The 72,089-nt window shown below is 35.7% G+C and overlaps 2 protein-coding genes across 2 annotated transcripts in view; one reads left to right on the forward strand and one right to left on the reverse strand.

The window, feature by feature from the left end:
- The first annotated feature begins 25,900 nt into the window (after positions 1-25,900).
- On the forward strand, positions 25,901-51,542 carry LOC131801536 (uncharacterized). Its single transcript, XM_059120305.1, has 10 exons — positions 25,901-26,703; positions 41,108-41,298; positions 44,589-44,800; positions 44,867-45,015; positions 45,076-45,598; positions 49,145-49,302; positions 49,367-49,568; positions 49,643-50,742; positions 50,868-51,081; positions 51,145-51,542. Exons 1-10 carry the CDS (start codon positions 26,595-26,597, stop codon positions 51,440-51,442), a joined length of 3,156 nt encoding a protein of 1,051 aa, XP_058976288.1. The 5' UTR covers positions 25,901-26,594; the 3' UTR covers positions 51,443-51,542.
- A 3,564-nt stretch (positions 51,543-55,106) lies between these two features.
- Positions 55,107-72,089, reverse strand: part of LOC131801554 (uncharacterized) — a 19,865-nt gene continuing 2,882 nt past the window's right edge. Inside the window, exons 3-6 of the mRNA XM_059120324.1 lie at positions 68,236-68,409; positions 63,586-63,744; positions 55,621-55,794; positions 55,107-55,312 (exon numbers count right to left, since the gene is read on the reverse strand). Coding sequence (XP_058976307.1) covers positions 55,136-55,312; positions 55,621-55,794; positions 63,586-63,744; positions 68,236-68,409 — 684 coding nt within the window. The 3' untranslated portion in view covers positions 55,107-55,135. The remainder of the gene's footprint in view (positions 55,313-55,620; positions 55,795-63,585; positions 63,745-68,235; positions 68,410-72,089) is intronic.

The following is a 72,089-nucleotide window of genomic DNA, read 5'->3' on the forward strand; positions in this document are numbered from 1 at the left end:
AAGATCCACATTTATTATTGGTTTTTGACTGTAACGCATCTATATGAGATACAGACATTTGACTATATTCTTCAACGAAATCAGTGTTAACGAAATAGTCAGAAGTGCGTTTTTCCTGTATTTGTGAATTCTCCAAAAAGTCACTGGAATAGACATTTTCGTATTTTTTCTACAAAAGTTGGCAAACTCCTTCACACATTGAATATTTTTGGATGGCCATCCAAAACTGCTTGGCTTTTGCAATGTGCGGTAACCCCCATTCAAATGTGCGTGAGGATCGGACGATAATTACGACCTGCCGACAATTTTGCAGTTGTTGGTCCATTTCAACCCCTAAATATATGGCGATCATCTCCAAAAAGAGTAGACTTCTATTCTGACCCTCATCTTATCCCCATGCAACATTTCGTAAGGATCGGGCATGATATCCTGATATCCTAACTACTTAGTTTTGTTAGCTGTAGAAATATTACCAAATGTTTAATTCAAAATGAAAATATGCCAAAAATATGACAAAATTGAAAAAAATATGAGAAAAATTTACAAAATCAATATTTTCATCTTTAGAGAGATATTTTTATGCGATTTTTTAGACGTTTTTTCTTTCCTGCCAAGAGGCCATTCTGAATTAATGAGAACTGTCAAAATCAGTTCAGCCGTTCTCGATATATAAGAGATTTTTCAAGCATATCTCCTTTGATAGACATATATATCGCACATATTTTGCTATATATCCGATTTGTTGGATAATAACATCAATGTAAAGGTCAGAAGTAACCTTTTGATGGCTTTGTGATTTCGCCGGGATTTAAAATATTCGCGGTTTATGAAAAATTTTGAATTTTTTCTACACAAAAGATATGGTCTATGGATAATATTTGGTCATCGGATAATATTTAGCGGGTAATATTATCCGATGACCACCCAAATTAGTAGGCTTCTTCCCCGCCCTAAACTCTATCTACATGCGAAATTTCGCGTCGATTGGTCTATAATTGCGACCTGTATAGCTACTGCAAAATCCGACATTTTTTCAGTATTTGGTCCATTTCAACCCCTAAACATTTGGCGATCATCTCCAAAAGCAATAGGGTTCTATTCTGGTCCAAGCCCCACCTACATTCTAAATTTCGTGAAGATCGGGCCATAATTGCGACCTGTAGAGTGATTACAAATTAACATGGACAGACGGACAGACGGACGGACGGACATACATAGCTAGATCGACTCAGCTCGGCGAGCTAGGAAGATCCATATATACTTTCCTATGTGGGAAACCAATATTTCGAGGTGTTACATAATTTTCGGCCCAATCAAACTTATAATACCCCCAACACATAGTGTTGTAGGGTATAAAAATTATACCCAGCTTTGAATTTGTCTGTAATTACCTTGTCAAATTTAAAGTTATCGAAAACAGGTTCCCATCTCTGATTTGTACAAAATTTATAAACAACCATTTTGACAATGATGTGTTGTCAAATGTATAATTTTGAAAAAAAAAAAAAAAAAAAATCAAGCATATGACTGCATAATGTTACCTTCTTTTAGGTTATATATATGTAAACCATGGTAAAATTAAGAAGGTAGAGTCATTTCAAATATGCATGCCCATCTCTGCATTTTCTGTAATTTGCCCTGTCAAATTTCATGGCTTTACCTTCTTAGTTCTACCATGGTTTTTACATAAAAGAAGTCTTCTATAACATTATAACATACAGATGAAACTTGGGCATGAAAACATTTTGGCCGCAGACCTTGGACATTCCAACAGGACTCAGCACCAACGCACTCAGCACGCGCCACCGAAGAATGGTTACAAAATGAGGTTCCCCGCTTCATTTACAGCGCACAATGGCCAGCAAAATCTCCGTTGGACTATTGGTCTGGAGTATTTTGGGAAGCAAGGCTACATTAAAAAATAAAGTGTCGATCACCTCAAGCAAAATCTTCGCCGTTTGCAGAGCAACATTCGGGCAGCGTGTGGCCGGTTTCGATGGGCGTTTGAAGGCTATAATTCGAGCCAAAGGTGACCGTCTAAAATCTAAACTTATTCTAAAATTTTATGCTTTCATTCAATAAAATTAAAAAAAAAGTAAAAATTATGGCATTTTTTATCTCACCCTGTATATCTATCATATGCATATATTCTTCATCCGATTTGTTAAATTTCTCCTTCACAGCCGTTATATGCACTTCGTAACAACGATATTCGGAGAAATATATTAAATATATCTCAGAAATACTTTTGCCAAATTTTATTGAGATCGGTTCAGATTTGGATATAGCTCCCATATATATCTTTACCCGATTTCAAGTTTATTGTGCACCAAATGGTGTAGGGTATGATAAAGTCGGACCAGCCCGAATTTGGTCTTTCTTTACTGGTTTGTCATTATTTTTATTTTATTAGTGCACAAGTGTGTCTTCGATCCTAAATAATGATCTTTCTCAAATTGTTGCCCTTTCAATTGGGAAACGTGGCTAGAATTGGGTTTCGCAATGCAACACTAGGACCTATATTGAACATTTTTTTATGTGATGTGATGATGTTTCACATATATATATATTTTAAGATATTAATTTGTAGTCACTTCAGATGGAAGATGTTGCCCTTTCACTCGGAAAACATGGCTAGACGTGGTCTCGCAATGCAACACGAGGACCTATATTGAACATTTTTTAAGTGATGTGAGGATATGTTTCACTCATATATATTTTAAAATATGAATTTGTAGTCACTTCAGATGGAAGATGCTGCTAAATCCTATAAAAAAAAAACAAAAATAGCTGCTTATACCGAAAATGGACCTTGTACTTTCGTATGCCAAATTTGTCGAATGTGAAGAAGTACTGCTATATGGACACTATATGCACTACAGTGGGCATTATTGAAAATTTAGTGATAAAATAATCTATAAACTCGAAAACGCTTCCAAAATCTTTAATATGATGTTTTAAAGATTTATCCCATTGTCAAGCAGAATAAAAACATGTTTCATGCTCATTGGGTCGACGAATGTTACGAGACATGCTTAAAATTGGATGTTTTTATGCCCTCAGCCATTTGGCTAGGGAGGGTATATATCATTTGATACGGCCAAAACATGCCTCATCGAAATTACGGGTTTTAGACCCTAGGTCTCTTTGAACCAAATTCGTTTCAGGACATTTGGAGTCGATCTAGCGATTTCCGTCCATCCGTCTGCCGGTCTGGCTGGTGCGCATGACTCTCGAAGGAAGTATCCGATTTGATCCAAACTTGGTACATCATAATATTATTGTCAAACTTAGCTCGAGTTCGGAGATGTGCAATATCAGTCCACTCCTTCTGGTACCTCCCCCAAAAAATGTTAACATTTTCAAAAAAAAAAAATAATAATAATAATAATTTATTACACAGAAAAAGAAAGGATAATTCGATTCTGCTTCAACTTTTTAATTATAATATTTGCATTAGTACTAGGACAGGTGCGAAAATGGACAATGTCGGTCCACTCCATCAAGTACCTCCCCCTCAAAGGGTCAAAATTGTGAATAATTAGAACTCTTATAAAATGCGATGTAAGTTTCCGATTGTTTTCCAATTACACACATCACAATATTTTTATCAACCTCCTAGTACTACTACTCCTTCAGGTACCCCCCCATAAAGGGACAAAATTTTGAATTTTCATGATGCTCATTAAACACGAAATCAGCATCCGATTCCATTGAGACTTGGTACATCTCAATATTTCCATGAACACAATATCTGTTATAAAATAAGTAGATATCGGACCATTTCTTGTGGTACGTCCTGCACATAGGGTTCCCGACTTGGAAAAACAAAACGCTCAAAGAAAGCGAACTAAGCATCCAACTCTCATCAAATTTCACACATCCAAATATTTTTGATAAATCAAATCTGTTGTGAAGATGATAATTATCTGCCAACCCCTTCTGGTAACTCACCCATAAAGGGTCACAATTTCCAATGCTTATATCTGTCATAACTTGCGAAACAATCGACGATTCTTTACAACTTGCTATATCTAAATATTTCTCTTACCCAGAAATCTGATAGGAATTTGTAATTGTAAATATTCGATTTCCTTTTTGTTTTGTACATACTCCATTTTCATGGAGTACTTCTGTCCGCTATATCTGGCAGCTCACGCATTATTTCAATTTTTCCGGAAATTTGCACATATCTCATATAAAGTATAGGAAGTAGTCGCAATAGTCCAAATGTGGCACGTTGTAATATTTATATCAGTTTTATGTCAGAAGCGAATTGGTCCATATTTTGGCAACTGCTTTGGAACCTCCCCCATAAAGGGTCGAAGGCTGGAGGTATACATCTGTCGGAAAAACCGACTGATACTATTTTGCTTGTTTTTTTTTTTCAAAAGGATATAGCAGAAGAATTGAAACATGATATCCACATTAAACCTAATGCAAATTTGATAAAAAGTAGTTTTTTTTAAAGTTTTTTTTGGTAATTTGTCAAATTTGATAATTTTATGCAAATACCTAAAATGGTAAAGACTAGACAAAATGCATTCTGAGCCAATGGTTTGTGTCTATACTATCTTGATAACAGCTCACGACAGGAAAATGTTAATATAAAAAAACACATTTATAGAAAAAAAATGACAAACAAAAGTTTGAAAAATCGAAAATTGAGTTTCAAAATTATATTCCATAGACTTTCCCAATTAATTGCATATTGCCTAAGCGGTTTAAATCGCTTAACATTGCTAACTATGTTGTTACGATATCGTAACAACAGAGGTATTTTCACAGGGTTGCCATATCTTGACCCTGTCTTGTCCTATCTTTACACTTCTATGTCTTTGTCTGGTTCTAGTAGCGACAGAAAAATGTGGGCATGGAAAGTTTGAAACAAATCTGGGTAAAAATTTTAATCGTTTATTGAAAATGTTCATATATTCTGAGGACGTAACAGGGTCTCAATTCGTATTCTATGAAAATGTGAAATGCAAACTTTTAAAAAGGAAAGAATGTCGAATGCAGAATTGTTCATTTAATTTTTTTCAAAGAACAAAATCCAATTACCTTAAGTACTGTTCCAGAACCTGCAAGAATGTTAAATTTTTACTACGATAACTGTTTTTTCCTTTAGGTTCTGGAACAAAGCAATATATGAAAAAAATGCGACACAAATATTACTCTGTGCAAAGTTCCAACTAAATCTAATGCTCCCTTAGATTTCTTGAAGAGATATGATTTATTTTGAAAAGTTTGATCTTATGTGCAGGAGGTACCACAAGGGGGAACTAAACAAGTAAAAAAACAGTAAGTTTGGCCGGGCCGAACTTTGAATACCCTCCACCATTTGCAACGAATTAGAAAATTTTCAAAAAATAAAATCCCTTAAAAATTCTGTTAAAATATTAAAAATATCTAACATCGGAAAATGCCGATATATGGGGGGATATACGATATTGTGGACCTATATAGACAATTACCTATCAGGGGTTAAATTGCTCACAAAGAACTCCTTGTGTGGATTTTCAGACAATACCATAGGAAACCAGTAAAGAAAGTCTTAAAGTTGGGCGGGACCGACTTCATGATACCCTACACCACTTTGCTAATTAAGTAGAGCTCCACATAACAATTAAAAGTTTTTATGGGAGAATTCAATCATACACGCTATGATTATAATTATAATTTAAAGTTCTTTTAAATTTAAATCTTTTAAATTCGGAATTGTATTGCCCATTTGGTGCACAATTATCTTGAAATCGGATAAAGATATATATGGGAGCTATATCCAAATCTGAACCGATCTCGATAAAATTTGGCAAGGATATTTCTGAGCTGTATTTGATATATGTCCCTGAATATCGTTGTTACGGAGTGCATATTACGGTTGTGGGTAACAAATATAACAAATCGGATGAATAATATATATGGAAGCTATAGCTATATCTGAACCGATCTTCACCAAATTTGACATACTAGCTTCTAGACTCAATTCGGTCGTAAGTGCCAAATTCCATCCCATTTGGAAAAATATTAGACGTTTGGTGCACAATAAAAGGTAAATCGGACGAAGTTATATATGGGAGCTATATCCAAATCTGAACCGATCTCGATAAAATTTAGCAAATGTATTTCTGAGCTGTATTTGATATATTTCCCCAAATATTGTTGTTGCATAGTGCATATTACGGCGGCGATGGACAGAAATAACAAATCGGATGAAAAATATATATGGGAGCTATAGCTATATCTGAACCGATTTCGATCAAATTTGGCATACATATTTTCAGGTCTAATTTGGGTGTATATGCAAAATTCCATACAATTCGGGCTGATATTACACGTTTGGTGCACAATAAAAGGCAAATCGGACGAAGATATATATGGGAGCTATATCTAAATTTTGACCGATTATCTCCAATTTCAATAGGGTTCGTCCTTGGGCCAAACAAAAGATCTTTGCAAAATTTCATCTGGATCGGGCAATAAATGCGACCTGTACTTTGTTTACAAAAATACATGGACAGACGGACGGACGGACAGACGGACGGACGGACGGACGGACATGCATAAATCGATTCAGAATGTGATTCTATGCAGATCATCAAATGGAACTATGGGTCTATCTCGTTTCCTTCTGCCTGTTACAAACAAATGCACAAAGACATAATACCGTGACCACCTTGTGGTGTAGGGTATAAATATGGCTAAAATCATCAAAATACCGAATATCGGGGGTACCGTTATATGGGGGCTATACGATATCGTGGACCCATATACACAATTCGCTTCCAAGGGATTAAATACTCACAAGGAACTCCTTGTGTGGATATCGTGGGCCTATACAAATCGTGGACCTATATAAATGATTCTCTTCCACTGGATAAAGTACCCACAAGGAACTCCTTGTGTGGATTATCAGAAAATTCCGTTGAAAAATGTGGGTAAATAAATCAAAATACCGAATAACTGGGGGTACCGTTATATGGGGGCTATATGATATCGTGGACCTATATGGATAATTCTCTTCCGAGGTATAAAGTACCCACTAGAGACTCCTTGTGTGGAATTTCAGACAATTCCATTGAAAAATGTGACTAACATCATCAAAATACCAAATATCGGGGGATACCGTTATATGGGGGCTAAACGATATCGTGGACCGATATAGCCCATCTTCGAACTTGACCTGCCTGCAGACAAAAGAGGGATCTATGCAAATTTTAAGCTTCCTATCTTAATTCGTTTAGACTGCAGCGTGATTACAACAGACGGACAGACGGACAGACATTGCTAAATCGTCTTAGAATTTTACGCTGATCAAGAATACATATACTTTGTTGGGTCTAAAATGATTATTTCGATGAGTTACAAACGGAATGACGAACTTAATATACCCTCCATACTATGTATGGTGGAGGGTATAAAAAAAAAGATTTGTGAAAGAAAAACCTTATTTTTGTAGAAGTACAGCTAACCTTTGGATTACTTCAAAATCTTCCATATCAAACGAATTCATTTTATAACTGCCATTCCTATATTGTTTAGTTGTATGCAAATGTATTTGTTTGTAAAACCGATGAGCAAAGTATTTTGACATTACATCACTACAAAACACCACAAGTACCCACATACATATTCCTCCCAAAAAATAACAAAATATGACAGCCATAAAACCATAAATGTACATACCAAAGCCATTAGTAATTCAAGCTGGTGGTCACTATAAAGTATTTTAACCGAGATTTTTTAATACGATTGGTGGACTCTGGATGGAGTAGGAGAGGACGGAGGGCACGTATAATCGAACGCACCATATTTTATGGTCCGATGTACCCAATATGGATTTCACAAATTAAAACCTTTGGATGGGTGATGAAGTTTGGCTTACATATGTGTGAGTGTGCTAACAAACACAATCCAAAAACTTGGTATATACATATGTGTGTGTGTGCGAGAGTTTTTATGGAAAAAGTTCGAGCCGGAAACGTTATAGTGTTGTTGAACGAAACATATTCGTATAGCTTAGCCGCAACGGAAGGAAAGTAGCCACACGTTCTAAAGGAGTATAACAATGAAAATGTATGCCTAGATCGAGCTATAGATAAATTTTCTTTACTTTCTTCTGCTTCCTCTTGAAGAGGAAATCATGAATTATGAAAATTTGTTATGTTTTCCAAAAATTAATGTCTATATTCCTGGAAGAGATTTTCTGCGTTGAGAATTGTCACAACGCATCAACACCCGCAGCAGCAACATAACACAATGTAAGCACCGGAAACAATAGCCTATATACACGTACCCGGAGTCGTAGTGTGTTTGTCACAATTGCTAGCCAACCAAAATAACACAAGCCATGCTTGCTTCTGGTATGTCCGTCCGTCAGCCCATCGTTTGTTTGCCTGGTTCGATGACTAGTATGCCCCCAAAACTCTGAGGTTAACACAAAATCTCACACAACGGAGGGAAGAAAGGCTACGAATTTCAACCAAGTCCAATGGCAATTGTTGACGAAAAGAATCACCAACTACCAAATCCTCATTAGGAATGCAGATCAGGTGCCCGACTATATGAATAAAACGGCAGCACGCATTGACACAACAGTACCCACAACACAACACAAGTACTACCTAACCTTACCTTACCGTGTAGAGACGACGACGAATTGAATTGGTGATGACGACGGTGATCGTCGTCGTTGTGCCTCTCGTCCACGATGTGTGTCCGAGCACTCACACACTTACACATGCGCACATAACCGTTAGCAAGTGTTAGTTGAGTGTGGACTCCCTCACAACTAAATTTGTGAGCACAGTGGATAGATTGATGTAAGGGAAGAGAAGAAGAAGAGGAATAGGCAATGCAAATGTCCTTTTTAGATATCATGGTAGATGCATTGTTATTTTATTATATAATATGCCATATGAAAGTGCCAATTGAAAACTAAAAGTAATTCAAGGTATCTGTCGGTTTTGACAAATGATGTCAATCTTCAGTCTATGTTATCAGCATTATAACCTACAAATACCGATTTTTAGACAAATCAGTGAAAAATGTTGCAAAAATAATCAAAATACCGAATATCAGGAGGTACCGTTATATGGGGGCATTTACAAAACGTGGACCTATACATACAATTTTTCGCCACACGAGCTTGAACCCATTATGATCAACAAATACCAATTTTTAGACAAATCCGTGAAAAAATGTGACAAAAATCATCAAAATACCGAATATCGGGAGGTACCGTATGGGGACCAAATCAAAACGTGGACGGATATATCTCATTTTCAATACCAACCATCATAAGCACAATACAAATGTTCTGCTAAATTTTGACGCTCTACGTCAAATAATGAATTTTATTTGGTTACAATATGAGGTTTCACGCTTCATTTGGCACAATAGCCACCAAAATCTTCGGATACCAATCCGTTGGACTATTGTGGACTAAAACATACTAAAGTGTCGATCACCTCAAACAAGCGCTTCGCTGGGAGTGGGCCAAAATAACGCAGAGCAACATTCGGGCAGCGTGTGAAGGTTTCATTGGCCGTTTGAAGGCCATAATTCGTGCCAAAGGCAACCAATTCGAACAAATCGAAACTTTTTCTAAAATGTGATGCTATTTCCGGCATTTTTTGCTTTCATTCAATAGTTTTTTATACCCTACACCACAAGGTGGTCAGGGTATTATGTCTTGGTGCATTTGTTTGTAACAGGCAAAAGGAAACGAGATAGACCCATAGTTCCTTTTGATGATCTGCATAGAATCACATTCTGAGTTGATTTATGCATGTCCGTCCGTCCATGTATTTTTCTAAACAAAGTACAGTTCGCATTTATTGCCCGATCCAGATGAAATTTTGCACAAATCATCTGTTTGGCCCAAGGACGAATCCTATTGAAATTGGAGATAATCGGTAAAAATTTAGATATAGCTCCCATATATATCTTCGTCCGATTTGCTTTTTTTGTGCACCGAACGTGTAATAACAGTCCGAATATTATGGAATTTTGCACGTACGATCAGATTAGACCTGAAAATAAGTATGCCAAATTTTATCGAAATTGGTTCAGATATAGCTATAGCTCCCATATATATTGTTCATCCGATTTGTTATTTTTGCCTTCCGCAGCCGTAATATGCACTCTGTAACAACAATATTTGGGGAAATATGTCAAATGCAGCTCAGAAATACCTTTGCTAAATTTTATCGAGATCGGTTCAGATTTGGATATAGCTCCCATATATAACTTCGTCTGATTTACATTTTATTGTGCACCAAACGTGTAATATTTTCCCAAATGGGTTGGAATTTGGCACATACGACCGAATTGAGTCTAGAAGGTAGTATGCCAAATTTGGTGAACATCGGTTCAGATATAGCTATAGCTCCCATATATATTGTTTATTCGAGTTGTTGTATTTGTTACCCACAGCCGTAATATGCAATCTGTAACAACAATATTTGGGGAAATATATCAAATACAGCTCAGAAATATCTTTTCCAAATTTTATCTAGATCGGTTCAGATTTGGATATAGCTCCCATATATAAATTCGTCAGATTTATTTTTTTATTGTGCACAAAACGTCTAATATTTGCCCAAATGGGATGAAATATCGCACTTACGACCTAATTGAGTCCAGAAGCTAGTATGTCAAATTTGGTGAAGATCGGTTGGGATATAGCTATAGCTCCCATATATATTGTTCATCCGATTTCTAGTATTTTCATCCGTAACAACAATATTTGGGGAAATATATCAAATACAGCTCAGAAATATCTTTTCCAAATTTTATCTAGATCGGTTCAGATTTGGATATAGCTCTCATATATATCTTTATCTGATTTCAAATTAATTTTACACCAAATGGGCAATACAAGTCCGAAATTAAAAGATACAAATGCTTCGGCATATTTAGTCCTTTGAATTTTAAATTATAAATATAATCATAGGGTGTATGATTGAATTCTCCCATAAAAAACTTTTAATTGTTATGTGGAGCTCAACTAAATGAGCAAAGTGGTGTAAGGTATCATAAAATCGGCCCCGCCCGACTTTAGGACTTTCTTTACTGGTTAGATATCATAGTTGTTTATGTGGTGAATATGCCATATGAAAATGCCAATTGACAAATGGTTTTGACAAATGATGTCAATTCTCAGTCTATGTTATCAGCATTATAACCTACAAATACCGATTTTTAGATAAATCTGTGAAAAATTTTGCAAAAATAATCAAAATACCGAATATTAGGATTTACCGTTATATGGGGGCATTTATCAAATTTCGGGATTCCAGCTCTTTACGTTCATTCTATACCATATTCGGTAACATCTGTACTTTTCGTAGAATTTTACTACTCATTTGCAAAACCGTTCCATATCTCAACCCTGGACACCAATAGTTATTGCAATGATAAATTTCACGTTTTCAGCTTTATCCCTTCATCTAATATCAAATTTAGTTCAACTTAGTACTTTTCGAACGACAATAGTAAAAAATGACGGCCAAATCTCAAATTTCAGAATTTTATCTCTATCCCTTCCAATACTTCCAATACCAAATAGAGTATCATGCAGTAATTTTCGTACAATCCCAAACACACCTCCATATATAGGCTACAAATTAACAGCGAACTTAATACCAATTATCAGATTTCAAGCACTTTTTTGTTCACCCAATACCAAATTATACCAAATATAGTAGTAGTAGTAGTGGGCCGCCAATAGAGAAGATGATCGCTCTCCGCTCGTATTAATCGACCGTGACATTAGAATAGATGCCGAATATTATCGCGAAAATATTCTGGATGGTGTATTAAAGCCCTGGGCGCGCAAACCTTCGACATTCCGACAGGACTCAGCACCATCGCACTCAGCAAGCGCCACCCAAGAATGGTTACAAAATGAGGTTCGTCGCTTCATTTGGCACAATGGCCACCAAAACCTTCGGATACCAATTCGTTGGACTATTGTGTCTGGGGTATTTTGGAAAGCAAGTTTGGCATTAAAAAATACTAAAGTGTCGATCAACTCAAGCAAGCGCTTCGCCGGGAATGGGCCAAAATAACGCAGAGCAACATTCGGGCAGCGTGTGACGGTTTCATTGGCCGTTTGAAGGCCATAATTCGTGCCAAAGGCAACCAATTCGAACAAATCTAAACTTATTCTAAAATGTGATGCTATTTCCGAAATTTTTTGCTTTCATTCAATAGTTTTTTTTTTTTAAATGTAAAAATTATGGCGATTAACTTTGTTGCAGTTTTTCTATTATCTCACCCTGTATATTCTTGATCAGCGTAAAATTCTACGACTATTTAGCCCTGTCCATCCGTCTATTGTAATCACGCTACAGTCAAAACGAATTAAGCTAGGAAACTAAAATTTTGCACATATCAGTATTTTTTCTGCAGGCAGGTCAAGTTCGGAGATGGGCTATATCGGTCCACGATATCGCATAGCTCCCATACAACGATATTCGGTATTTTGATGATTTTAGCCAAATTTTGCAATGAAATTGTCTGAAATTCTACACAAGGAGTTCTTTGTGAAAATTGTCTATAAAGGTCCACGATATCGTATATCCCCCATATAACGGCACCTTCCGATGTTCGGTATTTTATGATTTCAGCAACATTTTTCAATGGAATTGTCTGAAAATCCACACAAGGAGTTCTTTGTAAGTTCTTTATCCGTTAGAAGAGAATTATCTATATAGGTCCACGATATCGTATAGCCTACATATAACGGTACACCCCCCTCCCTCCCCCGATATTCGGTATTTTTAAGATTTTAATAGAATTTTTAATTGATTTTATTTTTTTTTTTTTTTAATTTCCTTATTCCTCACTTGTTTATAGTTAATTTTCCGTCATAAGAAGTGGCACACATTTCGAACTCTAAATACCAAATTTGAAACAATTCCGTCGAATATTTTGATATAAATCATTAAAAATTCAAAAATCTCTTTGTAGATTTATATATACGAGAGAAGAGAAGAAAATACCCATTGTCAATACCAACTTTGAAATAATTCATTTAAACAATGTCGCTAAATCATTAAAATACGAAATATGGGGAGGTATATTTACATGGGGAAAGCGAAGATGTCGACATGTACCTATAGACAAAAAAGTATATGGACAGCTCTTTGCAAGGATATTTGGGAGCAAAACTACCAATTAACAGCAAAACTGTTAAAATTGTGAATAAAAAACCTAAATCTATCGGTACAGTTATAACGGGACTATACCAAAACGTGGTCCATTTTCAATACGAAAAATTCTACGGACCTAAAATACATCTGAGTAAAATCGTATCCGCCTACATCACTTCTTTCGGAAGCTAAAATAATTTGAAAAAACCGACGGTTGGACATCGCTATTTCCACTAATTAAGTCAATAAGTCACACACGTAAAACTGTTTGAGTCAAAATTTCTATTAAAACGAATTTTGTTTTATTATAGCCCTAAGATAGATTTTAGTGCAATAAATTTTAATAGGGATATTTTAGCTTGACTAATTTGAAATTGTTATACCCTACAACACTTGGGGTCAGAATAGATCCCTATTGTCTCGGAATGGTATCTTGCCAGAAATAGATAAAATTTAAGAAAATTGTAAATTTTGTACGTTTTGAGGGTATCATATAAATGTAGCAATTATCGTCTGATCCTCGCGAAATTTGGCATGGATGTAGGGTTGGAGTCAGGATTAAAGCCTATTGTTATCGACATGTACATCAATGGACTAAAAAATGTAGATTTTTCTAAGTTTGTAGTCGCTCTATAGGCCACAATTGAAAATGAATCGACACGGAACTTCGCATTAGAAGAGAGTTAAGGACAGGGACATTGTTTCAACCAGTAAAGAAAGTCCCAAAGTTGGGCGGGGCCGATTTTATGATTATAATTATAATTTAAAATGCAAAGGACTAAATATGCCGAAGCATTTGTATCTTTTAAATTCGGACATGTATTGCCCAATAGATATATGTATATGGGAACTATATCCAAATCTGAACCGATCTCGATAAAATTTGGCAAAGATATTTCTGAGCTGTATTTGATATATTTCCCTGAATATCGTTGTTACGGAGTGCATATGAACAATATATATGGGAGCTATAGCTATATCTGAACCGATCTGGCATACTACCTTCTAGACTAAATTCGGTTGTATGTGCCAAATTCCATCCCATTTGGGCAAATATTAGACGTTTGGTGCACAATAAAAGGTAAATCGGACGAAGTTATATATGGGAACTATATCCAAATCTGAACCGATCTCGATAAAATTTAGCAAAGGTATTTCTGAGCTGCATTTGATATATTTCCCCAAATATTGTTGTTACAGAGTGCATATTACGGCTGCAGAGGACAAAAATAACAAATCGGATGAACAATATATATGGGAGCTATAGCTATACCTTAACCGATTTCGATCAAATTTGGCATACTTATTTTCAGTCCTAATTTGGTTGTATGTTTCCATTCTATTCGGGCTGATATTACACGTTTGGTGCACAATAAAAGGCAAATCGGACGAAGATATATATGGGAGCTATATCTAAATTTTGACCGATGATCTCCAATTTAGGGTTCGTCCCTGGGCCAAACAAATGTTGTTTGCAAAATTTCATCTCAATCGGATAATAAATGCGACCTGCATTTTGTTCACAAGAATACATGGACAGACGGACAGACGGACTGACATGCATGAATCAACTCAGAAAGTGATTCTATGCAGATCATCAAAAGGAACTATGGGACTATCTCGTTTCCTTTTGCCTGTTACAAACAAATACACAAAGATATAATACCCTGACCACCTTGTGGTGTAGGGTATAAAAACGAAATCTTCCAAAATGGATTTGGACATAAGGGGACTTCGAACATGTTGTAGTGTTGTAGGGAATGTAAGTGTTATATCCCTGAAGTTTCTATCAAAATTTTCATATTTATTATTCCACAATGAGAAAACTCAAATGGGAGAATTTGTCAAATGGTAGATTCGACATATATATTTTTATTGTGCACTTCTAAAATCTTCGCTAAAGAAAGTGTAACATACTAATCGACGTTGTGGTATGGCAACGGTATAAAATGCAGTCATAGTGCCCAATTTTATCCTAACATTTCTACAACATTAGTTTTAATTTAAAAATGTTTAAACCACTGTCCAATAGGATTTTCTCTATATTCGAAGAGTTATAGATTGAATTGTACGGTTTAAATAAATTCCAGCAATAAATCGGAGAGTACAGACTACTGCTATTCTCAGTCAGCATTTTTACACTATCGCCTTCTTCATCAATACGAGAACCCTGGAATATTGTTTTTTTCCACCAATGGGTATTTGACATATTTCACCTTTTACTTATTTTCATTAGCTTGGCGTACATGTGCCACACAGTCATTTCCAAATGCCCTAAAAGTATTTTCTTTCAATTATTATTTTTTTTGAATTTTTTATTTTGTAACCTGTATTTTATTTTTTTACACTCGGACACTTGTTGAGCTCACGTACTTACACGCATAACGTCGAAGAAACATTGCTCACGCTCGCACACACAAATGCAGTAAGAAAGTATTTGTACACGTACATGGGTACCTGCCGGTGCCGGGCATTAGTATTGGTGTTTCCAATATGGAAAATACAAAAATCGAAAAATGGCTTGAGGTGTGGTGCTGAGCTAGACTTGGAACTTCTAAGTCAGTTGCCAATAAGACTTTGTCACAAACGGATCAAGAGATTGTCTCCAAAGACAACCAAAAAAAAAAATAAAAAAGATAAAAAATTGTTGTCTAGTGTAAAGTATTAAAACGCTGTGAAGTACGAATCGAGAATTCTTCCATCCATCCATAACCAACCATTCATCTATTGGTCAGTTGGCAAGATGTCGGCATAGCTGAGAATTTATTTTTGTTTTTTGAAAGGCCGCTATGCTGCATCTAGTCAATTTTTTCAATGGATAATTCAACGAGGGATAATTCGATTAAAAAGGATTTTAAATCGGCCAAGGATATTCATTTAGAAATGTTTTTATTTTTTAATTATGAAAGGTTTGTAAGTGAATAAAAAAATGTCAATAAATAATATTAATTTTAATTAGACACTGTACCCAATATTAAGTGTCGTTTGCATGGCGCAATTTCACCACGACGCCAAGGGAAATTGGTGAAACCTTTGTTGGCTGATCATATTTTGGAATACATACAAAACTGCCAACAGCATTGGCTAAACTATTGTTACGCGCGATTTTAGTCGCAGCTGCTTGTGGCACAGTGTGCCAAATGTGATAAACGAAGTCCCACCGCCAGCAAAATAAAGATCGGAAGCGGTACATATTTTTGGATTTGAGGTAAGCCAACTCGTTGCCATGCTTAAGTGTTCGGTACGTATTTTTTGGCTTTTCAAAAGCTTTTTATAACTTGTTTCTGTGTTAAAAGAAGGATGTGGCGCATGGAACACTAAAGCGTGAAAGATTGTTGATAGACATTCATCTAAACAATTTAAAAAAGACGTATATTACTGTTGATCTCTAGGATCTACACGTTCGCTGAAATCGCGCCTAATCTGTTTATTTCTTATTTTGACAACATTAACAACATTTTAAAAAAATGAAATGGTTTAAAATTCGGTATTAAGAGTTCAAATGGGTTCTTCCTCCAGCGGCGGACCATTTTTAATAAAGGTCCACGTTTTCCTAAGGAAATTCATTATTTTAACAACATTGGCCACATTTTTAACGAAAAAGTTTATAGTTCCTATTGTGGAACAGTATATCTATATCTATAAAAGAGGAAAATGTTTGTATGTTTGTTTGTTTGTAATTTATGGACTCGAAAACCGCTGAAAAGATTTTTCTGAAAATTTCCATATATACTGCTACATCGCCTGAAAGTAACATAGGCTATATACATTTTTGAATTTCCACTTGGAACTGGAGATATAGCATCAGAATCGGAGGTACCTCTCAAAAATTTAGATTTTATATGCACATATCTATTGATAGGTTACAGATACAGTCTCCAATTTGGAATGCGTAACGGAGTTTGAAACAAAAATAAATTTGCCAAATTATATTGAAATCGGTTCAGATTTAGATATAGCTCCCATATATATTTTCGGCCGATTTCATGTATTTGATGTACAAAACACGATACGTATATCCGAGTCGGCATGAGTGCCTAAATTATGTTCACAAATAAATTTGTGAAATTATATTGAAATCGGTTCAGATTTGGATATAGCTCCCATATATATTTTCGGCCGATTTCATGTATTTTATGCACAAAACACGATACGTATGTCCGTGTCCAAATTTGGTACAAAAATAAATTTTTCAAATTATGTTAAAATCGATTTAGATTTGGATATAGCTCCCATATATATTTTCGGCCCATTTTACATATTTGATGCAGCCAACGTGATGTGTGCGTCCTATTCCAAAGAAATTCGGACAGAGAGAGACGAAATCTGGTACCAAAAAAAATTGTCAAATTATATTGAAATCGGTTGAGGTTTCAGTATAGCTCCCATATATACACTTCGGCCGATTTTATATATGTTATGCATCAAATACAATATATATAACCGATTCCAATGAAATTCAGGAAGTATGGCGGAATTTGGTTAAAATAAAATTAATAAATCCGAAGGACAAACCCTTCGTATATGCGGACAAAATTTGGCATGTTCCAGCTTTTATCATGACCGGCTGTTCCTGTCATGTTCACGCGTTGGTAGACCGAGCTATTTGTTTATTTACGCATTATAGTATTACGATTTTTTTTAAATTTTTGAAATTGTTTTATTTTTTTAAGCCAACATATATTTGTTTATAAAATTTTGAAGGCATATAATTTCAAAAGGGGTAGCGAAGCGCACCTGGTTCTGCTAGTTTTTAATAAAGGTCCACGTTTTCCTAAGAATATTCGTTTTTTTTAACAACATTGGCCACATTTTTAATGAAAAAGTTTAAAGTTCGTAATGGGTTGTAGCTCCAGTGGTGGAACAGTATATATATAGGTCCAGGTTTTCCAAATAGGTAGGTAGTTTATATGAGTCCTACCTACCTATTGGGATTGTATTTTTCTAATGACATAGATAATTTAAAGCTTTCGAATAATTCAGGGTATCAAAAATTCGGCCCAGCGCTACTTAATTGTTTTTTGTACCCTCCGCATACTATGGAGGGTATATAACTTTGTCATTCCGTTTGTAACTCCTTAAAATACTCTATATAATACTGATATTCTTGATCAGCTTAAACTTCTAAGTCGATTTAGCGATTTCCAATCACGTTATCTTATGATTAAGATAGAAGGCTAAAATCTTGCACACGTGTGTATTTTGCCAGTAGACAGGTTAAGTGTGTAAATGGGCCATGTCGGTCCACGTTTTCGTATAGCTGTATGACAAATAATGGCATATGCAGGACCATGTCTTCGTATAGTTCACATACGATACTTCCCGATATTTGGTATTTAGATTATTTTAACAAAATTATTCACAGAAATTGTCTTAAATTTCATATTCGAATTTTATAATACAGTCTATGACAGAAACTTGCATATGCATGTCCATTCTTCCTATATAACATATAATTTTCAAGTTCCTTCCAAGTGGTGGAGTGTATTAAAAGTGCAAACCGGCCGAACATAGCTGCGTTTTTACTTTTACTTCTTTACCTTGGTTGGATTCCATTAAAATTTTAATTAGGGTCTGTGATATATATTTTTTCAGAGCTCTGTTGTGTTTTGGCGATTTTTTAATCGCTTTCAAAATCTTCTCTAAGTATAAGTCAATATGCAGGTGCAACTCTGTAATACAGGGTGAGATAAAAAAAAAACTGAAATGAAGTCAAACGCCACAATTTTTACTTTTTTTTTTTAATTTTATTGAATGAAAGCAAAAAATGTCGGAAATAGCGTCAAATTTTATAATAAGTTTAGATTTTTTCGAATTGGTCACCTTTGGCACGAATTATGGCCTTCAATCGGCCAATTAAATCGTCACACGCTGCCCGAATGTTGTTCTGCGCTATTTTGGCCCATTCTCGGCGAAGCGCTTGCTTGAGGTGACCGACACTTTGTATTTTTTGTGCCAACCTTGTTTTCCAAAATACTCCAGACACAATAGTCCAACGGATTGGTATCAGGAGATTTTGGTGGCCATTGTGCGCTGGAAATGAAGCGAGGAACCTCATTTTGTAACCATTTTTGGGTGGCGGGTGCTGAGTCCTGTTGGAATTTCCAAGATCTGTGGCCAAAATGTTTGCTTGCCCAAGGCTTTAATATACCCTCCAGAATATTTTCGATATAATATTCGGATGCCACGGTCGATTAATACGAGCGGAGATCGACCATCGGCTGTTATGGCAGCCCACACCATCACTATGGCCGGCGCTTGATGATGCACATTTTCAGCTGACCTCTTTGGCAAGTAAACACTTTCATTTTGTTTGTTTACAAACTGCTGGACAACGAATGTTTTCTCATCGGAAAACCAAATTTTGAGTCCATTTTCTTTCTGTTACGGTGTAAGTTCTTGCACTTTTTGCAATTTCAATGGCTTTACCCCGAGCTCATTTTTCAATATTTGCCGAATGGAATATTGCGATATTTTCAGCCCACGAGCCATTTTCGGCCTTTGCGACGCGGGTTTCGATCAAGTCGCTTTTTTACTTTTCGAACCATTTCTGCTGATGTTGCTGTTTTCCTTCGTCCACTTCCTTGATGTCGGGCTATACCGACGACACTTGTGGTTTTCCAGCCAAATATAAAGAAATCACACTATCACGCTTGAATTCCATTACGAATAACTTTAACGAATAATTTTACAGCTGTCGGACGAGTGGCTCAGTCAAAAGTTGGTTGCAGTTTTTATACCCTACACCACATAGTGGTAAGGGTATTATGTCTTTGTGCATTTGTTTGTAACATGGAGAAGGAAGCGAGATAGACCCATAGTTACTTTTGAGGATCTCCATAGAATCACTTTCTGAGTTGATTTATGCATGTCAGTCCGTCTGTCTGTCCGTCCGTCCGTCTGTCCATGTATTCTTGTGAACAAAATGCAGGTCGCATTTATTATCCGATTGAGATGAAATTTTGCACAAATCATTTGTTTGGCCCTATTGAAATTGGAGATAATCGGTAAAAATTTAGATATAGCTCCCATATATATCTTCGTCCGATTTGCCTTTTATTGTACACCAAACGTGTAATATCAGTCCGAATAGTATGAAATTTTGCACATACAACCAGATTATACCAACCAGATATAGCAATAGCTCCCATATATATTGTTCATCCGATTTGTTATTTTGTCCTCCGCAGCCGTAATATGCACTCTGTAACAACAATATTTGGGGAAATATATCAAATGCAGCTCAGAAATACCTTTGCTAAATTTTATAGAGATCAGTTCAGATTTGGATATAGCTCCCATATATAACTTCGTCAGATTTACCTTTTATTGTGCGCCAAACGTCTAATATCTGCCCAAATGGGATGAAATTTGGCACTTACAACCGAATTGAAGATAGTATGTCAAATTTGGTGTAGATCGGTTCAGATGTAGCTATAGCTCCCATATATATTGTTCATCCGATTTCTAGTGTTTGTTACCCACAGTTCAGAAATATCTTTGCCAAATTTTATCGAGATCGGTTCAGATTTGGATATAGCTCCCAAATATATCTTTATCTGATTTCAAATTAATTTTGCACCATATGGGCAATACAAGTCCGAATTTAAAATATACAAATGCTTCGGCATATTTAGTCTTTTGAACTTTAAATTATAAATATAATCATAGCGTGTATGATTGAAATCTCCCATAAAAACTTTTAACTGTTACGTGGGGCTCTACTAAATTAGCAAAGTGGTGTAGGGTATCTGGTTTTACAGGTTTTCATCTCATCCTGTACATAAAAATTATCCTTTGCGATAGGGCTAATAATGTGCGGGACTACGATAGTTGCCAATATATTTGTACCTTATTGCAATGCTAAGTAGTTGGCGAAACTTTCAAGCTATAATTAATATTAAATGTTTGTGCCACAGTTCACAAGTTCGTCGTACATTCCGAATTAGAAAATTTTAATTTTGAAAATTAAAAAATTAAATCTTATGAAAAATTTAATATTTTGCCATAGGATTTTATATTTTTATGTTTGTTTCTGAGCAAAACAGTTCTAGATAGGAGAATAAGAATTTCGCTCTTTTACTACTTTTCCATTAAAAAAGTCGGGAACACAACAATATAGGCTATATTAGTATAAAATACTCACGTATATTTTTATACTAGACCCTGTACGTCATACACATATAACTCTTTAGCACATATTGTGCATAAATATATGATTTCTCGGAAATCATCTACATCATTAAAATACAGAGCTTTTCATTTCAAGTGTGTGTTTTTTTATTTACAATCATCTCTACATTCAAATATTTGTAGTTCCCTTGTTAATTTTTGCTTCCTTTTGCAATACGGCCGATAGTTTTGGAGGTTTGACAAAAATCCGCAAACGGTTGAGTTTCGAATGAGCAAAACAAATTGTTTTAAAATGTTTTCTGCGTTCAATTTAAATTAAACATTTCACAGTGCTGAAGTAGTAAAAGTAAACAAAGTGAAGTTGGTGGCGATTGGTGTGAAAGAGCCGTCTTTTTTATTGTAGTACCAGCAAGCATTGAGCGCGGGTATTGGCAAAACATTGTTTTTTGGTTGACTGACTGACTGACTGTTGCCCCAGGTAACTGACCACACAGACCAACAACCAAACGGGTGAAAATTCTAAATAGAACAATGAGAGCATGAACAATGGTAACAACAACTACAACAACAATAAAAGCCTTGTAAAACAAATATAAAATAAACTGAAAATATTCTCTGTGTGTTTATTATTAACCCTCTAACGTGTAAGATGTTCCCTTAGAGGCCGATAATGAAGTTGGGGACACATCATTGACTATTATTTGTATTTGTATACCCTACACCACATAGTGGTAAGGGTATTATGTCTTTGTGCATTTTTTTGTAACATCGAGAAGGAAGCGAGATAGACCCATAGTTACTTTTGAGGATTTTCATAGAATCATTTTCTGAGTCGATTTATGCATGCCAGTCCACCCGTCCGTCCATGTATTCTTGTGAACAAAATGCAGTTCGTATTTATTATCCGATTGAGATGAAACTTTGCAAATTATATTTTATTCGCCCAAGGACGAATCCTCATAAAATTGGTTATAATCGAATCACATATAGCTATAGCTCCCATATATATGTTTTATCTGATTTGATGTTTAAGTCCTTATATTCGTAATATGAATTCGACAACATTAATATTTGGTACCAGATATCTTATAACGCTCGAAAATACCTTTGTCAAATATTATCGCGAACGGCTAAGATTTGGATAAAGCTCCCATATATATCCTTAATTTGATTTCAGGTTTATTTTAGGTTTATAATATTTATTTCAGCCACTGTAATGGCTAATATCAGCCCAAATGGAGTGAATTTCGGGACATACGTTTTCATTTGTGCAACTTGGCTTCGATATTATTATACCCTACACCACAAGGTGGTCAGGGTATTATGTCTTTGTGCATTTGTTTGTAACAGGCAAAAGAAAACGAGATAGACCCATAGTTCCTTTTGATGATCTGCATAGAATCACTTTGATTTATGCATGTTGATTTATGCATGTCAGTCCGTCTGTCCGTCCGTCCGTCCGTCCGTCTGTCCGTCTGTCCGTCTGTCCATGTATTCTTGTGAACAAAATGCAGGTCGCATTTATTATCCGATTGAGATGAAACTTTGCAAACAACATTTGTTTGGACCAAGGACGAACCCTATTGAAATTGGAGATAATCGGTAAAAATTTAGATATAGCTCCCATATATATCTTCGTCCGATTTGCCTTTTATTATGCCCGAATAGTATGAAATTTTGCACATACAACCAAATTAGGCCTGAAAATAAGTATGCCAAATTTGATCGAAATCGGTTCAGATATAGCTATAGCTCCTATATATATTGTTCATCCGATTTGTTATTTTTGTCCTCCGCAGCCGTAATATGCACTCTGTAACAACAATATTTGGGGAAATATATCAAATGCAGCTCAGAAATACCTTTGCTAAATTTTTATCGAGATCGGTTCAGATTTGGATAAAGCTCCCATATATAACTTCGTCTGATTTACCTTTTATTGTACACCAAACGTCTAATATTTGTCCAAATGGAATGGAATTTGGCACATACGACCGAATTTAGTCTAGAAGGTAGTATGCCAAATTTGGTGAAGATCGGTTCAGATATAGCTATAGCTCCCATATATATTGTTCATCCGATTTATTGTATTTGTTACCTACAGCCGTAATATGCACTCCGTAACAACGATATTCAGGGAAATATATCAAATACAGCTCAAAAATATCTTTGCCAAATTTTATCGAGATCGGTTCAGAATTTTGGGAAATCTTAAATTAAGTATAAGGGTCGCATGTATAGCCTGTACATATGGAGGCGGTTTTAGAAATATGTACAATAAAAGGATAGAGATAGAATTTTGAAATTTGATATTTAGATTACTGATTTTATGTGTTTGAGATTTGTTGGTGGTTTGAAAATGTGGCTCTATTTTTGTACGAAAAGTACTAAATTGTACAAAATTCAGTATTGTACGAAGGGATGGAGCTGGAATCCCACATTTGATATTGAGGTCTTTGTTGGTATGTGGAATTGAGATACAGAGGCAGTTTTGGGAATGTGTACTATAATTGTACGAAAAGTACTAAATGGCACTAAAGTTGGTATTGGTTGAAGGGAAAGAGCTGGAATCCTCAAATTTGATACTGAGGTCTCTGTTAGTATCTGGAATTGAGATAAGGTGGTGGTTTTGGAAATATGTACCATGATTGTAGAAAAGTACTAAATGGTAATACATTTGGTATTTATTAAAGGGATAGATATGTCTTTTTAAAATTTGATAGTTAGATAACTAATGATATCTGTGTTTTAAGAATTGGCGGTGGTTTGGGAATGCATCCTATATTTGTATGAAAAGTACTAAATTATAATAATTTTGGTACTGGGTGATAGGATAAAACTGAAACCGTGAAACTGTTGGTGTTTAGATTTCAGATTGCAAAAAAGTATAAAAAAAGTACTAAAATAATACGAACCAGTAAAGAAAGTCTTAAAGTCGGGCAGGACCGACTTTATGATACCCTACACCACTTCGCTAATTTAGTAGAGCTCCGCATAACAATTAAAAGTTTTTGTGGGAGAATCATACACGCTATGATCATAATTATAATTTAAAGTTCAAAGGACTAAATATGCCGAAGAATTTGTATCTTTTAAATTCGGACTTGTATTGCCCATTTGGTGCACAATTAATTTGAAATCGGATAAAAATATATAGGGGAGCTACATCCAAATCGGAACCGATCTAAAATTTGGCAAAGATATTTCTGAGCTGTATTTGATATATTTCCCTGAATATCGTTGTTACGGAGTGCATATTGCGGCTGTGGGTAACAAATATAACAAATCGTATGAACAGTATATATGGGAGCTATAGCTATATCTGAACCTGTCTTCACCAAATTTGACATACTAGCTTCTAGACTCAATTCGGTCGTAAGTGCCACATTCCATCCCATTTGGGCAAATATTAGACGTTTGGTGCACAATGAAAGGTAAATCGGACGAAGTTATATATGGGAGCTATATCCAAATCTGAACCGATCTCGATAATATTTAGCAAATGTATTTCTGAGCTGTATTTGATATATTTCTCCAAATATTGTTGTTACAGAGTGCATATTACGGCTGCGGAGGACAAAAATAACAAATCGGATGAACAATATATATGGGAGCTATAGCTATATCTGAACCGATTTCAGAGCTATAGCTATATCTGAACCGATTACTTATTTGCAGGTCCAATCTGATCGTCCGTGTAAAATTCCATATTATTCGGACTGATATTACACGTTTGGTGCACAATAAAAGGCAAATCGGACGAAGATATATATGGGAGCTATATCTATTTTTTTACAGATTATCTCCAATTTCAATAGGGTCCTTGGCCAAACAAATTATTTGTGCAAAATTTCATCTGGATAGGGCAATAAATGCGAACTGTACTTTGTTTACAAAAATACATGGACAGACGGACAGACGGACGGACGGACATGCATAAATCGACTCAGAATGTGATTCTATGCAGATCAGAAAGGATCTATGGGTCTATCTCGTTTCCTTTTGCCTGTTACAAACAAATGCACAAAGACATAATACCCTGACCACCTTGTGGTGTAGGGTACAAAAATACTAAAGGTTACTAAATTTGCCGTTGAGTAAATGGACAACGCTTCAATCCTGAAATTTGATATTGAGGTGTCAGTTGGTATTTGGAATAGAGATATGGAGGTGGTTTTGAAAATGTATACTATAATTTTACGAAAAGTACTACATGGTATTTAATTTGTTATAAGCCGAAGGCATAGAGATAAAATCGGTTTTAATATTTAGATAACTGATGACATCTGCATTTGAGATTTGGATTTACATACTTGAGACGGAAATATTGGATGGCTCCATTACTAATATCCTCATCGGTTAACAACTCGACCAACTAATAACCCTCTTTGTCAAAAGCCTTTCTTTTATTACGGCCTCACGAAGCAAAAATCAAGGAGAGTGCATTTCGTTTCCAGTGATCTAAGGGTTAAAAGGAAAGTTTGATTTAGGTGGGGGGAATTTTGATTGACTACAAACTACCACCAGCGAGACAAACAACGCCGCCAACATTACCACCACCAACAACGCGCCACCTGCCAAAGGTAAATCAAGGCGTCCAACGACGAAAAATAGTTTTTAAACAGCACTTGGCGGAGAGAGTTGGAAAAATCGAATTATAACGGAAAAACCAATGGAATATTTGAAATGAATAGTGTGGAATGTAAAATAAAACAACAAATTCTTACACCATGAAAATAGAAGTGAAAATTGTCTACGAAAAGTGAAAATTCTTGAAATCAATTGTTAATAACCAAAAACCGAGAAATCCTTAAAAAACGGAAACCGAAAACAAATCTACACTCATGAATAAAGTGTCGCCATTCGTAAAAAGTATTTCGCAATTGCGAACAATTGGAATATTTCAATTATGAAGTTATGCAAAACTTTATCCTGCTTGTCAGACTTAAAGGCTTGCAGCAGTAGGCAGCAGTTTATTTCGTTTAGAGTGGAAATGCCATTGGTAGAGCAGCAGGAATTACAGCAACACCGAGAAACACCAAAAGGAATTGTTGTTGTTTTTGACGTCAGAAGTCATTATTAAGGCCTAAAAAAATAACGAAAAAACACCAACTCGTGAACAAGTGAAGTGACAGAAATACAGACAGACACGCGGGTCATATAATAGAAAGATACGTAGAATGTTTGTGGTGAATAGTTAATTGTTTCTAGGCATTTTGTTGTTTGTCCACTAATAAAAGAAACAACAACAACAACAACAAAGAACGGTGTAATCATAGCAACAACAACAACACCAGAAAAATGATTTCCGAAAGATTTGTAAAAGTTTTAATCGTTCTCATTGGATTCGCATTGAAATTTCCCAATTGTTATGGTGACGTCGGTCTGCCGTTAATACAAATAAGTCACGGTACGTTGCACCTACGCTTAATGCTTATTTATTTTTTATACCAAATAACATACGTATATCTGAATGTACACAATACATAGCCTTTACATGTGGTTGGATGTGTATGTTCTATGTTTAATTTGTAGCTATAGTTTCAGGAAGTTAGTGTAAACGGTATTATTGTGTTAGAATACAGAGCTATGCCGGAGAAGAATTATATTTTTGTTAACCATTTTTTTATTGGCGAAAAAATACGGGTACTGATTCAAAAATTTGATTTCCCGCTAAATAAATTTAATCTGTTGTTATTTCAAAGGGAACTTATTCCAATAAGAGCAGTGAAATAACTGACTGACTGAGAATCAACGCCCCGAGACAACGGCTGAAGCTAGATTCTTGAAATTTTGACCGAGAGTCAGTCTTGGTGCGTAGGCGTGTGATATGGCTAGTTTTTTTTGGAATAAAATACTAAAAGGGTACGAAAAGTACTAAAATGTAAAAAAACTAGTTAAAAAGCAGTAAGTTCGGCCGGGCCGAACTTTGAATACGCTCCACCTTTTGGAACGAATTTGGAAATAAAATTCTGAAAAAATTTTGGTAAAATTTAAAAAAAACGACGTGGATCCACACAGGCATTATTTGTCATGAGTCATTACCAAATTCAAATTCGGAACTTGAAATAAACGCGAATAATGTAGCTAAAATCATCAAAGTATAGAATATAGGGAGGTACCGTTATATCGGAGCTGTGCGAAGACCTGAACCTGCGTAGACAATTTTTTGTCATATTCTGGCATCCATTACGAACTTCAAATACGACATTTCAAACAACTTCGGTGAGTATTGTACCTAAACTCGTCAAAATACCGAATATAGGGAGGTACTGGTATATGGGGCCTATACGAAGAACAGACAAATTTCTGTCTTAGGCTGTAGTATCCATTGCGAACTTCAAATACCAAATTTTGAACAATTCCGATTAAAAATGTCGCTAAAATCATCAAAATACCGAATATCGGGAGGTACCGTTATAATGGGGCTATACGAAGACGTGGACCTGCATATAAAATTTTCTGTCTTAGGCTGTAGTATCCATTACGAACTTTAAATACCAAATTTGAGGCAATTCCGGTGAATAAATTCGCTAAAATTATCAAAATACCGAATATCGGGAGGTACCGTTATATGGGTGCTATATGAAAACGTGGACCTACATGGCCCATTTACGAACTTAACCTGTAACCTGTCTACTGTAAAAATAAACCTGTGTGCAAATTTTTAGCCTTGTATCTCAATTCGTTCGAAAGATAGCGTGATTACAACAGACAGACGGACAGACAGACAGACAGACGGACATTAGAATTTTACGCTGATCACGAATATATATACTTTGTTGTGTCTGACATGAGTACTTCGAGGAGTTACAAACGGAATGACAAAGTTAATATACCCTCCATAGTATGGTGGAGGGTATGAAAATAGCAATTTCGTATTGGACAAACGGAATGAGGTAGAATTCTGAATATTTTGAATGAGAGTCACTGATGAAGTACAGGATAGATGAATCAAAGGGTTTTTGGAAATTCGAACTTTTAAGGTTACGAAAATTTCTAAAATGGTACCATTTGAACGGAATTATATGAACGTATAGAGCTAAAAACTTGAAATTTAGTGTGGGAATCAAGGGTGGAAAGTAAGTTTTGGTAGTGGGAGGAAATAAAAAAATGCAACAAAGTGAAACGCCATAATTTTCACTTTTTTTTTAAATTTATTGAGTGAAGGCAGAAAATTTCGGAAATAGCATTAAATTTTAGAAAAAGTTTAGATTTGTTCGAATTGGTCGCTTTTGCCATGAATTATAGCCTTCAAACGGCCAATGAAACCGTCACACGCTGCCCGAATCTTGCTCTGAGGTATTTTGGCCCGGCAAAGCGTTTGTTTAAAATGATCGATACTTTGGTATTTTTATACTCTCCACCATAGTATGGAGGGTATATTAAGTTTGTCATTCCGTTTGTAACACCTCGAAATATACATTGTAGACCCCTCAAAGTATATATATTCTTGATCAGCATAAAATGCTATGTCGATTTAGCGATGTCCGTCCGTCTATCCGTCTGTGGAAATCCCTCTAGCTTCCTAACGAATTGAAGTAGATTGATAAAATTTTACTCAAATGTATATTATGTCTGCAAGACTATTGGTATTGAAAATGGGCCATTAAGGTTAACGTTTTTTGTATAGCCCCCATATAACGGTACCTCCCCATATTCGGTATTTTAATGATTTTAGCGACATTATTCACCGGAATTGTTTCAAATTTGGTATTTGAAGTTCGTAATGGATGCTACAGCCTATGACAGAAAATTGTCTGTGCAGGTTCACGCCTTCGTATAGACCCCATATAACGGTATCCCCCCAATATTCGATATTTCATGATTTTAGCGATATTTTTCACCGGAATAATTCTGGAATCCCCAAATTTGATGTTGAGGTCTCTGTTGGTATATGGAATCGAGATATGGAGGTGGTTTTGAAAATTTATTCTATAATTGTTCGAAAAGTACTAAGTGATACTAAATTGGGTATTGGGTAAAAGGATAGGTGTGGTTTTGGACATGCGTAGTACGTAATAAATTTGGCAGTGGGTCTTAGGATAGATCTGGAATTCCCAAATTTGATATTGAGTTTAGGATTTTTCATCAGCATCAGATATACTGATACATGTTTAAAATTTAAAGAAAATTAGATGGCTATTACCAATTTAATGGGAATAATTGTTTATAAAAATGTAACCTTTTGGGGGGGAGGTACGAGAGAGAGAAATATTTAAGTAAACCAAGTTTAAATAGAATCGCTGGCTTTTTTCGCAAGTTATGGGAGATATAAATATTTAAAATTTGGCCCTTTGAGGGAAAGTTATCAGAAGGGGTGGCTCGATACATCCCATCTTCACAACTGATCTTGTGTTGATGAAATATTGGAGTGTGTCGAGTTTGTTGGATGCATTATATTCAAAATATTGACACGTTGTGAGGGAGCTATCAGTAAGAGTGGATCGATATATCCCATCTTCACACCAGATCTTGTGTTACTAAAAATATTGGGATATGCGAAATTTTAAGGCACTTTTAATTCACATGTTTTAAGAGTTTTGATTATTTAAAACTAGCTGAACCCGGTGCGCTTCGCTACCCCTTTTGATTTTATATGCATTCAAAATTTTATTTACGAATATATGTTGGATAAAGAAAAACAAATTTAAAAATTAAAAAAAAAATATTGCACTAATTTAATGCGTTAATAAACAAAATCATTACAAAAGCAGTAACATGACATGCATACACGAAGGGTTTGTCCTTTGGATTTATTTATTTCATAGCAAATACCAAGCGTGCAGGAAACTGCAATTTTTTTAAGTAGAGTGGCATTTCTATTGCAATTAGTGAATTCGAGATAGCAACATACTTCGCCGTAATAAGCGTATTTCAAATAAATTGTTGTGTTGTTTTTTAGTGTTAGCCTAAGGCGTTCTTATTAAAATCATATCCCAACCTGATCCGATTTAAATATAATTTTAAAAAAATTACTTTTACACCAAACTCCGCCACACCTTTCATATTTCATTGAAATTGGTGCGTCAAATATGTGAAATCGGCCGAGAATATATATATGGGAGCTATATCCAAATCTTAACTAATTTCCAATAAATTTATCACATTTATTATTATAACCAAATTCCGCCACACATTCTGAATTTCATTGGAATCGGTCATATATATCGTGTTTGGTGCATAATATGTATGAAATCGGCCGAAATATATATGTTAGCTATATCCAAACCTCAACTGATTTCAATATAATTTGGCAATTTTTGCTGGTGCCAGATTTTGTCTTTCTCGCTTTGGGTGCATCAAATATGTGAAATCGGCTGAGTATATATATGGGAGCTATAATCAAATCTGAGCGTATTTGAATATAATTTGTCAAATTTATTTTTTTACCAAATTTAGCCACTCATGCCGAATTTCATTGGAATCGGAAATACGTATCGTGTTTTGTGCATCAAATATGTGAAATCGCCCGAAAATATATATGGGAGCTATATCCAAATCTGAACCGATTTTAATATAATTTGACTAATTTATTTTCTAATCAAAATCCCGTTACTTATTCCAAATTTCTTTGGAATCGAACATACATATCGTGTATGGTGCATAAAATACATGAAATCGGTCGAAAATATATATGAGAGTTATATCCAAATCTGAACCGATTTCAATATAATTTGACAAGTGTATATTCGTTTTAATTTCCGCTACACATTCCAAATTTCATTGATATTAGAGATACATAGCGTGTTTGGTGCATCAAATACATGGAATCTGTCGAAAATATATATGGGAGCTATATCCAAATCTGAACCGATTTCAATATAATTTGACAAATTAATTTTTGCTCCCAATTCCGTTACTTATTTTAAATTTCATTACAATTGGAAATACATATCGTGTTTGGTCCACCAAATACATGAAATCGGCCGAAAATGTATATGGGAGCTATATCCAAATCTGAACCGATTTCAATATAATTTGGGAAATCAATTTTTTAGATAAAATCTATTACACGTTTCAAATTTCATTGAAATTGGGGATACATAGCGTGATTGGTGCATCAAATGCTTGAAATCGGCCGAAAATATATATGGGAGCTATATCAAAATCTGAACCGATTTCAATATAATTTGACAAATTTTTTTTCGGATCAAATCCCGTCACACATTCCAAATTTCATTGGAATCGAACATTCATATTGTGTTTGAGGCATCAAATGAACGAAATCGGTCGAAAATATATATGTGAGCTATATCCAAATCTGAACCGATTACAATATAATTTGGCAAACTTATTTTTGTTCCAAATTCCGTTACATATTCCAAATTTGGAGACTGTATCTTCAACCAATCAATAGATATGTGCATATAAAATCTAAATTTTTGGGAGGTACCTCCGATTCTGATGCTATATCTCCAGTTCCAAGTGGAAATTCAAAAATGTGTATAGCCTATGTTACTTTCAGGCGATGTTGCAGTATATATGGAAATTTTGAGGAAAATCTATTCAGCGTTTTTCGAGTCCATAAATTACAAACAAACATACAAACATTTTCCTCTTTTATAGATATAGATGTTGACCCTTTTTGGGGGGAGTGGAGTGATATTGTCCATTTTCGCATTCGACCTAGTACTGACATAAATATTAGGATTTGCTAAGTTTGAACAAAATTGTGTGATTCTTTCTTGTTTTATGACGTAAATTAATTTCCCATTTATTCATCATTGCATGCTATGTCGATGGGTTTGAGTCTGACCAACAAGACGAGTCATCGAGCATTTGGTTAGATGTCACATACTGTTATGCGTTTGATCAAACAGGGCATAACATGACGAGCGTTTTCTTTCTATGGCATAAATAAAGAGATATGTCTATTTGCGGCCCTTTACACCATATCGACTTAGAGCTTTATGCAGATCATTAATGTATATTCTACAGACGATGTTCAAATGAGTAGGTTATTTAATTTTAATATAAATTATATGCAGTATTATTATTTATTATTAATTCAAATTATTTGTCGTAATTACATACGAAGTATACACTCGCACGTATATAAATGCGAATACGTTTCCATTATACTCTTGTAATTAAAACTGTACAATTGGTTGGTAATAGCATAGCAAAAGAATTGACTGTCCAGAAAATAATAACATATTTATTAAACCATTAAGAACAAATGTTGTTGCTTTTGTGTATTTCCGTTCGTTGGACAAATTACTTTTAGAAAAATAATGGAAACACATCTGCGTGAAAGAGAAACCAACTTTCAATTATTTCTATATATATTGTCTATTGTGTTGCAGGATGTATTTTAATTAAAATTAAATTTTTACACAATGCTTATAATAGTAACAAATAATTATGATAATTATATATTTTACAGACATTTATTATATTATTATATTCTCGTGTAAGTTTGGGCGGGATGCTCGTATGATGACATCCTCACCATGAAATATACTGAATTAAAATTGCTCAAATTCAGATTAAGGTATAGCTACTTTTTGTTAGTTCCATTCAATTTCAAATTTAATACCCACCACAATTTGCAATTTGTAGAATGTAAAAAAATCCTTTGAAAAATCGCTAAATTTTGAAAACCTCCGTAAATCAGGTTTTACTGTTATAAGGGGCTATACAAAATGCTGCCAGCGAGGACGTTGCTTATCACGAATTCTAAATGCCAAGTTTGAGATGATTCTATTGAAAAATGTAGCTAAAATCATCAAAAAATGGGAGGTACCATTATATGGGGGTTATTCGAAAACCTGGAAGTTCGAAGATCTATAAAGGCAATTTTCTGTCAGTGGTAGTATCCATTACGAATTCCAAATAGCAAATTTGATTTGATAAGGGTGAGAAATGCAACTCAAAATCAAAATATCGAATTCAGGAGGGGTCTATATCAAAACTTGGATCTACGTGGGAACGCAAAAATTTAACCCATATGGCCCACTTTTAATACAAAACCAAAATGGTCAAAATCGGGCTGGCCCGACCTTATGATACCCCACACCATTTTGCATATATAGTACGGCTTAATATAACAAAAGTTTTTATTGGGAATTTATGGGGAATTAAAACATACCAACTATGATAGTTTTTTATTGCGTATTATGGCTTTAAAGCAGAAAGGAACTAACATGGTACAATGAGTTCAAGGTAGGGCAGAACTACCATATGATTTAAATTTTTTTATTTTTCTGGCTTAATATGTCAACTTCATTTGTTTATGTGTGTGTCTTCTTTTCAATAATAAAAAATTGTTCAGAAGATATTCAAATTCGGGTGTTTTCAAAATGCTTATTGCAACGAATGCATCGACAAAATCTACAGTTTTTGTCGCGAAATAAACCATAAGAGATATATAGAACATGATATTGAAAAGAAATTTTGACCATTCATTCAGTTTTCGCGGTTTTAAATTATTTATTCAAAATCAATGCAACAAGTTGTTTGCTTTTTTATTGTTTTGATAGCAATTCTGACATTACAAGCCAAACAGGTAGACCTCTATACTTGAAATTTTTTCAAAGTTGGCCTACCTTCTCTTCATTGTACCATGGGAACTAATACATGGCAGGCTTCTACCGTATTCTACAAAATTTGACGGAGACATTTGTGTCTGACCTGATATTTGTGAAAATCCATCCGTATTACGGATTTAGAGCGGTCTAAATTTGAAATTGGTTAAAACCGTGAAAGGAAGGTAGATTGAGTTGCCAATTTTTGCAAGTAAAGAGGCCAACCTGTATGGATTGTTATGTCAGAATTACTATCAGAACAATTCAACTAGTTGTTTATTATCAAATAAGCAAAACAATTCAAACAATTGCAATGATTTTGATATATAAACAAAAAAAAAAAAAACACAAAAAAAAACAAGTAAAAAAGCTGTAAGTTCGGGGGGGGGGGGGGGGGGGGGTGTTGCTGGATGAACTCTGAATACATTCCACCATTTGGAACGAATTTGGCAATTCTCAAAAACAATAAAATCCGTTAAAAATTCTGTTAAAATCTTAAAAATACCGAAAGTAGCTATTATATTAGGGTTTATACGACGACATGAACCTGCGTAGGTAACATTTTTCAAAAACCATTATAATATTCAAATGCGAAACTTAAAAAAAATCGGTTATAATGTCGATGAAATCAAAATACAGAATATCGGGAGTTACCGTTATAATGGGGGCTATACGAAGACGTGGACATGCACAGACAATTTTCTGGCATGGGCTGAAGTATCCATTACGAACTTCAAATACCAAATTTGAAACGATTCCGTTAAATAATGTCGCTAAAATCATCAAAATACCGAATATCGGGGGGTACCGTTATATGGGGGCTATACGAAGACGTGCACCTGCACAGATAATTTTCTGTCTTAGGCTGTAGTATCCATTACGAACTTCAAATGACAAATTTGAAACAATTCCGGTGAATAATGTCGCTAAAATCATCAAAATACCGAATATCGGGAGATACCGTTATATGGGGGTTATATGATAACTTGGACCTACATGGCCCATTTACGAACTTAACCTGCCTACTGGCAAAATGTACATGTGTGCAAAATTTTAGCCTTCTATCTCAATTTGTTCGAAAAATAGCGTGATTACAACAGACAGACAGACGGACATGGAATATATATACTTTGTTGGGTCTGACGTGAGGAGTTACAAACGGAATGACAAAATTAATATACCCTCCATGGTATGGTGGAGGGTATAAAAAAAGCAAAGTTCGGCCGGACCGAGCTTTTAATAGCCTCCACCATTTTCATTATATTAATGAAAAATTTCGTTAATTTTACATTAATGAAACTCAATGAAACTTTTTTCATTTATTAAATGAACCTCTACGTTGTTTCAAATCAACAACAAATTTCATTTACGGAACGTAGGATTTCATTTATGGTATGAAGCTTTTTCTTTCAGTGAAGCTTTATCTGAACTGATTTCAAATTTTATACTTTTGCTTCTTGGCCGAATTAGGTCAGATGTGCCAAAATCCACTCTATTTGGGCTGATATTAACAATTTGGTGTAGAATAAATTTTAAATCGGATAAAAATGTATGTGGAAGCTACATCCAAATCTGAACTGATATTTTTGAAATTAGACAGAAATATTTCTGGAGTATATCTGATATCTAGTTTCAAATATCACTGTTTTAGAGTGAATATTACGAATGTCGGGGATTTGAACCCCAAATCGAAACATTTGTACAGGGACAGATGGACGGATTCAGAACATGATTCTACGTAGATCGTCAAAAGGGAAAAATGCACAGAGACATTATATCCTGTACCACAGTGCGGTGTCGGGTATACAAATTGACCATATATAAATCCTACTAACCAACAATGACGTTCATTTCAAATTTCAGGATACAAGCTCAATCCATTCACTAAACCCTCTAGTTCTTTTCCAACAATCATATTAAATATTCCCAAATCCATCTCCTTTTCTCAGCACTATCCTAAGACCCAATCCCAAATTTATTACCATACTTTACGTACAGTTATACTACGCATATCCAAAATAACATTTTTCTCTTCACCCTTGACACCACCTCAATACCAACTTTCAGAATTCCATCTCTATACCAACATTTTGTGGTATTTTGCACTTTGCGTACGTATTTTCAAAACCACCTCTTTCTCTCAACTACATGCACCAACAGTGATATCTACATAAAATTTCACGATTTCAGTCCCATTCCTTCATCCTCTTCAAAATTTTGGTAGCATTTAGTTCTTTTCGTACAGTTAAAGTACGCACTTTCAAAACAATCTCTATATCTCAACTTAAATGCCAAGAGTGGCCTTAATATCAAGTTTTAGGATTTCAGCTCTATTCCTTGTCCCAATTCCAAATCTTGTACCATTTTAGTCCAATTATAGTACATAATTCTATCTACAGAGACCATATTAAACTTCAGACGCCAACAGCTACATCTATATCAAATTTCAGGATTTCGTCAATATTTCTTCATCTAATATCAAATTCTTCACCCGATAGACATTCAGATTCGGTATGAAGCAACCGTCGCGGCCTTAAGGCTTAGGGCGACGGACGAGTGGTTAATCAAAGGCCACGCTACATACCATCAAAGAATCTTACAGGTAACAACGGGAGAATCAATAGAAAACTTTGTATCGGACCGGATATCTGAATCTATTGTAGCTGCCTCTTGTGAAACATTAATCCCAAACAGAGACTCGTGGATCGATGGATTCCCATCACAGATGCCGACTGGTAACTGCTGTTACACAGATGGTTCAGTGTTGGGGGAGAGAGTAGGACTGGGTCTTTTTATCGAAGAAACGAATACCAAAATCTCTTTCCGCCTGACCGATCACAATACGATCCTACAAGCGGAGGTCCGGGCGATTACGGAGTGTCTGAACTGGTTAAATGCTAACACGAGACCGGCTATCGTAAATGTCCTAACGGACAGTAAGATAGCCATTAACGCTATAACATCCAAAACAGTAACTTCAAGATCTGTATTCGAATGTATAAACTCAATCAACAACTACTCTCAACACGGCTTAGTTCGCATTATATGGGTACCAGGCCATAACGGAGTTAGAGGTAACGAGATAGCAAACTCTCTCGCTAGAAAAGGCAGGAAATTAGCAGTAGTAAACTTAGACAATCCACTGCCGCTAAAAGCGTCACGTCTAATGTTAAAGACAAGGGCAAAAAACGCCCATATATCCTTATGGAACGAAGAGGGCGTAGGGAAAACCACCAAAATCCTGTGGGGTGACCCAAATGAGATAAAAACGAAGAATCTTTTATTGCTAGGCAAGAAGGAGGTCAGTGAGGTGACAGGCATCCTTACGGGGCACCTGGACCTACAAGCTCATCTATACAAGATAGGTTGCACAGATAACAGCATATACAGGGCGTGCAGGGAAGACGACGAAACTTTGGAACATTTTCTCTGTATATGCCCAGCGTTTGGTAATATCAGAGCCCAATTCTTAGGGAGCGACACTATACCAGACCTTAATCGGATCATGGTAAATGATATAAAACAGTTAAAGAATTTCATAAAGGCAACAGAATTTTCAATTATAACAGACTGTTAACTGCACGTCTTCCTCGGTAAAACCCCTCTGACTAGAGCTCACAACAGGCCTATACTGGCTAAAGTGCATGCCCAACAGGGCTTGCGGCGAAACTGTTTCGCCCCTCTTTTTCAACCTAACCTAACCTAACCTAATATCAAAATTTAGTGCTTCACTTGCAATTATAGTACCCATTTTCAAAACCACCCCCTATCTTGATTCCAGATACTAACAGAGGCCTCGACTTCAAATTTCATGATCCAAGCTCTATTTCCTGTCCCTATAGCAAATTTAGTACTATTTAGTACAATTATATTACATATATCCAACTACAGGCATCATATTTTAACTTCAGACACCAGTAGCGATATCAACATCAAATTTCAGGATTTCATCCAATACCAAATTTAGTACTATTTAGTCCCTTAAGCATAATTAAAGTACACATTTCCAAAACCACCTCCATATTTCAATTCCAGATACTTCAATATCAAATTGTAGGATTTCAGCTCTATCCCTTCATGAAATACCATGACTGAAGAATACAGGTAGATGCATCAACGCTTGGAAGCATTGATATGTCATAAAATTTTAAATGTTTTTTTTTCAAATATAAGTAGATTTTTATATGTTTTCTTATACTACGTCATTCGGAGGCATTATAATTCGCGTTTTTCAACATTTTTTACAAATTTGAATAATTTTTCATTCAACATTTTCGATTCCAAAATTGATTTGACAGTTCATTGTCCCAGCAGCTGTGTCGACGCGTCTACCTATATTCTTCTACCATGACGAAATACCAAATATAGTACCATTCAGTAGCTTTCGGTCAATTGTATTTAACATTTCCAAAACCACCTCGATATGTCCATCTTACACATGAACAGCGGCCTTAATGTCAAATTTATAATCTCAAGCAGTTTCAGTTCGCCCAATACCAAATTGTACCAAATATAGTACTGTTTAGTACTTTTATTATAAACTCACCCCCAACACTGGCCCCAATTTAAAATTTAAAACTTCCAGCTTCATTTGTCATTCGTCCTAAACTATTCGGTTACAAATTTAGTATAGTTCGCACACTTAGTACACATTTCCAAACCATATATCAAACGTACTTTCCAACCCTTGATTCTCATATCAAATTTCAAGTTTTTAACTCTATCCGTTCACATAATATCAAATTGTACTAGTTTAGACGATTAAAACCATTCTGGAACTTTTAGTAACCTTAAAGTTCGAACTTCCAAAGTCCTTTTGTTACATCTATCCTGCACTCCATCAGTGACTCTCATTCCAGAATTCTAGTTCATTCTGTTTATCTAATATAAGGTATTCAATTTTTACAATATTTTAGTGCTTTTCGTACCATCTTAGTACGAATTTCGAAAAAACCCAACCTTATGACATGCCTGCGCTGATACACATGCCTTCTATTTTAAGCTTTACTTTGTGTAAATCTGCTGGTTATACCCTACAACACTATGTGTTGGGGGTATTATAAGTTTGATTGGGCCAAAAATTGTGTAACACCTCGATATATTGGTTTTCCACATAGGAAAGTATATATGGATCTTCCTATCTCGCCGAGCTGAGTCGATCTAGCTATGTATGTCCGTCCGTCCATCTGTCCGTCTGTCCATGTTAATTTGTAATCACTCTACAGTCACAATTATGGTCCAATCCTCATGAAATTGAAAATGGAGGTGGATAGAACCCTATTGTTTTTGGAGATGATCGCATAATATTTAGGACCATAATTGAAATGGACCAAAAACTGAAAAATTTCCTGATTTTGCAGTTGCTCTACAGGTCGCAATTATAGACTAATCGAAGCGGAAGTTAGCACGGGCTTAGGGCTGGGCAGAAGCCTTCCAATTTTGATGGTCATCGGGTAATATTTAGTGGGTGAAATAGACAATGTTATGGTATATTTGTGTTAAATAAAAGACAAATTTTTCATTAAACCGCGAATATTTTTAATCCCGGCGAAATCACACATAAATGAACAGATCAATTCTGACCGTTAGGTAGATGGCGATAATAAATATATCATATATATAGAGCGAAATATATATAATGTAAATATGCAAAGGGGATGTTAGGAAGGAAGGGGATCTCAAGAATGGCTGGACCGATTTTGACAAATGTTGTTAATTCAGAATGCCCTCTTGGCATAAAAGTATAAAATCTGAAAAAATCGCATAAAAAGACGCCTATAATGATGATAATATTGATGTTGTAGTATTTTGTGACATTTTTTTATTTTTTCATATTTTTTATCGCATGCGATTTTTTCAATTTGACTTATAATATTGAAGTGTTTATTTTGTAATATTTTTTCACCTTACAACACAGGTTGGGGATACAGACAGATTGCAATTATCGTCCGATCCTCACGAAAAGGGTAGGGTTAGGTTCAGAAGGGTTAGGCCTATTGTTTTCAAAGATGTCTGCAATATATTTAGGGGTTGAAATGGACCAACAACTAAAAATGTTCCTGATTGTGCAGCCGTTATAAAGGTCATTAATAGAAACCAAAGAACACGAAATCTCGCATAAAGTTAGAGTTTAGGATAGTGGTCAGAATGGATCACTATTTTTGTCTGAAAAATACCAACATTACTTACAGGCAATATCCGAAATACACAAAGGCGAACTTTTGGGGAGGGGGAGGGGTCTCTTGTTTTTGGAGATGATCGCAAAATGAACCAAAAACAGAAAACATTTCCTGATCACACAATTGAAGCCGACACTCCTGAGAAGAAAGCTAAGGACAAGGAAGAATTCTAGGATTTTGGATGACCATTGGATTATATTTAGCTGTAAAATGGACAACAACAACTAACAGCACGACGAAGTGCGTAAATATTCGACAAATATCCCTTGTCAAAATGCAAAGGGTAATATCTGGGCAGTGCTCCGTGACATAATTTCAAAAGCGAAATCTTCGAAAGTGGATTTGGACATAAGAGGGCTTTTAATATATTGTAGTGTTGTAGGGTATCACCAGGTCGGCCCCGCAAAGTGTAATTTACCAATCAAAATTGATTGATTGTGTGATTTCTATAGTCAAATTTATTGTGATTGGTCAATTATCAGGATTAAACCGTGATTTTTATGTAAAGGTACTTTTGGTGCCAAATATTCATTACGAAATACGTCAAATATGATTTCTCCGTCTGGGTTTAACATTCTTGGATTCATGTACACGTTGGATTATACCCAAAAATGTTAAATAATTAAAATTTTTTAAATAATAATTTCATATAATTTTTTCTTTTCATGCTAATCTCTCAATTTTGCATACATTCTTTCAACAAGACCTCATTACAAAAAAGGAGGACTTCAACATTGATCAAACAAACTTTTCAGATACAAATACTATCTAAGCAAACTAAGTAAACAAATATGGTAACATAACGTTGGCAATAGTCAACAAATAAGTAAACATAACGTTAGCAACAAAACAACAATAGACACACTTTCAAAAAATAAGGCCCGCCATTGCGATTACATATCTATCCTTTAATACACACGAAGAGACCAGGGGGGAAATATAATGCCCCCTCCGAAGCAAAAACCATATTTATTTGCTATTTTACCAAAAACTTAATTTCTATAGCAACAAATACATGCCTTTGTTTATTAACACGACATTTATCATGTCTGATTGTCATTAACATAATTGCCTTCTGCTTTTGAATTCTATCCTTTCCTTTCAGATGATGATGACTTTGGCGATGATTATCCGGAATTACGTGAAGAGGTCCACTTAGAAGATTTCTTTTGGACGGGTTCAGGAGATGGTCCTCCGGATTATTTAAAACAGGTTCACACCGGCATTAGCAAAGGAAAAGATGTTGTGGTTAAAACGGAAACGGTGGTGGCCACAGTTTATGTAGATGGTAATAATGTAAGTTGTCGTTGTTATGTAGAGCTGTTCGCATGTCTGTCGGTTGTAACGACGAATAAATTTTGGATAGGAAATAGATAGAAATTTTGAACACATGTGTATTTTCTCCATTCCTCAAATAACAATGCTTCCCATTAATAGGTTTTTTCTAATTAAATTGTTTACAATTCGGTACTTAGAATTTGCAATGGGTTCAACTTCCTGGGTCAGTGTCTATATAGATCCACGTTTTCCGGTATTTTGTTGACACTGTGCAACAAAAATAAGTTTTTCAATTACTACTAGAGATAGAAAAGAAGACATACATTTAGAAATTTTTAGGGTAAGACTCCTCGAAATCCGAGCATTTTAGGTGTACAGGGTGAGATGAAAAAACTGCAACCAACTTCAGACTGCTGTCATTTCAAAGCCACTCGTCCGACAGCTGTTAAAATTATTCCAGTGACAGCTTATTACATACAGCATACAAAAGCATTTTGGTGAGAATTTAGCCGAAAAAAAGTTATTCGTGATGGAATTCAAGCGTGATAGTTTGATTTCTTTATATTTGACTGGAGAACAACAAGTGTCTATCGTTAAAGCACTCCAGCATTTAAATGTGAATAAATCTTTTGTGTCTCCTACCATCGCTCGTTACCGTGGTACTGGTAGCTTGGCCCGACGTCAATGAAATGGGCGGAAGAAAACAGCAACGTCAGCAGAAATGGTTCGAAAAGTAAGGAAGCGACTTGATCGAAGCCCGCTTCGCTGTGGCTGAATAATGGATCGTGAGCTGAAAATATTGCAATATTCCATTCGGCAAATATTGAAAAATGAGCTCGGGGTAAAACTATTGAAATTCCAACAAGTGAAAGAACTTACACCGCAACAGAAAAAAAAAACTCAAAAGAGCTAAAGAGTCGCTTCGCTTGGCCGAAAGTGGTGAACTGCCGAATTTGGTTTTCTCCGATTAGAAAACATTCGCTTTCCAGCAGTTTGTAAACAAACAAAATGATAGTGTTTACTTGCCAAAGAGGTCAGCTGAAAATGTGCACCTTCGGTTGGCCACCAGAACTCTAGCGTCGGCCATGGTGATGGTGTGGGCCGCCATAACAGCCGATGGTCGCTCTCCGCTCTTATTAAATGACCGTGGCATCAGAATAAATACCGAATATTATCGCGAAAATATTCTGGAAGGTGTATTGAAACCTAGAGCACGCAAACATTTTGGCCGCAGACCTTGTACATTCCAACAGCACTCAGCACCATCGCACTCAGCACGCGCCACCCAAGAATGGTTACAAAATGAGGTTCCTCGCTTCATTTTCAGCGCACAATGGCCACCAAAATCTCCGGATACCAATCCGTTGGTCTATTGTGTCTGAAGTATTTTGGAAAGCAAGGTTGGCACTAAAAACCAAAGTGTCGATCACCTCAGGCAAGCGCTTCGCCGGGAATGGACCAAAATACCGCAGAGCAACATTCGAGCAGCGTGTGACGGTTTCGTTGGCCATTTTAAGGCCATAATTCGTGCCAAAGGTGACCAATTCGAATAAATCTAAACTTATTCTAACATTTGATGCTATTTCCGACATTTTTTGCTTTCATTTATTAAAAAAAAAATGCAAAAATTATTGCGTTTGACTTTGTTGCAGTTTTTTTTTATCTCATGGAATGATCTAACGATATCTACTTGTAGTTTTCCAGCCAAATATAAAGAAATCACACTATCACGCTTGAATTCCATCACGAATATCTTTTTTATACCATACACCACAAGGTGGTGTCCGTCCGTCCGGCTGTCCATGTATTTTTGTAAACAAAGTACAGGTCGCATTTATTGCCCGATCCAGATGAAATTTTGCAAAGATCTTTTTTTTGGTCCAAGGACGAACCCTATTGAAGATAATCGGTCAAAATTTAGATATAGCTCCCATATATATCTTTGTCCGATTTGCCTTTTATTGTGCACCAAACGTGTAATATCAGCCCGAATTTTATGGAATTTTGCATATGCACCCAAATTAGGCCTGAAAATATGTATGCCAAATTTGATCGAAATCGGTTCAGATATAGCTATAGCTCCCATATATATTGTTCATCCGATTTGTTATTTTTGTCCACCGCCGCCGTAATATGCACTCTGTAACAACAATATTTGGGGAAATATATCAAATACGGCTCAGAAATACATATGTTAAATTTTATCGAGATAGGTTCAGATTTGAATATAGCTCCCATATATAACTTCGTCCGATTTACCATTTATTGTGCACCAAACGTTTAATATTTGTCCAAATGGGATGGAATTTGGCACTTACGACCGAATTGAGTCTAGAAGCTAGTATGTCAAATTTGGTGAAGATCGGTTCAGATATAGCTATAGCTCCCATATACATTATTCATCCGATTTGTTATATTTGTTACCCACAACCGTAATATGCACTCCGTAACAAAGATATTCAGGGAAATCTATCAAATACAGCTCAGAAATATCTTTGCCAAATTTTATCGAGATCGGTTCAGATTTGGATATCCCATATATATCTTTATCCGATTTCAAATTAATTGTGCACCAAATGGGCAATACAATTCCGAATTTAAAAGATACAAATGCTTCGGTATATTTAGTCCTTTGAACTTTAAATTATAATTATAATCATAGCGTGTATGATTGAATTTTCCCATAAAAACTTTTAATTGTTTGTGGAGCTCTACTTAATTAGCAAAGTGGTGTAGGGTATCATAAAGTCGGCCCGCCTGACTTTAAGACTTTCTTTACTGGTTTTTTCTTGAAAATTCTCACCAAAATGCTTTTTTACCCTTGTAAACAATATAATGATCTATCAGTGGAATAATTTTAACAGCTGTCGGACGAGTGGCTTAGAAATAACAGCAGTCTGTTTTTTCATCTCACCCTTTATATTTATCAGCTATAGTTATGGTAATATAGACCTCAAAACGATGATATTTGGCACCAAATATCATAAATACCTCTGCTTAATTTTACCAATATCAGTTCAGATTTGGATGTAGCTTCCATATACATCTTCATCAGATTTCATGGTTATTGTGCACCAAATATGTAATATCAGTTCGAATTGGCTCATTCAACTGAATTTATTTTGGATGTAAATAGCACATCAGGGTATTAGGGTATAGGGTATCATAAAGTCGACCGCGATGGTCTTTTAAAAATTCTTTACTGGTTAAAGGGTACCTTTGTCTTAGGGTGAAGGATATTGAAAATTTGGCTAGGCTAATATTTTTCTAGGCAGCGGAGCTTAACTCACCTTTTCTATGTATTACAGGAAGTTGATATTCCAATATGTCTCGATTGCTATGGAGAAGGTACTGTGGGTATAGACGGCGTATGGAATGGGGCTGGAGCACCACCCTTAAATTACTCCGCCACCGATAGACGTTATTGGTTGCTAACTGTCATGTCGGGATTTTATACACAGAAAGATAATCCGATGTTGGAAGAAAAGTTGGCCAGATTATATCGTTTGGCATTTACCAGGTAAAATAAATTATAACTCTACAATAACAACAATTTCAATATTATATGTCTGATATTCTCATACAGGCAACAAACCAAACATTTGGGTATAAATGGAGCTCAACAGATATCAGGCATTTCCATTACGGCTGGACGTGATCGAAGGCATTTTAAATCAGACGATGATGATGACAAGAAGGTTCAAAGGAGCGAAGTGGGTAGCAGCACCACTCAAGGTATGAACTTTGAATTTGATTTAAATTAACATTTACTCTCATAAATGTGATTTTTCTTAGACCCTCCCGATTACGATGCCGAACTATTGGACATGACCAACAATACAAAATCTACAGTACGATTTCGATCTCCGGCATATCCGATAAATAGAAAATCCGAAATGATTTCCTCTTCCGAAGAGAACAACATTACCGAATCCGTGACATTCGGTTATTCCTATAACGAATCCGATATGCAAGTTGAATCTTCAAATATAGCCGCAGCTCAAGTCACCCCCGTGCCATGGGAATTAATACAAAACAATGTTTCCAAGTCGGAAAAACAAACGCTGGCAGCAGCTCTTGTACAACAGCAGCACCCAGCCACACGCTTGTTACAACCACAACAGAGACCAGCTATTTCCGCACCTTCACCTCTGCCACCCCCTTTAAACATACGTGATAATCAGGTGCGTGTTGTCATTCACAATATCACTCAACTAACGGCAGATGATGTGGAACGCAACAATGCCGATGATGACAATGGTGGAATGTATGGCGTGTCGTCGGCAATATACGATGGGGAGATTATCAATGATAAAACGTAAGCGAAACATGGTTGGTCATTAAATATGTTCATACACGGATACATAATTATGTTCGTGTGATGAACAGTTGTGGCATAAAAGAGAAAAAGTGCATTGACCCATGTGCTCATATTCTAGCAAATATTTTTCAAAACACAATCCTGTTATTATTTTAAGAAACTGTCGAATTATAATCAAGGATTCGTGATGAATTTTTTTCAAGGATTATCGGGCATAATCCTGGACTTATTACAAGTATTTTTAAGTACAATAGAATCATAATCAAGGGTTTCTGAACAATATTTTTCAAGGACTATCGGGACATGCCAGTGGATTTTTTAAGAATTATTTTCTAGGACTTTCGAGGGCTCTCGAAGAATATTTTTCAAGGACTACCGAGGCATACTCCTGGATTATTTAAGAAATCATTTTAAGGCCTATCGACTTATTATGAAGGTTATTGAAGAATATTTTTCAAGGACCATCGTGGCATAGCGGATTTTAAAGAATATTTTTAAGTATTTTTTAAGAACTCTCGTGGCATAATCGTGGATTTATTAAGAAATATTTTAAAGGACTATCGAATTCGAACCAAGTATGTTGTATAATATTTTTCAAGCACAACCGCGGATTCTTTAAGAATGTTTTTTAGGATTTTTAAAGCATATTTTTTCAAGGGCTGTAGAGAAGTTTTTTTTTACCCTCCACTATACAGGGTGAGATAAAAGAACTGCAATAAAGTCAAACGCCATAATTTTTACATTTTTTTTTTTAAATTTTATTGAGTGAAAGCAAAAAATGTCGGAAATAGCATCAAATTTTAGAATAAGTTTAGATTTGTTTGAATTGGTCACCTTTGCACAGTGGTCACTGCCATTGGCCAAAATTCCAAAAATGAAAATCAGATATTTATTGTCAAATGTGAATGAAATCTTAAGGGGTTAAGCTTTTTAGAAAACATAATAATCTTGGCTTTATTCTAACGGCCCACCTCAAAAATAGCATCAGAAAAGAGAAAATGTAGTTAGTTGCTCTTTTCAGTGGGATCAGAGTAAAAGTGGAGCAAAATAGAACTGGATTACAAAATTAAATACATTTTAAAATGACAAATCTTGGCATTATTATTGAAAAGCAAGGTATTGACTTATTTTTAGTGCAGTCATTTGTGTGCTTAGTATATGTGTATAATATAGAAGATGTGAGTGTTCTGAGTTGCCTTTAAGTTTAATTTTGAAAATAAAATTGGATTTCAGTTAAAGTTTTAATTGTCTTCCCCCCTGAATTTTCCAATGTGATTTTTTTACGCCATTAGTAATGGCCCTAATTCTAAAAGTGCTAATTTAGCTTTCAGATTTTGTCAGAAGTGTACATTATGTCAATATACTGAAGTGACTTCGCTGCAATTTTGCAAGTTCTATGGTGCTAGTGACATAGAATATGTTTTTGTTGTTTGGGATTGATAAGGATGTAATTGAGGGGTGTTCAATAATTTTGCAAGCGTTGTCTTCAGGGTATAATATTAATGTCGAAAAATTTTAAGGCCTTTGCACTGAAAACTGCTAAAGAGTTAACAAATATATATACATGGCACTATCTTCCACCCACAGTTCAGTAAATATATGCACCCGACATTATAAATTTGTCATTATATCGATTAGATAATTTTAGGAGGATGCCGTGGAGTCTAGAAACAAAGATATACGAAAGTTTCGACTAAATCATACCCGAAAAATTCTCGTGTTTCAACAAACACAGATCTTATTAACCATCTTCTTCTGAGCTCTGACCCAAAAAATAACCAGTAAAGAAAGTCTTAAAGTCGGGCGGGGCCGACTTCATGATACCCTACACCACTTTGCATATTTAGTAGAGCGTCACATAACAAATAAATGTTTTAATGGGGAATTTGTCAGAATCAAATCATACCAACTATGATTATAGTAATAATTAAAAGTCCAAAGGAACTAATATATGGGAGAAATATCCTCCTCTGAATCGATTTCTACTAAATTTGTCTAGGCATTTGCGCCTTTTCAATTCGGGCTTGTATTATCCATTTGGTGCACAATTAACTTGAAATTGGATATATAAGAGAGCTATATCTAAATTTGATTTGGGCTAATATTACACGTTTGGTGCACAATAAAAGGCAAATCGGACGAAGATATATATTTGAGCCATATCCAAATATTAACAGATCTCGATAAAATTTAGAAAGGGTATTTCTGAGTTATATTTGATACATTTCCCCAAATATCGTTGTTACAGAGTGCATATTACGGCTGCGGAGGACAAAAATAACAAATCGTAAGAACAATACATATGGGAGCTATATCTATATGTCTGAACCGATTTCGATCAAATTTGGCATACTTATTTTCAGGTCCAATCTGGTCGTACGTATAATCCATACTATTTGGGCTGATATTACAAGTTTGGTGCACAATGTAAGGCAAATTGGATGAATATATATGGGAGCTATACCAACATTTTGACCGATTATCTCCAATTTCAATAGGGCCTTAAGTCAAACAAATTATTTGTGCAAAATTTAACTTTGATTTAATTTTACATTAAATTGTTATTTTATTTTGTTTACAAAAAATAATCAAATTTGGACTTCGACTAGGGGACTCTACCTGAAGGCGGGCTGTTCCAAATAATTTTCAAGAAGATTATTTTTTAACTCCTTAGAACGTAAAATGTCAAATAACATTACAATCTGGTGTAGAAATGTGACAAGAATTGGGCAAATAACCATTATTCGGGAGATACGTTGTAAGGGGACCATGCCAAAACATGCAAGGACCATATCCATTTTGTCACATTTTTTATTTTTATCCCATCAAGGTACCATAACCAAAGATTCATATTGATATCTGGACTGAAAGTATTTTTGGCCGCTGTTCCCATACGACGTCGACCACTGTGCTTTGGTATGAGTTATGTTCTTCAAACGGCCAATGAAACCGTGACACTCTGCTCGAATGTTGCTCTGTGGTATTTTGGCCCATTCCCATTCTTGAGGTGATCGACACTTTGGCAATAGTTCAACGGATTGGTATCCGGAGATTTTGGTGGCCATTGTGCACTGGAAATAAAGCGAGGAACCTCACCCATCCTTGGGTGGCGCGTGCTGAGTCCTGTTGGAATGTCCAAGGTCTGCGGCCAAAATGTTTGCGTGCCCAAGGCTTTAATACACCCTCCAGAATATTTTCGCGATAATATTCGATATTCGGTATTTTTAAGATTTTAACAGAATTTTTAATGGATTTTATTTTTTTTTTTTAATTTTCTTTTTCGCCCAAATGGTGGAGGGTAATGTTTTTCAAGGACATCTTTGGAATATCTTTCAAGGTCTAAATTGATTTTTTATAAAAATATATTCATAATTATAAATATATTATGAATATTCTTCAATATCAAACCCAAAATCTCCTTTTTTAAGAATTTTGAATAGTTTTCAAATTTTTAATTGTGAATAATTAATAGTATTTGATAAGTTTAATATTTAAAATATAAACATTAAATCATTATTTATTTGTATTTTCTATAAATTCCAGAGATGAACGACCCCTTACCAATCAAACAGAGCTGATTTATTCGGTGTTTGTTAATGGGAGGCCAGTATTGGCGGTTACAGCTGCCAATGATATGAAATTAGTCAGCGAATCAGAGGTATCCACAGTATTGGGCAAAGAGATTATAATGAAAGCCGAACGTAAGTTGATGAATAAATTTCGAAATAAAAAACTATTTAAATTCAAATATTTTTTAAAATTTAGCCTATCTCCGTGAACCTCAAGCCACGCCCTTGGCGCCGGCAACTCACAGCGGTGGCACACATGGCTTTATTGATTCCATTCAAAACAATCCGCTTTTGGTGATTGTGAGTTCCATTGCAATTTTGTTGTTATTCCTCTTGCTCATTGCCCTGCTCTTGATGGGACGATCACATGTGAGGCATAAAAATGAGCAAATCAATAGGTAAGGACTATATAAGAGAGTAAGTCAATGAGAGAGAAGCGAATTATGAGAGTTCCGTTTAATTAATTTCTTAGAACCACAAGTCGCAATGAACTTATATCCGAGACCCACTCCGGCCGGCCCACATCAAGTGCAACTGCACCCGACACAGGACGTACAACAGGAACCGGTGAATCCCGCGACGCTGGCATACAAAACTTTTCATTTGAACACGAAAGTGGTCGTAGCACACGAGAACCACGCATACACTTCCCTGGTCCACCTGACCAAAGTCAACGTAGAGCTTCGGTGACCTCTTCTGATAACACTTCTGACTCCTCGGTTTATTGTCCCATCAATCCTCCCTCGGCAGACGTACAGCGTATGTTGGATGAAAAATCCAATGGACTTTTTGAACGCAATCGCGCACGTCATTTGGGTAAATACAATCGGGCAGAAAGCAATGAAGAGGCCATCTATACAACAGTTATTTCCGAAAAGAAACGCGACAAATCACGACACAAACCCAAGAGGCGTTACCTATCGGAAAATCGTGTCGGTTCTCTTGAAACGAGTCCGGTACAAAGCCAACGAGATTACTCTGGTGATGAGTTGGATAGGACCTATGTTAATTTTGATCCTCCAAATGAGGCCTTTAATCCCCACACGAATTATCATCGCAACAAGCTGCTGCATCAAAAAACCATTTATACGGACAGGGGTGACCAGCTGGAGAGACAACATCACCACCATCAGCAGCAGCATCCTTCCACAGAGGCAATAAATAAGGAAATTATAAGGGCCTTGCAGCCAACGGAGAAATCATCGGATTCAGGTAGCATAGGATCTTTCTTGTCAATGCAGTCGGTGAAGGCCTTCCCGAAGACTACATTGCCCGAGCCTCTTAATCGTGTTCTCGAACCGGTCTTTGTGACCTATTATGACAATGTGGAAAATGTCCCACAAACTTCGGCGAAATCGGTTAGGAATCAGCACAAAAAACGTATGTCCCATGATCAGATGCCACTGGATGCCACCAGAATAGCCACCATTGAGGGATTTCCCACGCCCAAAGCTCCACAAAAAGTACAGCGTTTTGCCTCACAGAGTGATAATCCCGATCCGGGTGTTGTGGGACCCATTGTTTGGGAGAGGCACAAGAAGCGGCTTAGTGCCGATGATATTTTGGACAATGGTAATTACGAACGCAGACAACGTTACTAAGCATCTCTTCTTCTTCTAATTTCCTCTTCTCATGAAATTTTTCATCTCTTATTCTGCTGCCCGGCATCACCTGTAAACGTCTGCGCCCATCAATAGACTATGGAGATCATGGCGATAGAAATTTCGATTATTATAGTCCATCGCGAGATCCAGCTGCCATGCGCAACCATTACGAAGGTCTACTCGAGGGCGCCATACAAATGTATTCCAGTCAAGATGATTTACCCATGCCACTGCCGAATCGTGATTTCACAAATAATCGCAAGCCAACCAAACGTGAATTACGTGGCTCATCTGCCGGGGCCTCGAAGTAAGCATACGAACAATTTTCATAAATAGTTATATTTTTGTTATATTCTTCCATCTTTTCCAGTGCGAATCTGAAAACCCAAACTGGCGATAATCGCCCGTCAACAGCTCAACCCTTAAAAACCACCAAATCCAATCACTCAACACAACCCCCCTCTCCCACTGTGGGCGCCTGGGATGGTGGCAGCATCTATGGTTCTCACTCGCCCATGGTAAGACCCATGAGTGCCGGCCCCTTTCATCGTCCAGCCGAAATCCAGCCTCAAATTTCATCCACACGCCACGTTCAGGATCTATCCGCCGCACCACTCATTGAGGCCATACAAAAGGAATTGAGAAAATTCCAAAAGGAATCGAATTAAATGAGAGCCTCAAAGTTGGATCCTTATCTTAGATTAAACAACTAAAATTGAATGTAGATAACCTTGTATTTTTCTCCATCAAGTTCAATTATTTTTTTCACAAGAATTTTTATTGCATTTAATTAATAAAAAAAAGCGTATGGTAGAGATTACATTTTTGATTTCCATTTGCGGGTTCATTACAAATTAATATATAAATCTATGTCAACAATTTTAAATGGTCCATTAATGAAATTAAAATTGGGATATAAAAAATTATATATTTTATTAATGGTCAATATAGGCCAAAGATTATTCTTTGCTAGAACCAAGCTCTCAATTTAAATAAAAAAACAAGTAAAAAAAAAACATTAAGTTCGGCCGGGCCAAACTTTTAATACCCTCCACCTTAGGGTAAAAGAAACATTAGAAGAAATGTGGCAAAAACCATTAAAATGCCGAATATCGGGAGGTACCGTTATATGGAGGCTATACCAAAACGTGGACCTATAATTACAATGTTTCGCCACACGAACTAGGACCCATTGTGACCCATAAATACCAATTTTCAGACAAATCCGTGAAAAAAGGCTGCAAAAATCATCACATTACCGAATATCGGGAGGTACCGTTATATGGGGGCTATACCAAAACGTGGACCTATAATTACAATGTTTCGCCACACGAACTAGGACCCATTGTGACCCACAAATACCAATTTTCAGACAAATCCGTGAAAAAAGGCTGCAAAAATCATCACATTACCGAATATCGGGAGGCACCGTTATATGGGGGCTAAACCAAATCATGGACCCATACATGCAATGTTCCGCCACGGGAGCTGGAACCATTATGACCAACAAATACCAATTTTCAGACAAATCCGTGAAAAATGTGGCAAAAAAAAAAAACATAAAATACCGAATATCGGGGGTACCTTTATATGGGGGCTATACCACAACGTGGACCTATACATGCAATGTTTTGCCACACGCTCAGGGACCCGTTATAACCTACAAATACCAATTTTCAGACAAATCCGTCAAAAAATGTGGCATAAATCATCAAAATACCGAATATCGGGAGGTACCGTTATATGGGGACTATACCAGAAAGTGGACCGACATATCTCATTTTCAATATTAACCATCCTAGACATCCTAGGCGCTCTACGTCAAATAATGTGGGCTGTATCGAGATTTCAACAGACAGACAGACGGACAGAGAGACAGACGGACAGACGGACATCGTTAAATCGACTTAGAATTTTGTGCTGATTATTGAGTATATATATACTTTATGGGGTCTACGACGAATATTTAAGGATGTTACAAACGGAATGACAAAGTAAATATACCCTCCTTTCCAAGGTGGAGGGTATAACACGTTGAAAAGTAGTAAGTTCGGCCGAACGGAACTTTGAATACCCTCCACCATTTGGAACGAGTTTGGAAAGTTAAAAAACAAAATTCTTTAAAAAAATTTAAAAATACCGAATATTGCCGTTATATTGGGGACTATACGACGTGGACTTACATAGGCATTGTTTGTCATAAGCCATTACCATATTTAAATTCGAAACTTGAAATAAACGGTGAATAATGTAGCTAAAATCATCAAAATATTGTATATAGGGAGGTACCGTTCAAATACAACATCTCACACAATGTCGGTGGTAATTGTACATAAAATCGTCAAAATACCGAATATAGGGAGGTACTGATATATGGGGCCTACACGAAGACCTGGACCTGCACAGACAATTTTCTGTCACAGACTGTAGTTCCCATTACGAACTCTAAATACGTAACTCCGGTGGATAATGACTTTAAAATCATCAAAATACCGAATATTGGGAGGTACCGTTATATGGGGGCTATACGAAGAAATGGACCTGCACAGACAATTTTCTGTCTTAGGCTGTAGTATCCATTACGAACTTTAAATACCAAATTTGAAACAATTCCGGTGAATAATGTCGCTAAAATCATCAAAATACCGAATATAGGGAGGTACCGTTATATGGGGGCTATATGAAAACGTGGACCTACATGGCCCATTTACGAACTTAACCTGCCTACTGGAAAAATAAACATGTGTGCAAAATTTTAGCCATCTATCTCAATTCATTCCAAAGATAGCGTGATTACAACAGACAGACAGACGGACATCGCTAAATCGACTTAGAATTTTACACTGATCAAGAATATATATACTTTGTTGGGTCTGACATGAGTATTTCGAGGAGTTACAAACGGAATGACAAAGTTAATATACCCTCCATAGTATGGTGGAGGGTATAAAAACAAGGAAGGGGCCAACCATATGATACCCTCCACCACTAGGCATATTTGGTAGAGTTAAGCTTAACAAATATCTACAGGGTGAGATAAAAAAAACTGCAACAAAGTAAAACGAAATCATTTTTACATTTTTTTTAAAGCAAAAAATGTCGGAAATATCATCAAATTTTAGATTTGTTCGAATTGGTCACCTTTGGCACGAATTATGGCCTTCAAACGGCCAAAGAAACCGTCACACGCTGCCCGAATGTTGCTCTGCCGTATTTTGGCCCATTCCCGGCGAAGCGCTTGCTTGAGGTAATCGACACTTTGGTGTTTGTTAGTGCCAACCTTGCTTTCAAAAATACTTCAGACACAATAGTCCAACGGATTGGTATCCAGAGAATTTGGTGGCCATTGTGCGCTGGTGGCGCGTGCTGAGTGCTATGGTGCTGAATCCTGTTGGAATGTCCAAGGTCTGCGGCCAAAATGTTTGCGTGCCCAAGACTTTAATACACCCTCCAGAATATTTTCGCGATAATATTCGGCATTTATTCTGATGCCACGGTCGATTAATACGAGCGGAGAGCGACCATCTGCTGTTATGGCGGCCCATACCATCACCATGGCCGGCGCTTGAGTTCTGGTGGCTAACAGAAGGTAAGTTTGTTTACAAACTGATGGACAACGAATGTTTTCTCATCGGAGAAAACCAAATTCGGCAGTTCACCACTTTCGGCCAAGTGAAGCAACTCTTTAGTTCTTTTGAGTGTATTTTCTTTCTGTTGCGGTGTAAGTTCTTGCACTTTTTGTAATTTCAAATGCTTTACCCCGAGCCCATTTTTCAATATTTGCCGAATGGAATATTGCGATATGTTTAGCTCACGAGTCATTTTTCGGGCACTGTGACTTCTTTACTTTTCAAACCATTTCTCCTGATGTTGCTGCTTTCTTCCGGCTTCAGTTGATGAAAAAATTTGATGAGAAAATTTTCCGAATAAGAATAGTCTCAGTAAATCAAATTTCAAAATTGCTCTCTTCATTCGCTCTCACTTATCGAACAACATATGTTAATCTATACATTGCAGCTTTTTGTAATTTTAGCCAAGTTCGATTACTATTTCGTTTCTCTTTGTATGAATAATAGCATGATAAGATTTCATAATAATATAATTATGATCACTGCTTTTCTCAATAAATATTCCTTTTTCGTATAAACATAATAATGCACGAAATTATTGATTATATACGTAATGTGTTCTAATTTTCCTCACTTGGATTTTGCAAAAAAAAAAAAAATAAATAAATAAATATTTTCTAAAATAAGAGGAAAAATCTACGTTTAGGTTTAATATGTATATTTCTTTATGTAAACATTTATATTTCTATGAGATTTGCTTTCTTTCAGCAGAGAATTTCCTCCACTTTTCCTTTATCCTTTACGGGGCTTAGCTTTTATATCTATATATTCAATATAGTATGCCACAAAACCATAATTTGTTTTTGGATAATCTTCATAAAATGTTAAAACAATTTTATATGAATTTGGGGGTAAAGCCACCGGCAAAAGCGAAGTATCCCAATAGGCATTTTTGACGACAATGTTGCCCTGTAACGAAAAAAAAAATAATGGAATGACTAGAATTCACGGACAAAAATGTTCTTCATATTTTCAATTAAATAATAATTTCCGAATCCATTTCCTAGAAATTTGGAGAGAATAAGTTCTTCTGTAGAATTAAGAAGGTAAAAGCATTTCAAATATCATATGCAACTTTGCATTTTCTGTCAAATTAGGTATATTAAAGCAGTTTACACTTTGCAAATGAGTTGTCAGAGGCATAACATTGAATAAATGTTGCATAAGATTACCTTTTTAATTCTATCATGTGTAGATCTATATATATATGAACTTACCGAATAGGGACAGGAGTGATTAATATTCGTAAATCTAGTAAATATAGTTTTTAAAATCTTTCCATATGGACCCTGCATATTCTTAGCATAGAGCTGACAAACATTAATGGTTGCGTTAATTAGAAACGGTTTGTAGATGTTTGCGCTGTTTCGAGTGTATACGGCAAAGTTTACCTTGAAAATGGAAAAATATAAAATATGTAGAAAATTTGAATATTTATTGTCATTTCTATGCCCGCAGCCTTGTAGCTTTAGAGCGAAATGTGTCCTATGGAAATAATGGCCTCATTGCATGAGATTCGTTTCAGGTTATTTGTGGTCGATGTAGCCATGTTCGTCTCATAGCCATTTGATTTCTCTCGAAGAGAGTATCTGATTCTCATTGTGTGCGTGAGAGTAACAGAATATGCACTGTAAGAAATGGCAGGCAAGATATACATGGTCTGACGGTAAAATGAAAAAAAAAAAAAAAATTACACAAAAAAACAAAGTGTGTTAATTCAAGAGAAATTTTATAGATAGCAGTCAATAGTGATTCGAGTTTATGGGTTGCAGTTTTTGTATGTTTTTGCAAGAGAAAAAAATTGAATTCGATACATGTCACGATCTTTTAATTTTGCAAGAAAAATCTTTTATTCATCTGCAAAAAAGATGTGAGGAAATATTTCGTTAAATTTAATTATATCTCAAATAAAAAATTAAATAATTCAGTGGAAGCTCAAATAAGTTTCAAAGACCAAAATAAAAGCTAATAATATTAAAATATAAAGTGCGTTTTAAACAAAATGGTATGAAATAACTAAAATTTGATAAAAAAAACATGCAGTATTTTTTAGTTAAAAATATAGGAATACGAAATAAAAGATAAAATTCATCAATTAAGTAAAATATTTGTGGAGAAAACCACTTGTCATTGAATATATATTTATACATAAGGCAAAAAATGTATGTATTATTTAGCAATGTCGTCTTGAATTCAAAATTTCTAGTACTTGGAATAAATAAAACGTAAACTGTGTGCTGAGTGTTTGAATAACAGTTAATTTTATGAAGAAATTTTAAAATATTGCAATTATTTACATTCCATACAGGAAATATATAAAGCTTGTAAGTTTTGGAAGATCATATCTAATCATACAATGTATAATTTTCACAAATTAAGACTGTTGCTTTAAAAGGAAATGCCAGCATTTCTTATTAATAAAATGCTCCTCAGCTGTGTGGAGACTAATTTGTTTCTATATTTAGAGCAAATATACTTTAGGTCAGAAAATATTTGTTCGCAAATATAAGTTGAGGCAAAATATGATGCACATTTATATGATATATCTTTTAGATAAGGATAATCATTTTTGTCGATGCTTTTCCAAAACTCATCAAGTTCGATTTCTTGTGGGGCCTCCATTTCGCTACGTAGTATTATCAATTTCGTTTGATATTGTAGCGGATATTGAGATACATCACATGTAAATGGATTTTCGTACATGTCCAGCATTGGTTGAATTAGTTTGAAATCGTTGAATCTTTGTTGCATGTTATTAGCAAGTTCTTCTATGATTGATATATGTTCTTGTTTTTTTAAGCAATAGTCTTGGCTTTGAATTTGTGCAGTTCTCGTAAAATTTGTGAAGATATCTGATTTTAAATCTTCCTTTAAAAAATTAAACTTATTTTTAAAGTCAACAACTAACTTCCACAAATTATTTAAAGTGGAGCCTTTTCCTGGCAGTTTTTTGTTTAATTCATTCAGAATGCATGATATGTCTGCCAAAAATGCCAAGTCAGTTATGAAATTTTTATCTTTTATTATGTTGTACTCTTCCATTTTTTCCAATTCTAAGAACTCCATTATTTCATTCTTTAAAGCAAATAATCGGTTTAAACAATCGCCTCGACTTAACCACCGTACCTCACTGAACATAATTAAATCATGATATGGCGCCGATTTATCTTTCAAGAATTTTACTAGTTTTCGGTGTGTTAAAGAGTGATGTCCCCCTCTAATCTTTTTAATAATTTGATCCGCCTTTTTCATTGGTGGAAGGTTGGTCATAAATTTTGATGCTAGGGCTACATGATGGATTATGCAGTGAAAGTTTTCAAATTGAAAATCATACTTGTTTAATTAGCCAATAAATCAATCTTTTTTCCACACATTACATTCGCACCGTCAGTGCAAACACCAGCCAATTTATTAGAGTCGACAATTGAAAGAAGTTTTTCCTTTACGACATCAAAAAGTACCTTTCCAGTTACATTGGAATGTAACGGAATTAGAGTAAACATTGCTTCAAATGTTTTATAGTCATTGTCTATGCATCGAATACAAATAACTAACTGGCTTATGTCATTTATGTCGACGCTTTCGTCCATCGCAAATGAAAAATATACGCAACTTTTTAATTTGTCTATTAACTGTTTTTCAATAATTGATCCTAACAGGAGGCAGTTGCGGGCAACACTCTGACGGGATAAAGGCAAAGATTGTGTAAATTTTAGGTCACGAGTAAGACTGTTCATGGTGTTCATGAGAATTTTTTTTATATACGGGCCATCAGTAAACGTCCTTCCCTGCCTAATAATGTCAAGACATATATTTCTTGAAATTTCTTGTTTTAATTGTTTCTTACTGGTCTTATTTTCATCTTTATCTAAATTATATAGCCAGTTTTTTATTTGTTGTACAAAACTATTCTTTTTTTGTACAAACAAATTTCTTTTTTCCTCTTCTCTTAACTCGGAAATCTCTCTATGAAATTTAATAAAATGATTTTTAATGTCACGCTCTAATTTATTTTTTATTGTTTAAAAGCAAAACAAACATTGTGCTTGGTCATATGCATTACTAATCATAAAATATTTCCCCCACATATTTACATATTTATTTCGTGCAGTGCATACATGAAAATAATGCGCACACCATCCGCTAACATGTTGCTTTGTTGACATCTCAACAGCGACTGATTCACTGAGAATAAGGATGTGTGTGACTTCTCTCATGTTCTAGAACACGGTTTTGAGCACCCCTGCCATAACCCAATAAAAGTTCAGAATATAACAAATCGTATTGGAATTACCTGATATAGTTAAAACTTGGCACATGTTATTATTAGTATCAGTCTTACAGCAGGTACAAATACGGACTTCTTTTAAATCTCATACAAATTATTAGTATTTGTCAGCATTATTTGTATAAACTTGTCTATACACTCAGCCGTTTAAGTACATCTTTTTTACACATTTTTATATATATATACTTATACCATATGGCTAGAAGGGGTATATGTCATATGATACGGCCAAAACGTGAAATAACGGTTTTAGATCCTAGGTTTCTTTGCACCATATCCGTTTCAAGACATTCGGAGTCGATCTAGCGATGTCCGTCGGCCCGTCTGTCTGGCTGGCTGGTGCGCACGAAGACTCACGAAGGCAATATCCGATTTGGTCCAAACTTGCTACATCGTAATAATATTATCGAATAATATTATCGATTAAGTTTGGAGATGGACAAGTACTTCCCCAAAAAGGTCGAAATTAAAAAAAAAAAACAAGTAAAAAAGTATCGGTCGGTTTTGCCGACAGATAAATACCCCCAGCAAAACAAAGAATGGGTCAATATTGTCCATTTCATATCGCACCTAAATAAATATGATACTAATATTATTATGAATATATAAGAAAATCGAACATTTCTATCCAATTTATGGGAAATCTTAAATTCCATATTCATCTCAGGATTCTGGTTGAAAGAAATATTTAGATATAGCAAGTTGTAAAGAATCGCTGACTTGTTTCGAAAGTTATGACAGCTAAAAGTATTGAAAATTGTTACCCTTTGTGGGTGAGGTACCATAAGGGGTTTGCAGATATATAGCATCTTCACAACAGATCTTGTGTTAGCAAAAATGTTTGTATGTGTGAAATTTGAAGAGAGATGGATTCCTATTCCGCCTTCTTTGAGCGTTTTGTTTTTCAAAATTTGAACGCTATGTGGAAATGGTCCGATATTTACCATCTTTATAACAGATCGCGTGTTGATGGAAATATTTTAGATGTACATGGTTGCACATATTCGACGGACCTTTGGACCCATTCCAATCGACGAGGCTTGTCCGCAGGCAACATTCTTTGCGTCAATTGAATTTTGTACGGGAACAAATGCAAATCAATGCGAATAATCCGTTGTAAAGTGGACCGAGCCATGCCCAACTGCTGAGAACGGCGTTTTTGGGATGTTCTTGGGGGCCTCTCAACACTGGCTCGTACGGCAGCGATATTCTCGGCCGATCGCCTTGATCGACTTTTATATGGCCTCTTCGGATTAGAAAGAGCCTTACCAGTCGAAAATTTTTCGTATAAACGCTTAATGGTGTTCTTAGAAGGCGCACTTCTCACATTTTTTAATGTTTTAAAAGCACGTTGAGTTTTCACAATTGACTTCTTCTGTTGAATGTAAATTTCAACTATTTCAGAGCGCTCGCTTGGCGTGTATTGGTTCATGGTAGAAATCTGCTTGGACTGACGCTTCAAACGCGGTATGTCATTAAGCGTTGCCAGATGGGTCCGTCGAATATGGGCAACCCTGTACCATGTCTGGAATGGAATCGGATGTTGATTTCGCTTTTTTTAACTTCATGGATATTCAAAATTTTGAGCGTTTGTGAACGAGGTACCAGAAGATATTGTCAAATTTCGCACCAGACCTAGCACTGACGCAAATATTATGACATGCAAAGTTGGAGCAAAATCGGATTATCGTTTTTTTCTGTGCAAAAACATGTACTTTTTGAAAATTTCGACCATTTGTGGGGGAGGTACCAGAAGGAGTGGACCAATATATTCCATCTTAACACAAGATCTTGGGTTAATATAAATGTTGGGATGTGTGAAATTTAAAGACAATCGGAATCGTACATCACATTTTATGAAAGTTGTAATTATTTGAAATTATTTGTGGGGAAGGTACCAGAAGGAGTGGACCGATATTGTCCATTTTCGCACCGGATCTAGCCCTAAAGCAAATATTAGGATTTGCAAAGTTGGAACAAAATCAGATTATCGTTTCTCTTTCTGTGCAAAAAATATGTATTTTATTTTTTGAAAATTTCGACCATTTGTGGGGGAGGTACAAGAAGGGGTGGACCGATATAGTCCATCTTACCTTGGGTAAGTACAAATCTTGGGATCTGTGAAATTTGAAGACAATCGGACTCTTACATCACATTTTATGAGAGTTGTAATTATTTAAAATTTTGACCCATTGGGGGGGAGGTACCAGAAGGAGTGGACCGATATTGTTCATTTTCACACCTGACCTAGCACTGACGCAAATGTTAGGATTTGCAAAGTTGGAGCAAATTCCGATGATCGTCTCACCTTCTGTGCCGAAAATATATTTTTTTTGAAAATTTCGGTCATTTGTGGGGGAGGTACCGGAAGGAGTGTACCGATATATTCCATCTTAACACCAGATCTTGGGTTAATATAAATATTGGGATGTGTGAAATTTGAAGACAATCGGACTCTTACATCACATTTTATAAGAGTTGTAATTATTCAAAATGTTGACCCTTTGTGGGGGAGGTACAAGAAGGAGAGGACCGATATTGTCCATTTTCGCACCGGATCTAGCACTGAAGCAAATATTAGGATTTACAAAGTTGGAGCAAAATCGGATTATCCTTTCTCTTTCTGTGCAAAAAATATATTTTTTGAAAAGGAAGGAATGGACTGATATTGTCTATCTTAACATCAGACCTTGGGTTAATATAAATATTGGGATGTGGGAAATTTGAAGACAATCGGACGCTTGTATGACATTTTACAAGTGTTGTAATTATTCAGAATTTTGATCCTTTGTGGGGGAGGTACTTGATGGAGTCGAACGATATTTTCCATTTTCACACCTGACCTAGCACTGAAGCAAATTCTAGGATTCGCAAAGTTGGAGCAAAATAGGATTATCCTTTCTCTGTCTATGCAATATATATTTTGAATAACCGAAACGACCATAAAAATGGGATATATCTACGCACTCCTTCTGGTACTTCCCCATAAAGGGTTAAAAATTTTGAAAAAAAAAAACGCTTATAAAAGACGAAATAAGCATCCAAATTTATTCAAACTTCACACATCCAAACATCTGTTATGAAGATGATAGATATCTGCCAACCCCTTCTAGTATCTCACCCACAATGTCCAATTCTTATATCTATCATAACATGCGAAACAAATCGGCGATTCTATAAAACTTGCTATAGCAAATATTTCTCTTAGCCAGAAATCTGATATGAATATGTAATTTATCTGAATTTATGATTTCTCATAAAATTGAATATAAATGTTCAATTTCCTTTACATTTTTCACACACCAATATTTTTATCAGCATTAGAAGAAGTGGAATATTTTGGTCCGCTGTATCTGGTACCTTACGCATATTTCTAAATTTTTCAAAAATATACAGACATCTCATATAAAGTATAGGAAGAAGACGATATAGTCCAAATATGACTTAATATAGACTTAGGTCAGATACGAATTGGACAATATTGGCCAACTGCTTCGGAACCTCCCCCATAATGGGTCAACCCGTGTGAATGATCATAACTCAAGACTGGAGGTTTACATCTGTCGACAAAACCGACTGGTTCCTTTTAACTTGTTTGCACATTTTTTATACCCTCCACCATACTATGGAGGGTATATTAACTTTGTCATTCCGTTTGTAACTCCTCGAAATACTCATGTCAGACCCAACAAAGTATATATATTCTTGATCAGCGTAAAATTCTAAGTCGATTTAGCCACGTCCGTCTTTCTGTCTGTCTGTCCGTCTATCTGTTGTAACCACGCTATCTTTCGAAAGAATTGAGATAGAAGGCTAAAATTTTGCACACGTGTTTATTTTTCAAGTAGGCAAGTTAAGTTCGTAAATGGGCCATGTAGGTCCTCGTTTTCATATAGCCCCCATATAACGGTACCTCCCGATATTCGGTATTTTGATGATTTTAGCGACATTATTCATCGGAATTGTTTCAAATTTGGTATTTGAGATTCGCAATGAATGCTACAGCCTATGACAGAAAATTGTCTGTGCAGGCCCACGTCTTCGTATAGCCCCCTTATAACGGTACCTCCCAAAATTCGGTATTTTGATGATTTTAGCGCCATTGTTCACCGGAATTGTTTCAAATTACGTATTTAGAGTTCGTAATGGGAACTACAGTCTGTGACAGAAAAATGTCTATGCAGGTCCAGGTCTTCGTATAGCCCCCATATAACGGTACCTCCCAAAATTCGGTATTCTGATGATTTTAGCGCCATTATTCACCGGAATTGTTTCAAATTACGTATTTAGAGTTCGTAATTTGAACTACAGTCTGTGACAGAAAAATGTCTATGCAGGTCCAGGTCTACGCACAGCTCCGATATAATGGTACCTCCCTATATACGATATTTTGATGATTTAAGCTACATTATTCACCGTTTATTTCAAGTTTCGAATTTGAATATGGTAATGGCTAATGGCAAACAATGCCTATGTAGGTCCACGTCGTATAGACCCCAATATAACGGCAATATTCGGTATTTTTAAAATTCAACAGAATTTTTTAAGGATTTTATTTTTTTTAATTTCTAAATTCGTTCCAAATGGTGGAGGGTATTCAAAGTTCGGCCCGGCCGAACTTACTGCTTTTTAACTTGTTTTTGATTAATTTTCTTTCTTTGGTCTTTACTATTATAGCTTCCCGAATAAGAACTAATGAAAGCCCCATACTTGATATTCGTTATGATTATTAAAATGTTGACCCATTTTTGTGAGGGTACCGAGTAAGTAGGTCAATATTTTCTATTTCGTACCTGACGTCTGATATAAATATTACAACGTGGCAGATTTGGACTATATTGACTATTTCCTGATAATCACCAGATTTACGCATGACCAAATTAAACCCACTTACCGATGTATTTGTCAATTCTTTCTTTATCCAACAGTCCATTTGAATATAGGTTCTATAGCGATTAATCGGCTTCAGGGCACATGTGTGATTGTGTATATAGTTCGGATGTGTTTCACACACAATTTTCGTAGATTTAAGAATAGTTTCGCCAAAGATTATCTAAAATAAACAGAACCCAAGACAGATTGTTTTATTTCATCGATCAGAGTAAGACTTACTGTCGCACAAACGCTCAACAGAAAAATAAAACGCAATATCATTGTTGCAACCGTGTAATTCTATTGATCATCGGAAACTCTGCTGCATTCTAAAATAATTCAATAATATTGTCGAATTGTTTATTTACCGAAAATATGTATAATAATTAAAATTGAATCAAGTTTTTTTAGTTAATTGAAATGTCCGTTCAAGTGGAAAATTATTTTTAATGTTCTTTTAATGTAGGAAACTCCAGAGTGAATTCTAAAAATGGTTCCCATGTTTACTCAAAGTTGGCATTTTTTTTTTTTTGAAAATAATTAATAATAATTATACCCTACAACACTATGTGTTGGGGGTATTATAAGTTTGATTGGGCCAAAAATTATGTAACACCACGAAATATTGGTTTCCCACATAGGAAAGTATATATGGATTTTCCTATCTCGCCAAGCTGAGTCGATCTAGCTATGTATGTCCGTCCGTCCATCTGTCCGTCTGTCCATGTTAATTTGTAATCACTCTACAGGTCGCAATTATGGCCCGATCTTCACAAAATTTAGAATGGAGGTGGGGCTAGGGTCAGAATAGAACCCTATTTCTTTTGGAGATGATCGCATAATATTTAGGGGTTGAAATGGACCAAAAACTGAAAAAAATCCTGATTTTGCAGTTGCTCTACAGGTCGCAATTATAGACCAATCAAATCGGAACTTCCAATTTTGATGGTCATCGGGTAATATTTAGTGGGTGAAATAGGTCACAATATTTTTAATCCCGGCGAAATCACAAATAGATGAAGAGGTCAATTCCGACCGTTACGTAGATGATGAATATATACCATATGCATATACAAAGGAAGGGGATGTTATTTAGAATGCTTATATCACAAGTATGGCTGGACCGACATAAAAGTATAAAATCTAAAAAAATTGCAGAAAAATATGCCAATAATGATTTTAACATAGATTTTGTAGTGTTTTGTGACATTTTTTATTTTTTCATATTTTTTATCGCATGCGATACAACACAGGTTGAGGCTGTTATATACAGATTGCAATTATCGTCCCATTCTCACGAAAAATTTCACAATAGGGCAAGGCTTATTGTTTTCAAAGATGCCCGAAATATATTTAGGGGTTGAAATGGACCAACAACTAAAAATGTTCCTGGTTTTCCAGCCGTTATAAAGGTCACAAATAGAAACCAAAGGGCCCAAAATCTCGCATGAAGTTAGAGTTTAGGACGGCGGGTGGAATGGACCACTATTTTTGTGTGAAAAAATACCAACATTACTTACAGGTGATATCCGAAGTACACGAATATAGCCAAATATAGTACACATGCATAGAGGACTCTTACTTTTGGAGCTGATCGTAAAATATTTAAGGGTTCAAATAACCCAAAAATAGAAAAAATTTCCTGATCAAACAATTGAAGCCAATAAACACTCCTGAGAAGAGAGACATGGAAGAAGTCTAGCATTTTGGATGACCATTGGATAATATTTAGCTGTAAAGTAGACCACAACAACTAACAGCACGATGAAGTGGGCAAAATGCTAAGGTAATATATGGACAGTGCTATGTGATATAATTTTAAAATTGGACATAAGGACATTTTGGATTTAGACATAAGGGGGCTTCTAATATATTGTAGTGTTGTAGGGTATCACATGGTCGGCCCCGCACGACTTTAGCCTTTGCTTACTTGTTATACCCTCCACCTTGGAAAGGAGGGTATATTAACTTTGTCATTCCGTTTGTAACATCCCTAAGTATTCGTTTTAGACCCCATAAAGTATATATATTCATAATCAGCATAAAATTCTAAGTCGATTTAACGATGTCCGTCTGTCTGTTGAAGTCACGATACAGCCCACATTATTTGACGTAGAGCTCCAAAATTTAGCAGAGGTATTTGCATTGTGTCTAGGATGGTTGGTATTGAAAATGAGATATATCGGTCCACGTTCTGCTATAGTCCCCATATAACGGTACCTCCCGATATTCGGTATTTTGATGATTTATGCCACATTTTTTCACGGATTTGTCTTAAAATTGGTATTTGTAGGTCATAGCGGGTCCCTGAGCGTGTGGCAAAACATTGCATATATAGGTCCACGTTGTGGTATAGCCCCAATATAAAGGTACCTCCCGATATTTAGTATTTTAGTTTTTTTACCACATTTTTTCACGGATTTGTCTGAAAATCGGTATTTGTGGGTCATAATGGGTTCCAACTCCGGTGGCGAAACATTGTAATTATAGGTCCACGTTTTGGTATAGCCCCCATATAACGGTACCTCCCGATATTCGGTAATCTGATGATTTTTGCCACATTTTTTCAGGGATTTGTTCGAAAATTGGTATTTGTTGGTCATAATTGGTTCCAGCTTCGGTGGCGAAACATTGCAAGCATGGGTCCATGATTTGATATAGCCCCCATATAACGGTACCTCCCGATATTCGGTATTTTGATGGTTATTGCCACATTTTTTCCCTGATTTGTCTAAAAATTGGTATTTGTGGGTCATAATGGGTTCCAGCTCCGGTGGCGAAACATTGTAATTATAGGTCCACGTTTTGGTATAGCCCCCATATAACGGTACCTCCCCATAATCGGCATTTTAATGGTTCTTGCCACATTTCTTCTAATGTTTCTTTTACCCTAAGGTGGAGGGTATTAAAAGTTTGGCCCGGCCGAACTTAATGTTTTTTTACTTGTTTTTAATTAAGGAGCATATTATTGTTTCGTTTCTTCGTACGATTTCAACCGGTAAATATAAGTTATTGTGCAAAATTTTTGATCTCCTTATTTGACCTAAACTCTTACCTGTTCCAAAGTTTTGCTCCGATTTGTCTATAATTGCGATATAGTAAGCCACTTAAAATCAGGAAAACAAATAATAATCGGGCCGTAATTGAGACGTGAATAGACGGATAGATATACGTAGCGAGATCGACATAGCCCGTCGAAATATGATGATCCGTATATGAAACCGATATTTCGGGTCATTATGAACTTTTGAGCCAAATCAGATTTAAATAACAGGGTGAGATGAAAATTGCAACCAACTTCAGACTGCTGTCATTTGTAATCGTGAGCTGGGCATATCGCAATATTCCATTCGCAAATATTGAAAAATGAGCTCGGGGTAAAGCCATTGAAATTCCAAAAAGTGCAAGAACTTACACCGCAACAGAAATAAAATAGACACAAAAGAGCTAAAGAGTTGATTCGCTTGGCCGAAAGTGGTGAACTCCCGAATTTAGTTTTCTCCGATGAGTGAACATTCGTTGTCCAGCAGTTTGTAAATAAACAAAATTATAGTGCTTACTTGCCAAAGAAGTCATCTGAAAATTTGCACCTTCGTTGGCCTCCACAACTCAAGCGCCGGTCATTGTGATGGTGTGGACCGCCGTAACAGTCGATGGTCGCTCTTCGCTCTTATTAATCGACCATGGCCGCAGAATAAATGTCGAATATGTATTAAAGCCTTGTGCACACAAACATTTTGGCCGAAGACCTTGCGCATTCCAAAAGGATCGCACTCAGCACGCGCCACTCAAAAATGGTTACAAAATGAGATTCATCGCTCCATTTCCAGCGCTTAATGGCCACCAAAATCTCCGGATACCAATCCGTTGGACTATTGTGTCTGCGGTATTTTGGAAAGCAAGGTTGGCACTAAAAAATACCAAAGTGTCGATCACCTCAAGCAAGCGCTTCGCCGGAACTGGCCAAAAATACCGCAGAGCAACATTCGGGCAGCATGTGACGGTTTTATTGGCCTTTAAGGGCCATAATTCGAACAAATCTAAAGTTATTGTAAAATTTGATGCTATTTCCGACATTTTTTTATAACAAAAATTTAAAAATTATGCCGTTTAACTTTGTTGCAGTTTTTTTTATCGTATTTTTGTAAATAAAGTACAGGTCGCATTTATTGTCTGATCCAAGGACGAGCCCTATAAAATTAAATTGGAGATAATCGGATCAAGTTTGGATATAGATTTCATATCAAATGAATTTTAGCACACATTGTCAAGTTCAATCCAGAGGTATGTCTGACAATATTGGTGGATATTGGTTCAGATTTAGATATATCTTAGATATACAACATTGCTCGATTAAATTTTTTATTAATATTTGTTCGGCACATCCGACTGAATTCAGGACTTAGTCCTTTTTTCTATATATTCAGCAAAATATTCTACAAAGCCATAATTTTTCAATGGATAACCTTCGTAGAAGGTGAAAACAGCTTTATATGAATTCTGTGGTAGCGCCGGCAACAGTGAAGAGTCCCAATATGCGTTTCTAACGAAGATATGACCCTGTAATGAAAATATATATATATGTTTATGGTAATAGGTCAACAACTTCGTATATCCCCATATAACGGTACTACCCGATATTTGGTAGTTTTTGTTATCATTAGCTACTTACCGAAAAGGGGCAAGAATGATTTATGTTGGTGAATCTGCTGAAAATTGTTTTTATAATTTTTCCATAAGCACCCTGCGTACTCTTGGCAAAGAGCTGGCAAACGTTAATTGTTGCATTAATTACGAATGGTTTATAGATATTCGCGCTGTTTCGAACATACAATGCCAGGTTTACCTGTAAAAAAGAGTAATAAAAATATTTGTATTATGCTGAACATACATTAATGATAATACCATAAACCAAAATGATAATAACATGAGACCAGAACTGGCCGCCTACATCGTACGATTTAACACTTTTAGATTTTTTCTTTGGGCGTTCTTGAAGACCTCGGTTTGAGAGAATAATTTTTATGTTTTATTTATAATTTAAAAATTGCGTTCTAGTTGCGACACAAATTATAACAACTTGGTACGACATGTTCTAAGATACCCAGAAGACATTGTTTAAAGCTGTCAAAGGGCCAAACTTTCACTCTCATCTTGATTTCATTGGACTCTGCTTTTTTATTCCTCCACCATAGTATGGAGGGCATATTAGGTTTCTTATTCCGTTTGTAACACTTCGAAATATAAATATAGATACCACAAAATATATATTTTTGATCAGCATAAAATTCTATGCGGATGTAACGAAATCGCCGACAGATTTAAAGTTTTTGTGTGGTAATTTGGCAGCATATGTTCCCATCATGTAAGAAACATCTTTGCATAGGACTGTCAATATTGGTTTGGTTTCCCAAATAACTGTACCTCCAGATATTCCGTATGTTTATGACTTGAGTCTCAGTTTTCACCGAATTTTCTTAAAATTTGGTATTAAGAGTTCGTAATGGATACTCTCTCCTATGACAGAAAATTTCCTGTACAGGCCAACACGATTGTATTACTCACATATGAAGGTACTTCCCTTTATTCGGTTTTTAATGATCTAAGTCAAATTTTTCAACAGAATTATGCCGAACTTGGTATTTGCAGTTCGTAATAGGCACTACCTTTTCTGGGAGACAATTGGTCGTAAAGGTCTACGATTTAGTTTAGGCCCCATGTAACTGTACCTTCAGATATCTAGTATTTTGATGTTTTTTGTCGCAATTGTTTCAAATTCAACCTATGACTATGCAGGTCCACGTGTTTGTATACCCCACATATAACGGTACCTCCCTTTTTTCGGTATTTTGATGATATTAGCGACATTATTCAAAGGAATTGTTTTAAATTGCGTATGCAGCTCCTCGTCTACGTATAGCTCCCATATAAGAGTTTTCATTTAAACGGTATATTTTGACGATTTTTATACTCTACACCACAAGGTGGTCAGGGTATTATGTCTTTGTGCATTTGTTTGTAACAGGCAGAAGGAAACGAGATAGACCCATAGTTCCTTTTGATGATCTGCATAGAGTCACATTTTGAGTCGATTTATGCATGTCCGTCCGTCCGTCCGTCCGTCTGTCCGTCTGTCCATGTATTTTTGTAAACAAAGTACAGGTCGCATTTATTGCCCGATCCAAATGAAATTTTGTTTGGCCCAAGGACGAACCCCATTGAAATTGGAAATAATCGGTCAAAATTTAGATATAGCTCCCATATATATCTTCGTCCGATTTGCCTTTTACTGTGCACCAAACGTGTAATATCAGCCCGAATTGTATGGAATTTTGCATATACACCCAAATTAGGCCTGAAAATATGTATGCCAAATTTGATCGAAATCGGTTCAGATATAGCCCTAGCTCCCATATATATTGTTCATCCGAACAAACGTCTAATATTTGTCCAAATAGGATGGACTTTGGCACTTACGACCGAATTGAGTCTAGAAGCTAGTATGTCAAATTTGGTGAAGATCGGTTCAGATATAGCTATAGCTTCCATATATATTATTCATCCGATTTGTTATATTTGTTACCCACAACCGATATTCAGGGAAATATATCAAATACAGCTCAGAAATATCTTTGCCAAATTTTATCGAGATCGGTTCAGATTTGGATATAGCTCCCATATATATCTTTATCCGATTTCAAATTAATTGTGCACCAAATGGGCAATACAAGTCCGAATTTAAAAGATACAAATGCTTCGGCATATTTAGTCCTTTGAACTTTAAATTATAATTATAATCATAGCGTGTATGATTGAATTCTCCCATAAAAATTTTTAATTTTTATGTGAAGCTCTACTTAATTAGCAAAGTGGTGTAGGGTATCATAAAGTCGGCCCGCCCGGCTTTAAGACTTTCTTTACTGGTTCTTTATTTTTTTTAATAATTTTCAAGTTCTTTTCAAATGTTTTTAGCAAATTCTTCGAAATTGGAGCATTAGTAAAGTTAGATGTCCTTCAAAAAATCCGACCATGACCAAAGATAGGCCACAGATAGTAAAATTTTCCTCTTTCCTATTAACTTGTTCATCGATTTGGCTCCAATAATATATTCTAATCTATAACGAATTCAATACCAACAGATCTATTTGTGTACACAATTGACCTGAGATAATTTTGTGCCTACCTCAATTTTAATTGTAAAAACTGTAAACAATAGGGTCCAGTTTCAGAACCTGCAAGTTTTGTTTTTTATACCCTACACCACATAGTGGTAAGGGTATTATGTCTTTGTGCATTTGTTTGTAACATGGAGAAGGAAACGAGATAGACCCATAGTTACTTTTGAGAACCTTCATAGAATCACTTTCTGATTCGATTTATGCATGTCCGTCCGTCTGTCCGTCCGTCCGTCCGTCTGTCCATGTATTCTTGTGAACAAAATGCAGGTCGCATTTATTATCCGATTGAGATGAAATTTTCCAAACAATATTTTTTTGGCCCAAGGACGAACCCTATTGAAATTGGTGAGAATCGGATCAAATTTAGATATAGCTCCCATATATATCTTCATCCGATTTCGGGTTAAATGAGCACCAAATGTTCACTATCAGTCCAAATTACCTGAATTTTGGCACACCCAACCGAGTTCGGCCTAGAAGCAAGTATATCAAATTTGGAGAAAATCGGTTCAGATATATCTATAGCTCCCATATATATCTTTCATCCGATTTGATCTTGAAGTCCCTCACATTCCTACTATGCACTCCACAACCGTGATATTTGGTACCAGGTATTAGATGGAGCACAGAAATAGCTGTTTTAAATTTTATCGAAATCGGTTCAGATTTGGATATAGCTCCCATATATATCTTCATCCGATTTCGGGTTAATTGACCACCAAATGGCCAATATCAGCCCAAATGGCCCGAATTTTGGCACATATGACCAAGATTAGCCTTAAAGCAAATACAACAAATTTGGAGAAAATCGGTTCAGAAACAGCTATAGCTCCCATATATATGTTTTATCCGATTTGGTGTTAAAGCCTCTCACATTCGTAATATGCACTCCACAAGAATGATATTTGGTACCAGATATAAGATACAGCCCAGAAATAGCTGTTTGTAATTTTATCGAAATCGGTTCAGATTTGGATATAGCTCCCATATATATCTTCATCCGATTTCGGGTTAATTGTGCACCAAATGGCCGATATAAGTCCAAATGGACTGAATTTTAGTACATCGGACCAAATTCAGCCTAGAAGCAAGTATATCAAATTTAGTGAAAATCGGTTCAGATATAGATATAGCATCCATATATATGTTTCATCCGATTTAGTGTTTTAGTCCCATACATTCGTAATATTCACTCCACAATCGTGATATTTGGTACCAGGTATTAGATGGAGCACAGGAACAGCTGTTTTAAATTTTATCGAAATCGGTTCAGATTTGGATATAGCTCCCATATATATCTTCATCCGATTTCGGGTTAAATGTGCACTAAATGGTCAATATCAGCCCA

This window comes from Musca domestica, unplaced genomic scaffold, assembly GCF_030504385.1.
Source record: "Musca domestica strain aabys unplaced genomic scaffold, Musca_domestica.polishedcontigs.V.1.1 167, whole genome shotgun sequence".
NCBI lineage: Eukaryota > Metazoa > Arthropoda > Insecta > Diptera > Muscidae > Musca > Musca domestica.

Excerpts from the sequence above, each read along its gene's own strand:
- LOC131801536 (XM_059120305.1), top strand. The coding sequence starts at position 26,595 with ATGATTTCCGAAAGATTTGTAAAAGTTTTAATCGTTCTCATTGGATTC. Across the intron at positions 41,299-44,588 it reads TTTATGTAGATGGTAATAAT|GAAGTTGATATTCCAATATG; the intron begins GTAAGTTGTCGT and ends TATGTATTACAG. Across the intron at positions 49,303-49,366 it reads GATTATAATGAAAGCCGAAC|CCTATCTCCGTGAACCTCAA; the intron begins GTAAGTTGATGA and ends TTTAAAATTTAG.